Source organism: Gracilinanus agilis, chromosome 4 (assembly GCF_016433145.1).
Source record: "Gracilinanus agilis isolate LMUSP501 chromosome 4, AgileGrace, whole genome shotgun sequence".
NCBI classification, from domain to species: Eukaryota; Metazoa; Chordata; class Mammalia; order Didelphimorphia; family Didelphidae; genus Gracilinanus; species Gracilinanus agilis.
Genome location: NC_058133.1, coordinates 161,931,671 through 162,003,759, shown reverse-complemented (window position 1 = coordinate 162,003,759; position 72,089 = coordinate 161,931,671). Strand labels below are relative to the sequence as shown.

The window sequence follows — 72,089 nt, the reverse complement described above, 5'->3', positions numbered from 1 at the left end:
TGTAACCCCAGGCAAGTCACGTAACCCCTATTGGCTGGCCCTCAGTTCTCTTCTGCCTTGGAAGCAATACACAATACTGATTCTAAAATAGAAGATAAGTGTTTTAAAATTAATAGAAGAAGAAAACGGACAATCCAATTGTTGGGTTCACTGTTAGGTTAGGGGAATTTTCATTTTGGTATAGTTTGAAACTGATGATCTCTGAAGTCTTATCCAGTTCTAAGTTTTGAGTTAGAAGCCAGTTTAGAGATCAAGAAGAAGGCAGTGTCTTGGAAGACAAGGAAGAAAAATGTTTTAGGAAGTAGAAAATGATCAACTATGGCAAATGATGCAGAGATGCTAGAAAGAAGAGTTATTGGATTTGGTCTTTGGGATTTTTGAGAGATCATTTTCAACAGAGTGCTACAGGCAGAAGCCAGATTGCAAGAGATTGAGGATTAACTGAATGACTGATAATGCAATAGAATCAATGAAAGTAGACTATTCTTTTAAAAACTTTCATAAAAATATTGTTTGGTCATTTCAGTCATACCCAACTCTTTGTGACTCCTATTTGGGGGTTTTCTTGGCAAAAGATACTAGAGGAGCTATCATTTCCTTCTTCATCTCATTTTAAAGCTGAGGAAACTGAGGCAAACAAGATTAAATGACTTCCTCAGGGTCATATCATAATTTTCTGAGGCTTGATTTATATAATAAAACCTAGTATTTCTGTAGTACTTCAAGTTTTCAAAGCACTTTCCATGATTTTTATCACTAGATCTTCCCAATGAACCTGAAGTGAGCACTCTTTTCCTCATTTTACAAATGAAGCAGAGTGAGGTTAAGCATCCTGTCCAGGATAATAATAAGTGTCTGCAGAAGGTTTGGAACTCAGGTCTTCCTGACTCCAGGCTCAGTGGTCTATCCACTATGCCACCTAGAAGCTCTTAATAAAAATAAGGAAGTCAAAAAGAGAAGAATCTATAGAAGAAGAGGTAGAATAGGAGCTTGAAAGGTTAGCAAGGTGGGGAGAAAAGGTTTATTTATATTATTTGAGGGTTATTTTGTCATTAGAAGAGAGAAAGCATGAGTATCTATAGGAAGAGAGAATAGAGAAAATGAAAAAAAATTAGGAGAGAGCCAGAATAATTGAGGGATTAAGGTCCCAAGGAAGAAACAGGTGGAGGGATTGATGTGAAGGAAAGGAAGAGAGAATGGGTAAAGACATAAACATGATTTGGCAACTGATTGGATTGGGGAGGCAGTCAAGGAGAGGGAAGAGTTGAGAATATGGTTCAGAACCTGGGTACCTGGAAGGACTGTGGTATTGTCAATCCCCTCAAATCAGAAAGATTGAGAAAGAAGCAGATTTTGAAGGGAAGTTAATGAGCTCAGTTTAGGACCTGCTAATCTGGGCCCAGAATCAAACTTGAAGAAAAGAGCTGGGCTGTATTTAGAAAACTACGTAGCATTTTCAATAACCCCAGGCTATTGATTTACATACAAATACACAAATTTTCAAATATAAATATTCTCTCAGTGATGCTGAAAGGATTCAGATCATAGAATCATCAAATCATGATCCAATTATCTACAAAGAATCAAAATGACAGGTGTCTCAAAGTTATCGGGGAGACCTATGATGGACCTAAGCAGGCTACAGCATATTACCAAAACTACTTTACATGCAAAAAGTGGTACCAAAGAGAGCAATCAGGAAAAGGAAGTGGCTTGGCCTCGCAGCAATAGGAAAAGATACTAGGTGGAGAGCCTGAGGGCTCCATTGAAGCCCAAAGAATGTTTAAAAAAAAAAAAAAACCTAGATGAAAGCCTCCAACACTTTAGGCTTATAGCCTATAGTTGACTGTTCTCTAAACTTTACTTTCCCTCTCCCACCTCTGTGCCACTGTATAGGATGTTGTCCATGTCTGGACTGCATTATCTCCTTATCAAATCCTAAAAACCCTTGGCTTCCTTCAAAGCTCAACTCAAATATCATTTCCTTTCTTCTTCATCCCTTTACTGTTAATACTGGTCCCTCTTCAGAATATCTTGTATGTTTACATTGTCTCTTGTAGTAATACATAAGTACCTTACTAATTGTCTGGAAGTAAAATTTTAACATCTGGATCTCTGGGAGGGAATGCACATAGGACACATTTTTAAGTTTAATTTGCATGGTTAAATTTTTCTCTATCACTTCCTTAAGCCTGAACAACAAAACAATAACTCTAGCCCTGATTTGTAGGGTTTGCTGATTTTCTAAAGTGTAAATGCTCACCCTAAAAATTTATCAATCAACTCTGCCCAGCCTTTGGAACCTGGCTCCAGTGCACCCTGGTCAGGTCTGGTATCTCTGGTACTTTGCATCACGCCTGGCACATGGTAGGTACTTAAAGAAATGTTAGTTGAACTGTTTTGAATTATGTAGGTGGAGGAATATCCCAATTTATGAAATCACAGTTTTACTGACATATTGAATTAAGAATTCATGCTGCTGGCAGTAGAACCAGTCAGAGATGGAGAAGCAAGCTGAAGTAGAAATTGAGAGGGATGGGGAGACCGAGGGTGGAAATATAGATCTAAGAATCATAGGAATGGAGATGAAAATTGAATCCATAGGAGTAGTTCAGATCAACCTTCATTTTCTCTTATTTTAAGTTCCAAATCCTTTCCTTCCTTCATTCCGCACTCTAATCTAACCTCCATTCAGTCATCAAAGTGATTTTTCTAAAGCATAGATCCAACTGGGACTCTCCCCTACTCAATAAACTGGCTCCTTAAAATTCCTTTTACTCTGTCCCCCTAAAAACTCTCCAGCCTTTTTAGACCTTGTATCCTCCCAGGTATTCTTCAGACAAGTGACACTGACATCCCTGCTGTTCCCTAACAAGACATTCCATTTCTCTGCTCTGAACATTTACTCTGGCTGTCCCGACCAATGCTTGCAATTCTCTGCCTCCAGACTTCCCAGGTTTATTTCAAGTCTTAGCTAAAATTCTACCTTCTACAGTAAGCCTTCTCTGAATTTTAGTGCTTTCCCTCTCTAATTATTTTCTGTTTATCCTGTATACAGCTTTTTTGTACATTCTTGTTCACATGCTGTCTCTCCCATTAGACTGAGAGGTCCTTAAGGGCAAGGACTGTATTGATTTTCTCTGTCTTCCCTCTGCTTAACATAGTGTCTGGCACACAGTAGGCATTCAATTAATGCTTACTTACTGACTGACATACCAATATCTAGAGAAAGCCAGTTTTCTTTTAATGGTAAAGACGGTCTATGCTATGATCTCAACTCCGACAACACCTCATTGTGCTTCCTTCAGCAAAGCTCATTCCCCTCTCTGGGCCTTAAGTTCTCCAACTACAAAAAGAGAAAATTAGCCTAAAACAAGGGTTCTTAGTCATTATGTCATTTTTTTCATAAATCTAGTGAAGCCTATGGATCCCTTTTCAGAATAATATTTTTATTCTTAATTTATTTTTATATAATCTATTTTTTATTCCTTTAAAACCTTACCCTTTCATCTTAGAATTAATACTGTGTATTGGTTCTGAAGAAGAGTGGTAAAGGCTAGGCAATGAGGGTTAAGTGACTTGCCCATGGTCATCCAGCTAGGAAGTGTCAGAGTTGAACCCAGAACTTCCTGTCTCTAGGCCTGAGCCACCTAGATGCCTCAGAATAATGTTTTTAAATACATAGAATAAAATATACTTAGAAAACCTCAGAGAATCAACTAAAAAGCTAGCTGAAACAACTAACAACTTCCAGATAACCTTTATTGTTTTTTTTCTAGCTCTACAAAATAATTTTTGGTAATTTTATTGGCATAGCACTGAATAAATATATTAACTTCAAACTCATTTTTATTATATTGGCTCAGTCTACCCATCAATTAGTATTTCTCCAATTGTTTAGATTCATTTTTATTTGTGAGAAAAGTGTTTTGCAATTGTATACATAAAGTCCCTAGGTATGTCTTGGCAGATAGATTCCCAAGTATTTTTATATTGTCTACGGTTATTTTAAATGGAATTGTTCTTTAAATGTTTGGTAGAAATCACTTGTAAATTCCTCTGGTCTTGGGGGTTTTTCTTAGAAACTCATTGATGATTTTCCATTTCTTTTTTCTGGGTTAGGATAATTTAAGTATTCTATTTACTTTTCTGTTAATCTTGGCAGTTTATATTTTTGTAAATATTCATTCACTTCACTTAGATTGTCAGTTATATTGGCATATAATTGGACAAAATAACTCCTAAAATTGTTTTAATTTCATCTTCATTGGTGGTACATGCATCCTTTCATTTTTGATACTAATAATTAAAAAAACTTTTGTATAACTTTGCTTTTTTAAATCAAATTAACCAATGCCTTATCAGTTTTATTTTTTCATAAAATTTTAATTTATTAGTTCACCATTTTGTTTAGTTGTTACAGTTTTTACTTTTGATTAGTGATTTTCCTTTCTAAGCTTACAGTTCGGGAGGTGAGAAGTCAGGTAGGCAAACACTTGGAGACAGAGGATGAGTTAGGAATTGGTAATAGTTAGAATATAAGCTCATTGAAAGCAGAGAATGAGATCTTTTTATTTTTTCATCTTTGTATCTTTTACAAGTTTGGAAGAACACCATAGCTCCCTTCAGAATGTTGCAGATGCCCAGTATAGTGACTTGCACTAAGGAATAATATTGGGAGGAGTTATTTCAAAATCAGAAAACTATTTGGATGGTCTAGAAGTGCAAAATAAGGAGAGAGTCATATACCGCTGAACCAAGAACTGGCAGCCCCACAAAATCAACTAAGGGGTGGTGGATTTCCTTTGACTAAGCTATGGAAAAAAGAGAATTACTGAGAAGGGCTATTTTAGAGCAGAAGACCCATGTGGATGCCTCTCAAGTGCTCAAAAATTCAGTAAGTATGATTTTGAAGGAAGTGCTGAGGAAAGTTTGTCTTTCTCCAACTCTTCCTCCTTGTTTCTATCTATCCACAGACACACACAATATAATCTGATGTTTTGTTTTGTTTCCAGTAACTTAAATTTTTCTTCAAACAAAAAGAGGCCAGGGGTTAACTAGAGAAAGATATAAATGTAAATCTAGGCAGAAAGTCCAACTTGTGCCTAAATCAATTCTTAATCCTGTGTGTATGTGTGTGTGTGTGTGTGTGTGTGTGTGTGTGTGTGTGTGTGTGTGTGTGTGATAGAACCCTTTGGAAGTCTGATAAAGTCTATGAACTCAGATTTTTTAAAAAGTCATACCTTAAGAAAATGCTAACTTTCATTTAAAGGTTAGTGAAAATAAAGATGCCATTATTCTTCCATCCAAGACTTCCATTATAGATTCTCACCCCACTCTGAAGTCTATCCTAAGCTAAGAACTCTGCCTAAATATTGGGAATTTTTGCTGGCTAGGATCTCAGAATGATTGCGAATGAACTCATAATTTTTTGCCTAAAAAACTGCTTAAAGCAACAGATGAGGGAACGATATCTATATTAGACACCATTATATTGAGCCTAAACTTAAAACGAGCTAGTTTTTATAACCAGATATGACATTAACAGCAAGTAGGTTGCTCAATGGATAGCACTAGTCAAGAAGACCTGAGTTCAAATCCATCTCAGATGCTGGGTAAATCATGTAAACTCTACTTGCTTTAATCCACTGGAGAAGGAAATAGCAAATCGCTCCATTATCTTTGCCAAGAAAACTTAATAATATGGTCATGAAGAGTCCAATATGACTGAACAACAGCATATTATACTAGCATATTTTAAAATAATTGAATTTTTAAAAATTGTTTTTGGTCATCTCAGAATCTTAGTAGAGTGCTTTACCATAGGAATTTGGACTTGAAAAATAGTTGTTGAATTGAAAACTGGATTGAATTGAGGCTGAATGAGATAATGGAAAGAACAATGGACTCAAAGCCAGCAGACTTGAATGCTTGTCCTGAATCTGCATTAACTAGTTGTGTCATGTGAAGGAATTGGACTTGATAATCCCTACGGTTCCTTCTATCTCTAAAAACTGTATAATAGACAAACATACACATGTGTACTGCTTTAGGGAAAATAAATGTTAAAGATCTAAATTTTCAAATCAGATAAATTAGATCAAGATTCCTCAGTTTTCAAAAGGATTTGACAAAGAGTTTCTTTAAATGATATGATTCTCTAGTGCAATCTAAAAAATATAATGTGGTGTAGTATGGTGGTATCAAACTCAAATAGGAACAGAGGTCCCTACACTATCCATATTAACATTATCTATGGTATCCCAAAGAGCTCAAAGACAGAGAGAAAGGACCTATTTGTAAAAAATATTTGTAGCAGCTCTTTTTGAGGTGACAAAGAACTAGAAACTGAGGGGGTGACCATTAGCTGGGGAATGACTGAACAAGCTGTGGTATATTATTTTAATGGAACATTATTGTTCCATAAGAAATGACAAGCAAGATGATCACAAAAAAACCTGGAAAGACTTATATGAAGTGATGCAAAGTGAAGTAGGCAGCACCACGAGAACATTGTACATAGTAACAGCAATAATGTATCACAATCAACTGTGAATGACTTACCTATTAACTGCAGTGCCAAAATTCAGGACAACTCCAAGAGGCTCATGACCAAAAAAAAGCTATCCACTACCATAGAAAGAACTGAGGAAATCTGAATGCAGATTGAAACATACCATTTTCCACTTCATTTCCTCCATGAATTTTCTCTAGAGTAGGCAATATGTATCTTCTTTCACAACATGATGAACATGGAAATATGTATTGTATGATAACACATGTATAACATATATTACCTTCCATCTTGGGGAAGGGGGAGAGGTGGGAGAGAACATGGAATGCAAAATGCCAGAAAATAATCACTAAAAATATTATTGGGGCAGCTGGGTGGCCTTCAGAAGGGTTCAAATCTGGCCTCAGATACTTCCTAACGATGTGAACCCGGGCCTCATTTAATCCCCATTGCCCAACCCTTACTGCTCTTCTACCTTAGAACCAATACATAGTATTGATTCTAAGATCCAAGGTAAGGGTTTAAAATAACAAATATTTATCAACGTGCAATCTAAAAAATTAAAATAAAAAAGTATCTATGTTTTATTATATTTTTATTTATTTTGTTAAATATTTTCCAATTACATTTTATTTTGGTTCTAGCTACACTCAGAGAGTGTAGGCTGCACATCTGACATCTCTGGTGTAGTTGGAAAGAAGGCTTGTGTGGGACACAGGAGGTCTGGGCACAAATCCAGGCTCTGCAATTTACTACCCCCTTTCCCTCTCTGGGCCTTAGTCTTCTCCTATTAAGGGAGTGGTCCTTGAAAACCCAGGATGTAATCACAGAGAAGGGGCCAACAAAGAGCTGTTAAACTAACTGTAAAAGATGCAGGTGGTTTCTTTATGAGGTGCAAATTATTCTCTTGAATGAATCAGAAAGAAAATAACGCAATGAGAACAACAATAAGAGGTCTCCGGACTGTCTTTGAAAGACAGTTCTCTAAGTGAACTGCAAGCCAACTCAAAGAGGAGCCCAAATCCTGACTGGGGGAGCAGAAGCATTAAACTGGAAAAAGGGAAATTAGAAGCCATGTGAGACAGCCGAAGTACAGGTAAGGGCACCATACAGAAATGGACCTGGAGAGAGACTGCTTGGGCCACAGGGGTTAAAGTATGTTGGGAAAGAAATTATATTGCTGAAATCCCTACTCCAGACCCCTAAGACTATAAAATTGTATCTCCTGTTACTCATTGAGTATCTGAAGCCTGAATCCTTTCTCTCTAGGCTTGGGTTTGGGAAGAATTTTTTTTTCTTGCTTCCTCTTAAATGTCTATTTTGTCTTTAAAAATAGCAGCAACCATCAGAAATTGCTCATTGGAAATTGCTAGTACTTACTGTGATTTGGGGTTGGGAAGGGAGAAAGAGTTAGAGAAGAGATAGAGTTAGATTTAACACTGAGACATTTTGTCAGAAGCATTTTCTCTGTTGGGGGCTCAAAGCTAACAAAAAAGTCATAAACTTGTAAATTCTTTAATATAAAAATGAGAGGGAGTGTCTCTATTCAAAATAAGGAGCAAAAAGAGTGGCTTTTCACCCTTGATCACCATACCATTTCTTGAGCACTGCTATATGTAAAAAGGCTTATATAAACTCTTTAAACTCCAAATCTATGATCCTACTTTTCTGTCTCTTATTTAATCTTTGCTCCATCATTTGACCTTTAAAAGTCAGGCTTCTCCATCTATAAAATGTCCTTGAACTAGATGACTTATAAGTCAATTATTGTTCAAGTTTCTAAAGGTTGATACTATTTACAAAAGTCTTGTTTTTATTCAAGCCACATAGGTAGAGAAAGTGTTCTCAGTTGTCTTTACTCAGAATAAAGGCAGAGCAATGAGGTCTACAACCCTTGGGGTCTGTCAGCACTTATCAGTCCAAGACTTCATTTCATGCTTCTGTCTTTTTCCTCACTTCCCATCTTTCCCCACAAAGACTTCTGATTCTCCCCATTTCACAGCACTCAAAAGCATAGTATTATTCCATACCTGCTACTTCAACCATGTCCTACCTCCCAGAACCCCAACATGTCTGGTTTTCATTTAGATTCTTACTGTCATTGTCAATTTCTCTACTTTGTTCCAATTTATTCTTATCTTCCTCAGCCCTCTTTCTATCCATTTTGCTCCTCAGGCATTCTACTTCTTTTAAGTTTTTGTCCAAACTGTCCCACATTCTACGTAGTAAAACAGATTTGGAGTTACAGAATACAACTTCACATCCTATCTTTGCCACTTATGGGCTGTGCACCATTGGCCAAATCACTACACTCACTATTCCCTTATTTATCCACAAACTAGGAATAATAGCAGTCTCCACACCTATGCTTCTCTTAAACCATTTATTTACACCATATGGTCACACCTTTGATCTCACCATCCCTCTCAAAACATTTTACTTCCAAGATCAAAGAAAGTGATTCCATAACTAGCCATCATTCTACATGCCTCATTTCTGTTAAGCCTCTTTTCATTTTCACCACGACCCATAATTTCATTATCCCTCACTGTTTTCCCAGATCACCACCCCTGCTGCACCTGGCACAGAGTAGATACTCTATAAATGCTTATTTTCTTCCCTTTTCCCCATTCTAAGAGTTTGTCTGAGAAAGGTAAGAGATGTAGAACGATAACTTCAGGGGATTGTATGGTCCAGCTACTGTAGAAGCTATATGCTAGAAGAGATAGGAGGGATTGGGGGTTAAAGGATACAGGTGGAGGAGGTCCCCTCTTCATCAGAGCCTGGAGTAAAAAAAGAAGAAAATGAAAGATAACATCAGAGCTATGAAAAACAGAGTAGGGGAAAATGGATACAATTTTCCTTTTTCAGTCAGCTCGAATGTTAACAATTCAACTAATTTACATTATCTTTTATTCTTGAATATCTTCTTCCTTATTTCTATCCTATCCATCCTCTTGCTTTGCCAAACATTGTAGATACTCACTTGTCTTTCTCTGCATATTCTTACATTATGAATAGTGCTAAAAGAAGTCACATATCTGTGCTGACTAGATCTACAAGAAATTCATACCATAAGACGGCAATTGGGTAAGGCAGAGTTGGATACTAATCAGAGAGCTGGTCTTGGAATTAAAGAAGACCCGGGTTGCCCAATATATACACGTCTTAGTGATCCCAAGAAACTATTTAAGGTTATGAGTTGCATAGAAGGTGCTGATCTAAGTTGGTAGAAGGAATTTCCTCACCTGGAGTCTACTATTAATGAAATCAGACATCCAGTACAAAATCTCAATTGGATTTTTTCACAAGGAAATCCTTTTACTCTTTCCTAATTGTCTTCCTATTGCATTCTCCAAAGCAGTTATCCTGAACCTTCTTTACTCTCTTCAAGCTTCCCTAACTATCCTCTATTCACCTTCCTCTCAGTCTCCAATAGTCTTATATTTTGTAATATTTCCCCTCTTCGGTACTCTATATCTCAGAAACCCTTGATTATCATTTGCCGTTCACTTCTCCTTTACTCCAGTCTCCGGTAAAGAAATGGCTTTTCACCAACTTTGTCTAATATGCCAAGGTCAAGTCCCCTCTCTGTATCCTTTAATCCATTCCCTCCAATCTTCTCTAGCATATAGCTCCTACAATCACAATTCCCTGTAGCAATCATTCTATCTCTCTCGTCTGTCTTTCTAAGTCACGCTCCTAAAAGGGGAGAAGGGGAAGTGAATAAGCCTACTGTGTGCCAAGAACTATGTGAATCACTTTTTACAAATATCTCATTTAATCCTCACAACAAAACCCTGTAAAGTAGGTACAGATATTATCCCCATTTTACAGTTGAAAAAATTGAGGTAGACAGAGATTAAGTGATTTATCCAAGGTCACACAGTAATAATATTAGTTAGCATTTATATAGACTTACTACATGCCAGGCATTTATAAATATTTTCTCTTTTGTTCCACACAACTACCCTAAAAAGTAAATGCTACTATTATCCTCTTTTTACAGATGAGGAAACTGAAGCAGAAGTTAAATGATTTGCCCAGGGTCATACAGATATTAAGTATCTGAGGCTAAATTTTAACTCGAGTCTTCCTGGCTCCAAGACCAGCACTCTTCTGCTTCTAGAAAAAGCTGTCTATACTACTGCCTCTACTTCCTCTCTTCTCTTATTCCTTTGCAATTTGGTCTCTGACCTCAGCACTCAAACAAAATTGCTTTCTGCAAAGTTCCTAGATCTAATGATCTTTTCTCAGTCTTCAAACTTACCTCTCTGCTACATTTAATATAGTTGATCTCACACTCTATTCCTATACATGTCTTCTTTCCGAGTTTTCAAGACATAATACTCTCCTATTTCTCCTGTCTGACCACTCTTTATCATTCTCCCTTGCTAGTGAATCATTCATATATGTACTCTAACCATGAGTGTTCCTCAAGGCTCTATCTTGGGTTCTTTTCTATTCTGATTTTATATTCTCTCACTTGGTTATTACATTACCTCCCCATTGGTTTAATTATCCTCTCTATAAAGATGACTCAGATATGTATATATGTATGCATTATATATTTTAAATCTTTATATATGCATATATCATTGGATCATCTATTTGGAGTTGGAAGGGACCTAAGAAATTATCCATTGCTTTTGTTGTTCAATCATTTTTCAGTCATATGTGACTTTTGGTGACTTCATTTGGAATTTTCTTGGCAAAGACACTGAAGTGATTGGCCATCTCCTTCTTCAGCTCATTTGGCAGATGGTGAACTGAGGCAAACAGAGTTAAGTGTCCTGCCCAGGGTCATGTAACTAGGTGTTGAGGCCAGATTTTAACTCCAAAAGATGACTTTCCCTGCCTCTAACGCTGGTGATCTATCCACTACACCAACTAGCTGCCTCATCCATCCTATTGATTCTAGCTCCACCACATTTCTTGCATTGGCTTCCTTCTCTCTATTCACATTGCCAACACTCTTATTGATGCCTTTATCATCCATCTTCTGGATTACTTTAATAACCCCCAATTATTTTCTTTGCTTCCTGTCTTATCCCCAATCCATACACCTGTCTATCCTCCACACAATTAGCAGTGATAGTCCCTTTTTTTAATGCAAATGAGATTAAGTGACTTGTCCAAGGTCATACAACTAGTCTGAGTTGTGTCTGAGGCTAGATTTGAACTCAGGAAAATAAGTCAAGCCCAGCACTCTATCCACTGCTCCACCTACTTATCCCATGCCAATAATATTCCTGTAGCATAGATCTGACTATGTCACTCTTATGCTCAGAAAGTTCTGATGGTTTCTATTGCCTCTATGTTCAAATATAAATTCCTCCCTCTGTTGGACATTTAAAGTCTCTCACAATCTCACTCGAGCCTCCCTTTCCAAGATTGTTGAAAATAATTCTCTTTCATACACTCAAAGTTCTAGCCAAACCAGCTAAATGAAATTGCATCTCTGTCCTCCAAATTCTTCTACATCCTGTCCCTGTAATGAGCTCCCTTCTTATTTCTATCTCTTAGAATATTTTGCCTTTTTCAAAGCTCACTTCAAGGTCTACTTCTTCCTTAGGGCCTCTCCTGACCTATAGACTGGTCCCTTTCTGCCTAAATTATTGTATATAATTTCTATTTACTTATATGTAGGCAAGGCACATGCTCAGATTTGCCTTTATTTGCATTTTATATAGTAGGTGCAGAAATGTCTTACCTTTAAAGAAAGATTTCCTGTAAGAAGTGGTATTTGTTTGAAGATACAAGAGGGTAGCTAGTTGGCTCAATGGATGGAGAGCCAGTTTAGAGATGGTTGGGTGGGTGGGTGGCCCTGGGTTCAAATCTGGCCTCAGTTATTTCCTAGCTGGGCAAGTCACTCAACCCCCCATTGCCTACGCCTTATCACTCATCTACCTTGGAATCAACACACAGTTGATAAGAATTTTTTAGGAATGGTTGAACAAATTGTGGTATATGCTGGTGATGGAATACTACTGTGCTCAAAGGAATAATAAACTGGAGGAATTCCATGAGAACTGGAAAGACCTCCAGGAATTGATGCAGAGTGAAAGGAGCAGAGCCAGAAGAACATTGTACACAGAGAATGATACACTGTGGTAAAATAGAATATAATGGACTTCTGTACTAGCAGCAATACAATGACCCAGGACAATTCTGAGGGACTTAAGGAAAAGAATGCTACCCACATTCAGAGGAAGAACTGCAGGAGTGCAAACAGAGAAGAAAAACAATTGCTTGAACACATGGGTTGATGCAGACATGATTGGGGATGTAGACTCGAAAGGACCACCAATGCAACTATCAATAATAAGGAAATAGGTCTTGATAGATGACACATGTTAAAACCAGTGGAAATGCATGTCAGCTATGGGGGGGAGGGTGAAGGGGAAAGTAAGAACATGAATCATGGAACCATGGAAAATTTTTCTAAAAAATAAAAAAAGAATTTTAAAAAAAGATAGCAACACAGGGATCTTGGGGGCCTGCCCTCTAGTTGAATGTATCTGACAGGCTTATACCATGTGATGAGGAAAAGGGCTCTAATTGACTGCTAAGCCTGACCAACAGATGACTCAGGACTAGAATAACTTTGTAGATGTGCAAAAGGGTGACCTGACCCTCATTTCCTTTTTGTCAAACTCTGAGTATAGCTATATGACTTTGGGCTGCCTCCCAAGCCAAATGGAGAGAAGGTTAACTGTCTTGGGGCTCTTTCTCATCTAGCCATGGTGGCTGTTAATATACGAACACCTCTGTGTCTTTGTATTTGCTTTTTACAAATCAAAGGTGAATGAATATCCAGAAGGAGAATTGTTTAAGTAAAAACATTGTGAAGATCCTCTTCCTAAAAAAGCTTTTCGATTCAGATTTGTGTTTTATTTAATTTTTATTCTGAATTTGGACACAATTAAATGGAGTTTTTTTTCCATTTCTATTGGATAATAGTAATAGCAATAACTAATATTTATAAATCATTTACTATGTGCCAAGCATTTTACAATTATTATCTCATTTGATCCTCACAACAGCCTTGGGAAGGAAGTGCTATTATCATCCCTACTTTATAGAAAGAAGCCATAACTAATAAGTTAAATGTCTGAGACCAGATCTGAACTCGGGTCTTTCTGATTCTAGGGCTGCAACCCCATCCATATAAAGATGTCTATTAGAAAAGCCAAGTATTGCAGAATATATGCTTTTGAACTGTGGTGCTGGAGAAGACAAATTTTTTAAATTATAAAGATATTTTATTTTACCAATTACATGTAATAACAAATTTCCACACAAGTTTTCCGAAGTTATATGGTTCAGATCGCCTCCTTCCTTCCCTTCCTTCCCCCTCTCCCAGAGTTGGCAAGCAATTAAATCTGGATTATTATAAATGTATTATCACTCAAAACATGTTTCCATATTGTTTCATTTTTGTAAGAGAATAATCATATAAACCTCAAACCCCAAAATAAAAACAAATGAAATAAAGTGAAAAACTGTATGCTTTGATTGGCATCTGATTCCAACAGTTTTTTCTCTTTGTCATAAGTCCCTCAGAATTGTCCTGGATCCTTGTATTGCTGATAGTAGCTAAGTCTATCACAATTGATCATCCCACAATATTGCTGTTACTGTGTACAATGTTCTCCTGGTTCTACTTATTTCACTCTGTATAGCTTCCCTAAGATTTGTCCAGCTTTTTCTGAAATCATCTCACTTGTCATTTCTTACAGCGCAATAGTATTCCATCACAATCATACCACAATTTTTTCAGCTATTCACCAATTATTGACATCCTCTCAAGTTCCAATTCTTTGCCACCACACAAAGAGTAGCTATAAATATTTTTGTACAAGTAGGTCCTTTCCTCCTTTAAAAAAATCTTTTTGGAACACAGACCTAATAGTGGTATTATTGGATCAAAGGGTATAATAGCCCTTTGGGTATAGTTCCAAATTGCCCTCTCTGTTCACAGAACCACCAGCAATGCATCAGTGTCCCAATTTTGCCACATCCCCTCCAACATTTATCACTTTCCTTTTCTGTCATATTGGCCAATCTGATAGGTGTGAGGTGGTACCTCTTGTTTTAATTTGCATGTGATTTAGAATATTTTTTTCATATGATTATTGAGAGCTTTGGTTTCTTCATCTGAAAACTGTTTGACCATTTTTCAATTGGGGAATGACTTGTATTCTTATAAATTTGACTTATTTTTCTATATATTTGAGAAATGAGACCTTTATCAGAGTAACTTGTTATAAAACTTTTCCCCAGTTTGTTGTTTTCCTTCTAATCTTGGTTACATTGATTTTTGTTTGTACAAAAACCTTTTAATTTAATATAGTCAAAATTATTCATTTTACATCTTGTAATGTTCTCTGTCTCTTGTTTGGTCATAAATTCTTTCCTTTTCCGTAGATCTGACAGGTAAATTGTTTTATGTCTGAAGAAGACTTCGGCAAGTCCCTTAGACAATAAAGAGATCAAATAAGTCAGGACTTAAAGAAATTAATTCTGACTATACTGGAAGGTCAAACATTGGAGCTGAAGCTTAAGTATTTTGGCCACATAATGAGAAGACAGGGACTCACTGGAAAAGACTCTGATGTTGGGAAAGATGGATATCAGAAGGAGAAGAGGACAGCAGAGGATGAAATAGATAGATAATGCCATGGAAACAAAAAACATGAACTTGGACAGACTTCAAAAGATAGTGGAGGATAGAAGGGCTTGTTGTGCTATGGTCCATAAGATTGTGAAGAGTTGAACATGTCTAAAAGATTGGACACATTTTCTCCACTGTGTCACCTAGATGCAAAGTATAACAGAAAAAGAGAATCATATAGAAAATTGAAGCTCCCTATAATGTACAGTTTGTTTTTCTTTTATATATAATGTATACGTCTGTGTACATCTATAACATGTTATAAATATGTATAATATATAATTCAATATAATCAATTCAACATTGAAGTTTAAAAATTGTCCTATGTGAATTTGTTTATGATGTCATTCTTTATGTCTAAATCATGCAACTGTGATTTATTCCTGGCCTTCTTTCTGTTCTCTTCTGTGCATTTTTTGTTGTTGTTAAAAAATACTTCAATCACTTTCTTTTCTTTCTTTTCATTTTTTTGTTATGGTCTCCCCTTCTCTGCTCTCCCTGTCCTCCTCACCTTCACTAGGAAATAAATAAATAAAAATAAAACCCTTGTAACAAATATGGATAGTCAAACAAAACAAATCGCCACATTGGCTGAGTCCAAAAATGCATGTCTTAATCTACCTCTTGGTTCATCATCTCTTTCTACAAATGGATAGCAAGTCTCATCATCAGTCTTTTGGGATAGTATATTGTTGAACTTAGAAGTTCTTAGCTCCTTCAGAGTTGTTTTTCTTTATAATGTTATTGGGTGTATTATTTTCCTGGTTCTTCTCTTTTTGCTCTGCATTAATTAGTACAGTTCCTCAAATGTGTCCCTAAAACTTTCCCATTTGTCATTTCTTACAGTACAATAATACTCCATTATATTCCTAGATGATTTTTTTTAGTTATTGCTAATTGATGGGCATCCTCTTTATTTTCATTTCTTAGCTACAACAAAAGAGTTAATTTTTTTGTATGTATGTATCCTATTTCTTTTTTTTTTAAATCTCTTTGGTGGTTTGGGGTTAACAATGGTATTTCTGGGTCAAATGATACATATAGTTTAGTGATATTTTGGGTGTGCTTCCAAATTGTTTTCTAGGTCAACTGAGCTGGACTCACAGTTATAACAAACAGTGCATTAATGTGTCTATTTTCCTACAATCCCTCCAACTTTTTTTATTTTCCAATTTTGTCATCTTTACCAATATGATGGGTGTGGAGTAAAAACTTAAGAGTTGCTTTAATTTGCATATCTTTTTTTATCAATGATTTGGAGCATTCTTTTTCATATGATTATTGATGGCTTGGATTTTTTCCTTTGAAAACAGAGCTTGCATCTCCTTTTACCTTTTTCATATTGACTTTTGTTTTTATAAATTTGAATCTGTGCCTTATATAACTAGAATATGAGAACTTTATCAGAGAAATTTGCTGCAAAGATTTTTCCCCCATTTAATTGCTTGTCCTGATTTTAGCTGCATTGGTTTTGTTTGTGCAAAACTTTTTTCATTTTTTCAATCAAAACTGTCTGTTTTATCTTCTGTGATCCTCTCTGTCCCTTGCTTGGTGATAAACTCTTCGCCTCTCCATAGATCTGAAAGATAATTTCGTCCCTGCTCCTTGGATTTGTTTGTTGCATAACCTTTTATGTCTAAGTCATATTAATTTGGAGCTTAATACTTAATTTCTGCCAGACTACTTTTCAATTTTCCCAGTAGTTTTTGTTGAATGGGTTCCTTAACCCAGTAGTTGTGTCTTTGAGTTTAAAGAACACTGTGCTGCTCTGTTCAATACCTAATCTGTTCTACTGAATGATCTATTTTTTTTAAACAGTACCAAATAGTCTTAATGATTATTTTTTTGCCGTATAGTTTGGTATCTGCTACTGCTACTTTTTCTTTCATGCACTTTTCCCCATTGTTTCTCTTGAGATTCTTGATTTTTTGTTCTTCCAGGTCAATTTTTTATTGCTTTTTTCTAGTTCTAAAAAATAATCCTTTGAAAGGAAGGGAACAAACATTTGTTAAATGCTCATTATGTGCCAGATGCTTTACAACTATTACCCCATTTTAACTTCACAAAAACCCTGGAAAGGTAGGCACTATTATTATGTCCACTTTACAAATGAAGAAATTGAGGCAGCCAGGGGTTAAGTGACTTTCCAAGGTCATATAACTAGTAAGTGTCTAAGGGAAGATTGGAACTTAGGTCTTCCTGATTCCAAATCAAACTGTACTTCCTAGCTACATCTATGTAGTTTGCTTAGTATGGTACTAAATAAGTTAATTAATTTAAATAGTATTGCCATGGCTTGTTCCAAAGTAATTAATATTTTTCCAATTATTTAAGTCTTTCTTTTTTGTCTGTTATGAGTTTTTTGTTCTTATATTTAGGCAAAGTCCCAAATATTTTATACATCCTGCCATTATTCTGTATAGAATTTCTTTTCCCATATCTTCTGACTGGGTTTTATTGGTAACATAGAAATCTAGATGATATGTACAGATTTATTCTACAACCTGTAACTTTACTAAATTTTTATTTGCTATAAAAAGTATTTCTAGCATTATGCTAAATAGTGGTGAGGATACTGGACATCTTCATCTTTAGTCTAATTAGAAAAACCTCTAGCCTGTCTCTACTATACATAATGTTTGCTTTTGGTATTAAGTAAATACCATATTCCAGAAAGGTCCATTTATTCCTATGCTTTCTAGTGTTTTGGTTTTCTTTTTAACAGAAATGAGTGTTGAATTTTGTAAAAAAAATAACTTTTTTCATCATTTATTGATATAACCACTTGAGGTTTTTTTTTTTTACTATTAATATATCTGTTGTGTTTGTAATTTTCATTATATTAAACAAAACTTGGATTCCTGGTATAAATCTGAATAGTCTTTAATCTTTTTCATATGTTGTTATAGTCTTTTTTTTTTGCTAGTATTGTAATGAATATTTTGTTCATCAGGGTTATTGGCCTATAGATTTGTTTTCTACTTTATCTCTCCCTGGTTTAGATATCAACACTATATTTATGTCATAGAATTTGGAAGGATATAAGTCTTTTCTTTTTAACTTACATAATATTAGAATTAATTGTTCTTTAAATGTTTAATAAAATTCATTTTAAAATACTTTTAAATTTTAAAATCTGGTTCATTTTCTTCCCTTTGGGGAGATTTTTTATGGTTTGTTCAAATCCTTTTTCTGATGGGGCAAATAAAATAATCTAGCTCTTCTGTAAGCCTGGGTATTTCAAATTTTTATAAATATGAATCAATTTCATTTCATGAGTTTTTTTAGGAATCAACTGGGCAAAATAATTTCTGATTATTTCCTTTATTTTATCATCAGTTGTGAATTCTTTTTTTTCATTTTTAGTACAATTTAGTATACCTCTTTTTAAAAAAAACATATTAGAAACTGTATTTTATTTGTATTTTTAAAAATCTCTAGTTTTATTCATCAGTCATAGTTTTATTTTTATTTTGTTTTGTTTTCCTTTCAAGTTTGTTAATCTCTTGTTTTCAAATTTTCTATTTTGGTGTTTAGTTCTGTTTTTTAAAATGTCTTGCATTTCTAATTTTTTTAATTGCATGCTTAATTGTGTTATTTTTCTTGTTAATAAAAGCATTTGTTTTCCCATTAAGAAAGTCTCCTGGGGGAAGCTAGGTGACTCAGTGGATTGAGAATCAGACCCAGAGATAGGAGGTCTTGGGTTCAAATCTGACCTCAAGACACTTCCTAGCTGTGTGACCCTGGGCAAGTCACTTGACCTCCCCTCCCCCATAGCTTAGCCCTTACCACTCTTCTGCTTCTTTCTGGTCTTTTCATTGGAACTTCTTGGAAGTCCTCTTTTTCATTTAGCATCTATTTTTCTTCCCTCATAGAATTATACTGTTTTGCCAGGAATTTTATTCTTGATTGTTAGCCTTTATCTTTTGTCTTTTGAAATATTGTATTTCCCTTCTTATGAGTGACAACTGCCATATCTTGCATGATGCTAACTGTGGTTCCTTGGCACTTGAATTGTCTTTTTAACTACCTAAAGTATTTTTTCTTTGACATGGAACTCTGGAATTTCCTTTTATCTTTCTTATTATCTCATGGAGGCTTTGCTTTCTGTACTGTCTATTCTAGATTTCAAAAAAGTAAATTCTTGTGTAATGTTCTAAACAATTAACTTTCATTAACATTCTCTCTTTCCTTCAAATGTAATTGACTTTACTACTAAAAGCAATGCAATGATCCAGGACAACTCTGAGGGACTTATGAGAGAGAATGCTATCCACATCTAGAGAAAGAACTGTGGGAGTAGAAATCCAGAAGAAAACATATGATTTTTCACTTATTTATATGTGTATGATTTGGGTTTTGGTTTTAAAAGATTACTCTGTTTCAAAAATGAATAATATGGGAATAGGATTTGAGTGATAATATATGTATAACCAGTAAAATTGCTTGTCAACTCTAGGAGTGGGAAAGGAAGAGGGGAAAGAGACAATAAGAACCATATAACCATGGTGAAAAAAATATTTAATTACTTTAATTTAAAAAATTCTCTTTTCCCTAGAGGTTGTTTTCTTTAAGATTTCATTTCTTATCTCTTCTTTCCTCTCATCCAGAAACACTTATAGTTCTTATGGCCATGTCATTCTTTTCTCTGGATTTATTGTAATCTTATCCTCTGGAATTATCTCTTGGACTTTTTCTCAGTTCAAGGTATTTCTTCATTGTGTTAACTGCTTTCTTCTCTTTATGCATATCTCTAGCCTCAGTTTCTGAACTGGGGTTTTGTGTTTGTGTCAGACTGTCTGCTTCATGCTCTTAGATGGTGTGGGTAAGTCCTATTCCCCTAAATGTGGTGGATAAAACTAGGAACCATGTTCTGCAGGAATTACTGAGTTTGGTTTCAGTCTCCTGGTGATGAAACTGAGATGTTGGCATTGGTTCTCCTTTTCTTCTTATAGAGTTTGAAACTGATTTGAGTTCTATAACTGCTGTAAGCCTAATGGGTCCCCAAAATATGTTCTTTGTGTTGGTAACAGGTCTTCGAGGAGACCCTAGGTACTGTGCCTCCCAGGTTTTGCCTTGGCCCTTTCTCCTGTTGTGGTTCAAGAATGGGCTAGCTGGGTACTACAATTCCTATGTGCTGACTTGTCCTTATTCCTACTGTGCCTTAGGCAGGGCTGCCCAGGCACTGACTTGCTTGAGCCTTGAACTTCCATGATGTTGCAAACTCTGCTGTCTGGGCATTTGCCTAGTCTAGTCTTTTGTGCATCCTCTGGAGTTGTCTGGTTACTGAGAGCTGAGCTGCCTGGGTTCTGTACATTGTACTGCCTTCATGGTTCCAATCTGGCACTGTCCTCTGCTATGCCTTCCTTAAGGCTGACTGGTCACTGGGTGCAGTGCTGCCTGGGCACAGTGCCTGGGCACTGATCTGGCCTCATCTCCTGCTATTCCTCTGGCAGACAGTCTATGTGCGACCTGGCCTCATCTTATTTCTGGTCTGGGTCCTTGCTTTGTTTTATGATTGCCCAGGCCTGTTTCTGCTCCAAGACTCTAAAGGAGTGACGAGATTTATTGTTGCTGTTTTGCAATGTTTTGTTTTTTCTTTGTTTTGTTTTTGCTGTAGTCCTGGACTAGGCAGAGGATCTTATAAGATTTTCTCTTTGGTTTTCTTTACCATTGTTCCTTCTGGCGCATTTCTAGAACTCACCTAACTCTTAATACACAATTCTCTTCCTACTGTCTGGAGGCCTGGGCCTGGCAGTGTTTACTAGAATAGTAGTGGCCTACAGCTGTGGAAGGGCACCTAGGTGACACAGTGGATAGAGCACTGGGCCTGGAGTCAAGAAGACCTGAGTTCAAATCTGGCCTTAGATACTTAATAGCTGAGTGGCCCTGGGCAAGCCACTTTACCCTCTTTGCCTCAGTTTCTGCAACTGTAAAACGAGCTAGAGATTATAATGACATACCACTCTGGTCTCTCTGTCATGGGACCCCAGGGTCTCAGAAAAGTTAGAGAAACACTGAAACAACTGAAAAACATCCGTAGAACTTCCTGTATCAGGAGAGGATTAATATTCTGAGGCCAGACAAATATGGTGTTACTAAGGGATAATAGTAGCTTCAGGGAACAAGAGCCCTGATGGAGGAGAGAATTCCAGCTATGGACTCAAGAAAAACTTGGATCTTGGTAACCCAGCTGAGTAGGCCATCCAGCAGAGAACTATATGTAAGGGGAACTTCATAAAGATTTAATGAAGGTGCTATGCTGCACGATAGTTTATTTATTGTTTTATTTTGGGGTTTTGGTTTTAAATGAGTATTCTCTTGCAACAATGACCAATATGGAAGTACATTTTGAATGATAACCCACATCAAATTGCTTACCATCTCTGAGAGAGCAGAGGGAAGGGAGGGAAGGAAACAATTTGGATCTTATAATTTTGGAAAACAATGAAGGGAGACAAGAACTTCCAGGATCAGGATCTGGGAGGTGTTCTGTCATAGAGTATCTTCTTTTTGGCATGTAGCTCACTAATGTTGTACTTGAAATCTAAGACCAATCTCTCCCTGTTGTATATGTGGGAGAATGTGCCCCTGGTTTGGGGGGAAGTATCCTTCCTGTACCGTCTCAGTAAATGCTCTTTCTAAAAGTTAATGGAGGCTATTGGCTGATTATTAATAGAGAACATTCTAGTTAAGGTTTGGAAGAGATAGGGCAAGAAGCACAATCAACAGGATTTCCCTTAGAGCCCTCATCCAAAGAGAAATGGTCTCTCATTTCCCCTTGGGGCCCAACTTCCCAACTCCCCTTGGGAGTTCAGGTAGTAAGCCTAGAGAGAGAGTGACATGTAAGTGTACTTGTCTTCCCTACTCTGCTCTCAGATGTTAAGCTCCTGGATTCAGGAAGTTTTTTTTGTTTTTGTTTTTGTTTATTGTAACACAAGTGCTTAGCATAGTTCTTGGCACTTAGTAGGTGATTAATAAAAGTTTGTTGGCTGATTGATTGGTGGATTGAATTCGTCATCTGTAAAATAACCTGGCGAAGGAAATGGCAAGCCATTCCAGTATTTTTTTTTTAACCCTTGTACTTTGATGCATTGTCTCATAGGTGGAAGATTGGTAAGGGTGGGCAATGGGGGTCAAGTGACTTGCCCAGGGTCACACAGCTGGGAAGTGGCTGAGGCCGGGTTTGAACCTAGGACCTCCTGTCTCTAGGCCTGACTCTCACTCCACTGAGCTACCCAGCTGCCCCCTATTCCAGTATTTTTACCAAGAAAACTTCAAATGCATCACGAAGAGTCAGACACGACTGAAAGATGACTGAAAAACTGCAATGATACCAATCTCACAGGGTTGTGACAAAAGCATTTTTAACTCTTAGAGCACTATATAAATGAGACATATTCTGCCCTTATAATTGTATCTCAAGCCTTTCTTCCTCAGAAAATATTCCCAGATTCATACCCCCCCAATCTCTAAATAACCAGTACTATCTCTGATCTTGTCCCACTTCCCAAACCATTCTTGCAACTATTTTTATGTATTTCTAATAATGTTCTAAATGTCTGCTTTTTCCGCCTCAATAAACCATGAACTCCCTATAGGCTAAAAACCATGTTCTATCTCTATTCTATGCACTAGGGCAGTGATGGTGAACCTTTTAGAGATGGAGTGCCAGACCCTACTCCCACCCCACCTACCAGACCTAGTGCTGTGTCCCTCCCCTACACTGAGTGCCAGGTGTGCCCTGCCCCCCCTTACCTCACACAGGGGAGGAAGGAAGTGTTCCCATTGGGTTGCTGGGCAGAGGGGTGAGTGAAATGAAGAATGTCCTCAGCGACTGTACAGAGTGGGGGAGGGGAGTAGCCCGAGTGCTCTGCTCCTCTCCAGCTCTGCTGCCTGTGAGCTGCCCTCTTTACTGTGCACTCCCATTTGGCTGCTGGGCAGAAAAGGGTGGGGGGTGTGAAAAAATGTTGTTGGGCATGGTGGAGAGGGGGAGGGGAGCAGCTCCACCCGAGTCCCTCTGCCTTTCTAGTAACAAGCGGAAGGGGGTAGGGTGGCAGTATGTGGTCTCATGCCCAAAGAGAGCACTCTGCGTGCCATCTTTGGCACCTGTGCCACAGGTTTGCCATTGCTGCACTAGGACATAGGATGCTATTCTGTTCCCTGTGACCATTCAATAAAAATTTGATGATTATTGGGCAAGTGAGGTTAGACTACAAGAAGGACTTCCTAACTACCACCAGGAACACTAGAATGGAAGTTTTATGCAAGTAGTAGTCTCTGTTTTCCTCGAGAGCTCTAAGAGCAAGAGAAATCTTCCCTAATAAATGTGTCTTGAATTGAATTGAATATGACTTCCCAAGAGCACAGCCAACCTTAGGAGTCTGTTTTTCTCTCCTCTAGGAAATGGGGCCAGGTCCATGCAAATGTGGCCTTGTGAGGAGTTTGATTTCCTCTGCCCAAGCCCCTGGCACAGTGGTGCCAACTTGAGCTGCCCCTTGGCAAGACAGATAGGGGCAGGCCAGCAGCTTCAGGCTCAGATGACAGGGCTGAGGCCAGAAGGCGTGGATGATGAGGAGGGCTTTAATAGCCTCCTTGATGCCAATCTTGGGCTGAAAACCCGATATTTCCACTTAGAACAACAAGAAACAAGAAGAAGGTGGGGCATTGGTTTGGGGAATGGGGTGGGGAGGAGATGTATCTGGAGTGCCCCCTGCAGATCACATCCATAGGTGTCAGGAAGGGGGCAAAAGACCATTTATTCAAATGTTTATTAGATGTCTTCCATGTGCAGGGCCTTGGCCAGGTACTGGGGAAAGATATACCCTGCCCTCAAGAATCTTATAATCCCCTTGGCAAGAATGCTTATGCTACAGAATAGAACATGCTAGGTACATAACTCAGAACAAATCATGGATTATGGATGCAGCAGGACCCAGGGTTGGGCAGCCTGGTCTAAACTCTCATTGGACGGATGAAGATACAAAGGACTAATGACTCACTCAGCTAAGGGCAAACAGTTAGTGAGTAGCTGAGTTGGGATTTAAATCTAAACCCTCTGATTCTCAATCTAATACTTATCCACCACAAATCCTCCCCAAGAAAGGAAATTCTAACCATATCCAGGACTCTTCCTCAGTGGCAAGTCTGCAAGGTAGATGCTATTATTATCCCCATTTTGCAGTTGAGGAAACTGAGGTGAGCAGAGGCTAGGTGACTTGCCTTGTGTCATAAAGCTAAATAAGCATCCAACGTCAAATTTGAACTCATGTGTTCCTGCCTCCAGATTCAGTCTTCTATCCATTATACCACCTAACAATTGGATAGAATGAAAGACTTGTAATCAGGAAGACATGAGTTAAATCAGGCCTCTCCCACTTACTATGTGACTCTGGGCAAGTCACTTTACCTCTCTGTGCCTTCATTTCCCTATCTGAAAAAGGGGATAATAAAATCCCCTGCTATTTAGGTTTGTTATGAGAATCAAATGAGTTAATGTATGTAAAGTATTTCTCTTTTTTCCTTTCCTTTTTAACCCTTACCTTCTGTCTTAGAATTGATAAATATTGCTTCCAAGGCAGAAGAGAGGTAAGGGCAAGGCAATTGCCCAGGGTTACATAGCTAGGTAGTGTCTGAGGCCACATTTGAACCCAGGACTTCTAAACCAGGCTTGGCTCTCTATTCAGTGAATGCTGTAAAATATTTTTCAAATCTTAAAGCACTATATAAATGTTAGTGAGGAGGAAGAGGGGAAGGAAGAGGACAATGATGATGAACCTCCCCAAATTTAGTTAAGTGGGTAACAAAAATTCAGTCCATTATTGGACCTTTGTGATAAGACCTGCTGATTCTTACATCCTGCTAACAAAGACTTCAAGAAGCCAGGGCTAGACCATCCATGCTACCACGAGGAAACAAAGTGGGGCACCAGAGGAGAACATAATGGTGAAGAACGATAATAATCTGAATGACATCTTGTACTGGGATAGCATCACACACTTAGGGGCTCTTCTGACGCCTCAGAGAGCAGCTGGGGAGCTTTTCAGGGAGCACACAAACTCTGCTGGACCTCACTGAAGTGGAATGACACTTTGAGTTCAGGTCTTGTGAGAGTGTCCATTTGTCATTGGAGAAGGCAAAGGGGGGAAGAAAACAAATGCTTACTAAGCAAGCATCTTCTGTGTACCGGGCACCACGCTTAGAGCTTGATAAAAAATATCTCATTTGATCCTCACAAGAACCCTGATAGCTAGGTAGTCATCTTATCCCAATTTTACAAATATGGAAACTGAGGAGGATCAGTTTAACTAAATTCAATAGGTTGGCCCCCAGGTGGTTAAATTTGGGGAAGAGACCACACACAGAAACGCATTAATAGAAAGACTCAGTGGACAGAGAGCTAGGTCTGGAGATGGGAGGTCCTGGGTTCAAATTTGACCTCAAACACTTTCTAGCTATGTGACCCTGTACAAGTCATTAACTCCAGCTACCTAGCCCCTATCGCTTTTCTGCCTTGGAACCAATATTTAGTATTGATTCTAAGGCAGAAGGTAAGCGTTTAAAAATGTCATTAAATATATAGAAGAGTAACAATAACAACAATAATAGCTACGTTTATCTAGTGTCTATTATGTATCAGACACTATGCTAAGTGCTTTACAAATAGTTTCTTTTTTTTGAACCCTTACCTTCTGTCTTAGAATCAACACTAAGTATCAGTTCCAAGGCAGAAGATCAGTAAGGGCTTCGCAATGGGGGGGTAAGTGACTTGTACAGAGTCATACACCTAGAAAGTGTCTGGGGTCAAATTTGAACTCACATCTTTCTCACATTTTTCAGTCCCTAGCATTATATCTGCTACACCACTTTTGCCTCTGTGGATGGTTGAAGGAACTACCCACATAGATGGAATCATGCTTGTATTATGTATCCTTTAAATGTTTTCACATTATTTTAAGGTAATACAATAGGTCAGTGAATAAGGTAAAGGGTAAAGGATACTGACAATACTGATGAAGGATACTGGAAATATATGTATATTTCTAGTATCTGCCTGCCAAAACTTCCTCAATGCCGGAACCACTCCTTTTGGTCATCCCTAGGCTCCTCTCAATCTCCCCTGCACTCACTTCAGGGTAAAATTGGACTAATACAATCTGAAGATCTCATGGTTGGTTGGACTCAGTCAGGGAGGAGCTCATTTTGCCTATATATTCCTGAAAGATGAGATCTCACCTTTTCCTCTTGGGGAATATCTCTGGTATCCCCAGGAAGCCCAACTCTGCTCCTATCTTCAAACCTATTAGATCCCCAAAAGGAAAAGGAGTTTCTGTAGACTTCCTTGGTGGTAGAGGGGGAGGTCTGGTGCTAGGAGTGGAGAGGCGGGTGGTAAATATTAGCTAAAAATAACCCTAGTGTGTTGATCAGCATCTAGTGGTACCCAGGATTGGGGGAGAGTAGAGAGAGGGCGGGAGCCGTCGCCTAGGAGGCCACCAGACTGGTTACCGTGGAAACAAGCAGGAGCAGGGGAGCCTGGGAAGTTAGGATGACACAGATAGCGAGTCCTGGTCGGAGCTGCCGCTAAATTTAGGAAAAACATTGGTGTCCTCGACTTCCAATCTCCTGGGGGGGCTACCCTGGGGGGGAGGTGTCAGGGGCATGGACGCCACCCCCTGGGGGGCCCTGCTGCTGTCTCCTCTGCTCCCTATGCACTGTGAGTTAAGTTCTGGAGGGGGGATTCAGGGTCTGGGGGTCCCGATTTCTGTGGCTGTAGGGAGGATGGGATGAGGAATGGGGGGAATTGGATCCTTTGAATTCTTTTCAGACTACCTTGTACAAGGTTACTCCCTCAATACTCTTATTTTCCACTGCCTGTGGTGTATGTTTTGGGAGGGGGCAGTGATACAAAGGGAGACTGAAGGACTGAGGACCTTTGGGAATGGGGAAAAGGAGAGCTCACAGAGGATAAGGTAGGAAGGTGGGGAGGAATGCAAAGAGAGGCTGGGCAAATCCTGGGATGGAAAGTGATTTGGGTCTTTCCACACCCTAAAAGGGAGAGGGGAGCCCCTCTCTATCCTAACAGGAACAAAGGAGTTAGGATGGGGTAAGAATGGGAGGAGGGTCAGTCCTAATTCTGGAATAATGAATGAGGGGAGAAGGTTACTAAAAACTGTTCTGAGGGAGTTGAATGCCTGGATTCCATTCATAGCCCTGAGCAGGAGGGTCATCTAGCAGGCAGGATGGGAGAAAGAACACCTGGGACCCTAGTGGAACTGGACCACTTTGAGAGGGGCTAGAGGGTTGGGGACCAGCTGAGTAATTTTTTGAGTGGCCTAGGGCTTCTGAGTTGGCAAATGCTTAGAAATCACTCCAGGAGGACAACTCCAGCCGCAGTGGAAGAAAAAAGAGGTCAGTGATGGAAGGAGGGGGGAGAGGGAAGGAATTGTCTGTTACCATCCTGTTCAAAGTTAGGGTAATACTACACTGTGTGGTTAGAATGGTATTCCCTGAGCTTTCCTGGAGAATATCCAGGAATGGTCTGTCCCCCGGGGCCCTGAAGCCTTTTTTTTTCAAGTTCCTCTCCCACAGAGGATATGGCTACAATAGCTCTAGGGCCTGTAGTTACAAATCTAGGCAATTTTTCTGCAGAAATATCGTGGATAGATTGTGAAGCCAACAGTGACCCTTCTTTCAGTTCCTCTCCCTCTCTCCCACACCATAATATCCCTCTTCCCTGCTATGATCACCCTTTTTCATTCAGCTCTCTATATTCTCTAATTATCAACTTAAGTTGGACTCCATATCATTTGAGGATGCAGTCCAGGCATCTTTCAGATGCTGATTGTTGGAAGCGGTCTTTTATGATGGAGAAAAAGAAAGGATCGGGTCACTGGACTAATCAGAGTAAGATTCATGGAAAAGGCCAAAATTAGGGAAGGGGAAAGAGTGTATCAATCAGTGTGAGATAAGAGGCTATGCCAGATGCTAAGAGAGATGAGGAAGAGGGATCTGAAGGGGATATGATGTGGATTAGAGCTTTATTTAATAATTAAATTTTAATTAATGTAATATTTTGCTTCAAATGGAGAAATTCAGGCACCTTGGGACACAGAACCCACCACTAGCTGTTCTGAAGGTACAAGTCCAGCCTCCCTTAAAATCCGTTCTGTTGTCTTTGCCCCCTTTATTCCTGGGGCCCTCATGTACTAAAGGAGGGCACTTCTCTCTTTCTCATCTTTCTTTCACGGCAAAGAACAGGACCAAGAAAACTGGGCTAACCTTGCAGCAGAGAGGATGGTGATTAGACCTCCAGGTAGAATTTCTAGAGGGAATTTCCCTAGCCCAGAAGGCCTCTACTTATTTCCAAACCCAGAGTTCTTTTTTGGCCTTCCTAGACAGGCAAAATAGTATTAGTGGAAAGATTACTGGATTTAAAGTCAGAAGATGAGATTGAGCCTAAATTAAGGTGGAGAAGGCACATCACCTCTCTGACCTTCAGTTTCTTCATCTGTATAAGAGAGATAAAAACATTTGCACCACTTTCCCTGCAGGCTTATTGTAAAGAAAGAATTTTGCAAATCATAAAGTGCTAAATAAATAAGAGCTATTATTATCTCCTTATGGGGGTAGAAAAGAATGGGGGAACTGATGTGAGAAGGGTGGAAGGGGTGAAAGACTCATTTTTCACATTTCCAGAGTAAAGGAAAGGAGAACTGGGAAGGCAGCAATGAAGCGGAGAAGGGGTGGCCAGAAATGATCCATTAAAGATTGTGTTATAGTTCCTGAACAGGATAAAGTGGCAGTAATTCATGGTACAGAGAGAATAGAGGTTATTTAGTAAAATGGAATGTATAGAGCTCTCTCTGGATTAGGATGCAGGTACCTTGAGTTTCCATGAGACTAAAGAATGTTCACGTAAACAATTCAAACCCACGAACATTCATTTAAAAATACTAATAACTGATATGTACACTTAGTGCTTTCGGGTTTGCTCAGTAGGCTACTTTCTGTGTCTCATTTGATCCTCACAACTCTGTGAGGTAGACACCCCAATCAGTGATAACACTGCAAACACCATCTTCATTGTATATCTCATTGTGTGCTGGGCATATTTGAGGTGTTGGGAATAAAAGGCAAAAAACGAACAGTCTTTGTCCTCAAGGAGCTACTACTAAGAGTAGGATTTCTACTTTTCTGAGATAGAGGGGCTTTGGAGATCACTTAGTCAAATGCATCATTTGACAAATGAGAAGCCTGAGGTCCAGGGAGGTGAAGTCAGTGTCACCCTGCCCAAGGTGACAGAGGTAAAAGTGGGCAGGAAGGAGATTAGAATTCATGTCTCCTGATGCTAAATCGCAAACTCATTGGGTCTCTCTGCGCGCCTGCCAGCCAGGTCCACTGCGGAGTAGAAGGTGAAGTGGAGGTGGAAATGGAGAGGGGCTAGCTCGGTTTCAGAACCTTCAGACCTTGTTCTAACTCCGCACTGTCCCCTCCATCCCCGCAGCCTACGAGGGCCGTCGCTGCTGACATGGCTCAGGAAAACTCGGCCTTCTCTCCTGGGCCGGAGGAGCCCCCCGGGGGTCTCCCCCGCGCCCTGGCGGCGCGCGCCGAGCCCCGTGAGCCTCCTGAGCGTCCGCCCCGACGGGGCCGCCAGCGCTACGTAGAGAAGGACGGCAAGTGCAATGTACAGCAGGGCAACGTGCGGGAGACGTATCGCTACCTGACAGACATCTTCACCACGCTGGTGGACCTGCAGTGGCGGCTCAGTTTGCTCTTTTTCGTGCTCGCTTATGCGCTCACTTGGCTCTTTTTCGGCGCCATCTGGTGGCTAATCGCCTACGGCCGAGGGGACCTGGAGCACCTGGAGGACACGACGTGGACGCCTTGCGTGAACAACCTCAATGGCTTCGTGGCCGCCTTCCTCTTCTCCATAGAAACCGAGACCACCATCGGCTATGGGCACCGCGTCATCACAGACCAGTGCCCCGAGGGCATCGCGCTGCTGCTGCTGCAGGCCATCCTGGGCTCCATGGTCAATGCCTTCATGGTGGGCTGCATGTTCGTCAAGATCTCACAGCCCAACAAGCGCGCCGCTACGCTCGTCTTTTCCTCGCATGCTGTGGTATCTCTGCGCGACGGGCGCCTGTGCCTCATGTTCCGCGTGGGTGACCTGCGCTCGTCTCACATCGTGGAAGCTTCCATCCGCGCTAAACTCATCCGCTCTCGCCAGACGCTGGAGGGCGAGTTCATCCCCCTGCACCAGACAGACCTCAGCGTGGGCTTCGACACTGGCGATGACCGTCTCTTCCTCGTCTCCCCACTTGTCATCAGTCACGAGATAGATGCCTCCAGTCCCTTCTGGGAGGCGTCACGCCGTGCCCTCGAGAGGGACGACTTCGAGATCGTGGTGATCCTTGAGGGCATGGTGGAGGCCACTGGTGCGGGGACTGGGGCATGGAAGAAGGGGGCAAGGGAGGGATGAGGAGTATAAGAGAAGTAGGAGACAGGAGAGTGGGAAATGGGGCAAGCACCTGTAGTGGGAGAAGAGAAGATGAAGGGCAAGAAGATAAGAGTTACAGACCTAAGGGATTAAAGGAGAATTGTTCAAAGGTAGACCGAGGAATGGGAAGAGCTGCCTTAGAGGCTGAAGAATAGAGTGGAAGATAGAGATTAATATAGAACAACTTGTGCTGGAGGCTTGGGGATGAGGAGGGAGACACAAAAACTGAAAATTTTAAGAGTTGGAAGGAACATGTGAGGTTATGTTATACCAGAACAGGAATCTTCTCTACAGCAAACCTAGAGGGAAAAACAAGCAGACAAATCTCATCACCTTCTGAAGCAGCCCATTTCACTTTTGGTCAGCTCAAATTGTTAGGAAATTTTTCTTCATTTGAACCTGAAATCTATCTCTTTGCCCCTTCTACCTTTTGTTCCTAGGCTTGACCCTCTGGAATCAAGCAAAAAAGTCTAATCCTTCTCCCGAATAACCCTCAAATATTTGAAGACAGCTATCACATCTTTCTAAGTCTTCTCTTCTCCAAGCTAAACATTCCCAGATCTTAGGAAGACTTGATCTCCTGGCCCCTTACACCCTTTAAACACTCAAAAGCTTATCAATGTCTGCCTTAAATTATGGCACCCAAAATTAAACACAATATCCCAGGTGAGGTCTGATTAGGTCAGGATACAGCAGAATTATCACCTTTGTTCTAGATTCCATGCTTCTCAACACAACCCAAGAATGCATTCACTTTGTTAGCTGCAGACAACAGACAGGTGTCTGGGAAATAGGGGAAGTATAAAGCGAGGGGCAAAGTTATAGAACAGAAGAGGGACTGGGGATACCAGAAGGTGGGGAATTTTTTTAAGTTGAATCACCCTGCGATTGGGAAATCTGGGGGGAATTACAGCCAAGTGGCTGGAGGGAGGAAAGAAACAGGCCCAGAGATCCAGAGAAGAGCAGGGGCTGAGAGTGCAAATAAAAATGGAAGTGGGAGAAGAGTAATTAAGTAACCTAGCATGGGGTAAAAGATAGAGATAAGGAAATAGGAACATGGGGCAGGGGACAAGTGCGCGGGGGGGGGGGGGGGTGTCAGAATATGAAGGACTTATAGAGATGGAGGTGTTTGTTTGAAGCAAAGAAATGTATTGTTTCTGTGTCAGTGCCTTTAAAAGCTCTCCCTCCACCCCACCATTCTAACGATCTTTCTCAGTCTCTCAAAGATTGAGGGATATTGGGAAGGAGCTTAAGGTCCTCAGAGAATGGTACCCAGTCACTGCAGAACTGTAGGTGGAGACATCCCCTACTCCCAAGGCTAAGAGCTCTCAAATTGCCATCTGGTAGTCTCAGAGCTCCTGCTGCCCCCTGCTGGTCTCTCCCTGTCAAACAAATGTGTCAGAATCTACCTCTTCAGCATTGACTGGTATTTAAACCTTCTTCTCCCAATATTTCCACTAGCTTCAACCTTGTTCGTTTATTGCCTCCCCATCGTTCCTCACGTTCCTCTGAGGCACCACTCCAGTCTTCTCCCTTCTCTTCCTAGTACTTCTAAAATCACTGATCCGCCTGCCTCTTTCCTCATCATTATCCCCCTATCCTTGTCCCTCACCTCACATTGCTCCAACCTAATTCCAATAATACTTCATATGCCATCGGAAAAATAAAATCTTATTATACCCAAAGATGTCTCAGGTACAGGTTCATAGTTTTGAGAGGGAAATTGGTCTCCTATGGCAGATCTATAGGGACAGATCTATGGGTCTAGCTTTCCTGAAGTTATTTACTAATACCAAAGTATTGTTGTCAGTTCTGGGCACCATACTTTTTTAATGATGTTGGCAAAGTAAGGCATACCCAAAGGAGCATAATCAAGTTGATGAAACCTTAAAATCTTGTCACAGGAAGGACAATTGAGATAATATGGAGTGTTTGATTTGGAAATGACTAACGACATGTGAGAGCCGACTTCAAACCTATGTACAAGTGTAGAGGAGAATAGACTTATCCTCTGCTTCCCAAGAAAGCAGAACTAGAGAGAGGAAGGACTCAACATAACTACAGAATGACTAACAATGAAACAGGTTGTTTCTCAAAGGTTAGTCATCTTCATCATTAGAAATGTTTAAGCAGAGATTAAATATCCAGTCTCTTAGTGCTGAGGAGGAGCTTGAAAATCTTATCACTGAAACATAGGAACTAAAAGTTTTAAAGGATCTTAAAGAACTCCCCTAACAGTTTTAAAGAGTGTCCCACCGAAGCACCAGTTGAGAGGGAGGGTCTCCTCAAAGAAGAACCAAGGAAGCAAAGACAATATCATTTATAAGTAGTTATTCAGCTTTTATGAGACTTCCAGGAAGGGAGAACCCAATTAGCCACTCAAAAAGCATTTATAAAGCACCTACCATAAGAGACGATATGATAGACAATGTTGTGTAGTGGGTAGATAGTAAACCTCACAGTCAGGAAGATTTGGTTTCAAGTCTCATCAGCTGTGTGATTATGGGTAGGATATTCAATCTCTCAGTCTTCTCAGCAACTCAAATACATGATCATTTCCAGATCAGGATTCCTGTGTCCTCTTCATCTTCCTTACCCTCTTCTCATTAGTGCTTGGACTCTGCTGCAGGGACTCTGAGCTCTAAGAGAGTTTTTACATTATCTTGCCTAGAACCAGGCCTCTACTTCACTTTTCAGCCATTTTTAAACCATGTGACTACTCACATTCCCTGCCTCTTTTGTCTTCCCCTTTATGCATTCATTGTGTTTCCTCTTTAAAATATAAGTTCCTTAAACTTATTCTCTTTGGCCCTAGAGAGCAAAATGGGAATTATTGGGTAAAAGTTACAAAGAGACAAGTCTAGGCATGATGCAAGCAAAAAAATTCCTAACAATTAGCTCTATTTTTAAAAATAGAATGGGCTACCTCATTAGTTAGTGGGTTCCCCTTTATTTGAAATTTTCAAGCACAAGTTGGATGATCATTTCTGGTTTATGTTGTGCAGGGAATTTCTATTCAAAGATGAGTTGAACTAAATGGACTCTGAAGTCCCTTCCAACCCAGAAATTCCATGATTATATTGTGAAATTCATAATAAAGACAAAGAACAGATTTAGAACCTGGAGCTACTGATGAAAGGACAGAAGAATATGAACAGAATAGGGCATTTGATAGTTCAAGATCATGAAGGTTTTGAGTCAAAGTGAAATCTGCCATGGGTAGCTGAGGTTGAGGAAAGATAGGATTGAGGAAACTGATCAACAAGAAGCCACACTGTGCAAGGAAGTCAATTGCCTTAAATCCTGAAGTTCCCAAATGTAAAACTGGGCATGGACAAGGAGTGTTAAGGTAAAAAGGAATATCTACAGAACATCCTTTTAGTAAAGTGTATTAGAATTTCTCCAGTAGTAGAAGTCAAACTTACTCATTTTAACTTTTTTTTTTAAACCAAGACATTTGCTCTAACCCTGCAGCACTTATCATCTTCTCCAAAATCTTTCAAATATTTTGGCGACACAGCAGGCCCATCTGTCAGTTGTGTCAGTATCCTAGGACGTAAAGTCCAAGAGCCAAGTCATCAAGGTCTATTGATTTGAATTATTGAGGTCAAGCAAATATTGTACTGTCAACTCCTCAACTAGCTAGGCTTTCCACTTGTGGCTAATCATTTTATTTTGTCTTTCCTCATCTGAGGATCCTTCCCCTTGGAAGATTAAACAGAAAAAATATGAGTGGATAAGTCCTGCCTTCTTACCATCATTAGTTATAATACTTTCATTGCCTAAAGCAACGATTTCATTCTTTCAATCTTTCCCATGTGGCCCCTCCCCACAATTTATAGAAAATTTTAAAAAATCAAAAAATACTTTAGAGGCAGCATAATGTAGTAAGTAGGGCATTGGGTTTGGAGTAAAGAGTCTTCTGGTTCTTCTCCCTTAATTCTGTATGGGTTCATTTAAGTAATCTCAGGTTTCCCTGAAACCACCCCTCTTATCATTTCTTAAGGCACAAAAGTATTCCAATTTGTTTATCCATTCCCCAATTAATGGGCATCCTCTTACCTTCCAATTCTTTGTTTCTACCAAATAGAACTGTTATAAATATTTATATATATATAAAGACCCCTCTTTCCTGATCTCTTTGTGAGTAGAGGTGTGGTAGTAATATTGCTAGGTCAAAGAGTGTGTACAGTTTAATTACTCTGGGGACATAGTTCCAAATTGCTTTTCAGAATAGCTGGACCAATTCACAGCTTCATCAATAGGTCATTAATGTGCTTGTTTTCCCACAGGCCCGCCAACATTTGTCAATCAGATTGGGGTGAGGTTCAGCATTGCTTTAATTTGCATTTCTCTGACTTGAATTATGTTTTCATATGGCTATTGATAGCTTGAATTTCTACCTTTGAAAACTGCTTATTCATACCCTTTGACTATTTATCAATGACAATACATCTTCTTTAATGTAATTTCCACTGATGAAAACATGTTTCTGATCTTGAACTATTTGACAGTGCCAAGAGCTTTGTGGTGAGAACTTTCTTTTTCTCATCTTCAATAACTGTGTCTGCTAAGGAGGCAGGGCTCCATTATCTTCAGAAGCAGTTGCCAGGATGCATCTTCGCAAGGGTTGCTTCCCAGCATGACGGCTTTAGGGGGTAGGCTGGTGCTTTGGAAAGTGCTCTCACTCCCTGGATTCTTGGACTTACTTATGCCTGGGTGAAGGTGGGCCTCTTCTTCACGGTGATTACTCCCCTCAATGATGGCTATAGAGCCCTGGCTTCCAGCCAGGGCTAGCTAGGGTCTGGGGGCCTGGGATACCTCCATCAGGGTTTGAGAGAAGGTGATTGTTGAGGTGGTAACCGTGTTTTGACTTGCCTGGCACATTCTGCCTCCTGTCTTTCCCTCAGGGTGCCTTGCTGCTTCAGTAGTCTGGCTTGCCTGCCTCATAGATGGCAGTTGGTAGGGATGGCTGGTCCCTTTTCCACGAGAGCTATTTCCCCTAATAATAGCTTCAAGAACTGGGCTAGAAACAAAGCTACTGATCTGGGGGAGGTTGCTATTCCCAACTCTTGGACCTATCTGCCCATTGGTGGCAGATGGCATTGGTAGTGGTAAGGAAGGGATTACTTCTCTCAGTAAAAAAAGCTTATAGGTTTATAAAGCACTTTCTTCATAACAATTCTGAGATGTAGGTTTTTTTATGTTGCTGTTCAATCATTTTCAGTTGGTTTGCCTCTTTGTGACCCTATTTGGGTTTTTTGAGGGTTTTTTGGCAAAGATACCGGCATGATTTGCCCTTTCTTTCTCTAGCTCATTTTAGAAATGAGGAAACTGAGCTCAACAGGGTTAAGTGACTTGCCTAGGATCACGCAGCCAGTAAATCTCTGAGGCCAAATTTGAACTCAGGAAGTTAAGCTTTCCTATCTCCAGGCATGGCACTCTAGCCACTGTACCACCCAGTTGCCTTAAGAGGTAGGTAGTACAGATTATTATATACATTTTTAACCTCACCCATCATTTCATCCATCCTAGGCATTCCTAGTGAGGAACTTCCTATAATGCAGATTGCAACCTTATAGTCTTGGAAAGTTACCTTGGGATAAGCGGAAAAGTGGCTCGCCCAAGGTTACACAGTTAGTAAGTTTGAGGGATGAGACTTGAGGAACAAGTCTGAAGCCTGACTCTGATGGCTATTTCCTCTCCTCTATACTCTATTGCTTCCCTAGTCCCATTTTACAAATCAGCAAACTGAAACTGAGAGCTGAAGCGACTTGCAAGTATCAGAGGTCTCCTGACCTTGCTGCCATTCCTTCTGCAAATAGGCAGGGTGGTAAAGCAGAGGGAGTACTGGGCTTAGAGTCATGAAAACCCAGTTCTGACTCATCTTCCTGAGTTCAAATCTGACCTCAAATTCTTACTAGCTATGGCAAGTCACTGAACTATGATGACCTCAGTTTCCTCAACTAAGATGAGATGGTGAATGAAATAGCAAACCACTCCAGTATCTTTGCCAAGAAAACTCCCCAATGTGTTCACAAAGAGTCAGAGATGACTAAAACAGCTGAATAACAACAATTACTAGCATAATTGCCTCTGAGGTCTAATTTACTCTCTCCCATGAGTGGCTACTCCTATAGCATGCTGGTCCATCAACAGGGATTTATGAAGTCACTATTATGTTCCAAGTATTCTGCTAAGCACTGACGATACAAAGATAATCATGGAAATAATTCCTGTCTTCAAGGAGCTTACATTCGAATGGGGGAGACAATGTGTGTATCTATGTTTACACAAAATAAATACAAAGTTTTTGAGGACACAAGGAGGAGCTATTATGGGGAAGAAAGGCTTCATGTAAAAGGTTGTAAGCCTTGAAAGAAAGCAAAAATTCTAAGAGGTAGAAGAGAGTGAGGAATACATTCAAGGTAAGGGTACAGGTACAAAGACACAGAAATAAAAGATGGAGGGTTGAGAGTAAAGAATAACAGGAACTCCAGTTTGGCTGGACTGCAGGATGGAATGGATAATAAGGCTAAAAAGATAGTCTGGAGCCATGTTGTAAAGACCTTTAAATGCCCAACAGAAGGAAGGGGGAAAGCATTTATTATGTGCCTACTGTGTGCCAGGCACAGGCCTAAGCGCTTACAATTATTTTCTCATTGGATCTTCACAATAAGCCTGGGAGATAGATACTCTTATCATGCCCATTTTACATTTGAGGAAACTGAGGCAGAAAGCGGTTAAGTGGCTTGCCCGGGTCACACACCTACTTTGTGTCTGAGGTTAGATTTAAACTCAGGTCTGACTGCAAGCCCAGCGTTCCATTGTGCCACCTAGCTGTTTCAAGGTGATTCGGGAGGAGAGATCACACTTGATTCTAGAAGTAATAATCCCTGAAGTTTCTTGAATAGGGGAGTGACATTGTCAGACTTAAACTTTAGGAAAATAATTTTGTTAATTATGGAGAAGAGAGAGACTTGGGTCAGAGAGACAGATTAGGAGGCAAGCCAATAAGCCAAGTGAGAAGCTATGCGATGCTGAGCTAAAATAGTGTCTATGTGAATGAAAAGAAAGGGATACAAGGAATATTGTAGTCATAAGGGGATTTTTCCCCTTCTTTGTATCTATTATAGATAAAGATACAACATAAATATTCATGATACCAAGTTCTTAACTTTTTTCCTTTCTCTTTTCATTTTAAAGCCCACTAGATCATGTTTCCAGGACTCCAGGAAAATGTTTTACTCGCTGTTGTTGAGTATATTTTATTCCTGCCCAAGGACCAAATATTCTTCTCTTTTAAGTAATAGTCTCTCCTTTGACAGTTAAGAAAACTGAGGCAATGAGAGGCTTAGAGATTTGAATGCTAAGTAGGAACAGAGCTGAAAATAAAACTAGTACCTGGTCCACCTGAAAAGAGACGCAGAGTATCGGATAAGATCTTTGTAGAAAAGATTCCAGCGTTAGGAGGAGTGGTGGACTAGGTGATTTTCAAGGCCCTTTTCATCATAAAATTGTAATAGCAAATGGGCATATTCCTAGCCCATTCTAGGAGATAGGAAGGTATTGAGAGATATAAATAAGGTGGTTAGGAAGGTCAGTAGGGGACAGCTTTCTGAAAGATGGGAATGTGGATCAAAGTTTTGACAAATCTGAAAGGTAGGAAAAAGATAGGGAAGAAGAATAATTTAGTAATAAAATAGAATAGTTTCCATAATAAGGTGGGAAAGAAACAAGTTTGCAAGGTTGGAGTGAAGATGCTGAGGACATGTGAGAGGGTCTCTAAGATGCCAAGAAGAGTAGAGCCGAAGAAGCCTTGGGATGAAATAAAGGTTTTAGGGATGACAGAGGGAAGGATGGAGTCAGGGAGCCCTTTCTTGACCCCTTCTGCTCTTCCAATTCCTAGGGATGACATGCCAAGCCAGGAGTTCCTATCTGGTGGATGAGGTGCTGTGGGGTCACCGCTTCATGTCCGTACTGAGCCTGGAGGATGGCTTCTATGAGGTGGACTATGCCAGCTTCCATGAGACCTTCGAGGTGCCCACACCCTCCTGCAGTGCCCGAGAGCTGGCTGAGGCTGCTGCCCGGCTTGATGCTCACCTCTACTGGTCCATCCCCAGCAGGCTGGATGAGAAGGTGGAGGAGGAAGGGGCGGGAGAAGGGCAGGACTGGGGAAATGGAGGAGACAAGGAGAAGAATGGTCGCCTGCCACCCCCAGAGAGTGAGTCCAAGGTGTAGCTATAGCCAGAAGAGGTAGGATATGCCCCTTCCCCACAACCTCCCAACCCCCAGTGTCAGACAGATGGCTAGGATCAGGATAGACAGGAAGAATGGGAGCAGAGAGGCCCAAGCATAAAAGAGAAAAAGACTTAAATACCTAGAAAAAGGCTGACATTCAGTGGGCCTTTTAGAATCTCAAGTCTAGGATCAACTATGGAGGGAGAGAGCTAGTGCAGATGTTAGGGGTAGGATTGAGAAACCATCCATTTGCCATGGAGATAGGGTGGGTAGGAGAGGGGTTATGGACCATTGCATTTGTGTTTGTTATTAAATCTATTTAAGCATAGACACACATATGAGTGGGAGAGGGTCAGATCAGTATTTGGGTGAGAGATTTTGGGGGAGAGAAATAGGATCTAATGAATATTTGGGGAATTCGGAGTTTTATGGGAAGATGGGTAGAGAAAGGGATGGAGTGATAGGTTTAGGATTAGACTGGATTAAATTGTTGAATGGATATAGGAAGTTGTGTGGGAAGCTGAGAAGTTGGATGGATGAATGGAAAGACAGACAGAGAAAGAGAGAGATATATGGATAGTAGCTGAGTGGGTGGGGATGAATGGCAGAATGGATAAGAATTGGCAGAAGAGGAAAAATAGGAGGGAGTAAGAGGAATATAGGAATTCCTCCAGCCCCAGGCTTGTAGGGCAGAGAACTCTGTGTGAGAGGTGAGAGGAGAGAGAATCTGTGTCTATTGGGAGGAAAGAGGGAGCCATGGATAGCTGGCTCTTCAGATGGGTTTTTAAAAAAAACTTCTATATTAAAAGAATTATATGTATATATAGATCTATTTTTTAACTGTGGGGTGGGATGGGGGTGGTAAGGGTTTAAAGATGATTCCAGTACTTTGCAGGTAGCTCCAGTGCAGTTGAGGGTCAGAGGAAACTAAGAAAGGGCATTGCAAGTGGTAGAGGGCATTGTGAAGGGTGGTTGGCATTCAGATAGGGGTTATATGAGCCAGAGCTGAAGAAGGAAGGTCTTCTACCATTGCTATCACTTTTGAGCAAGATGGGAGATGGAGGAAAGAGAGACTCAATCAGTGCTATTGAATGGGAACCAACTGTGCATTGAGCACAGACCTGGGTGCCATTGGGAAAGGTAATAGGACATGAGAACTAGCCCCTGTTCCTTGCCATCCTTTTGGTAAGAAAGAATACGAATAAGTAAGAATGAACAGACAATATACCAAGTCAGGAAAATCAGTCTAACTCAGACTGAAACTAATAATAATAAACAGATAAGCTAGGAAAGGGTAAAGGGCTTACAGGACACCTTTGACATGACTTCTGAAGCTTTTAAGATATCTACACTGGTGGGCAAAGAAAGGCAAGAATTGTTTTTCTGAGTAGAGGCAATACATAAGTTAGGGAGGTGGGAATAGGAGCTGACCAGCTTGGCAGAAACAGAGAAAGTGGAGTTCCTGAGCATGGTGCAGAGAAATGAGCCTTGAATCTCAAGATTAAGAATTTGGATTTTACAGAGTTGGTTTCAAGGAATTATTGAGGGTTTTTCAACAGTTCAATAAGCATTGGTTAAGTCCTTAAAAAAAAAAAAAAAAGCTCTTACCTTCTATCTTAGAATCAATACTGTGTATTGGTGCCAAGACAGAAGAGAAGTAAGGGGTAGGCAATGGGGGTTAAGTGACTTGCCCGAGGCCATAGAGTTAGAAAGTTTCTGAGGTCACATTTGAACCCAAGGCCTTCCATTTCTAGGCCTGGCTCTCAATCCACTCAGGCACCTAGCTTCCCCCGCTGCTAATGTGCCAGGCACTGAGGTTACAAAGACAAAAATGAAATAGTCCCCGCCCTCAGGGAGCTTATATTCTATTGGAGGAAAACAACATTTGCACAGATAAATAAATAGAAATATATGAATTAGAGCCAGACCAGTGATTTCACTAGAAAAGAAAACTGCTGGTTTTCCCTCCACCAACTCTCTTTATCAGTGTAATAGTCTGGTACTTTCTCTGCAACTTTATAATCTTAGAGAGGTTCCTAGATCTCTGAAAAGATTAAATGATTTGCCTAGGGCTACAAAGCCTGTATAGGTCAGAGGCAGGACTTAACCTGTCTTCCTAGATTCAAAGCCAGCTCTGTCTTCACTACATACGCAGCAAATGTGCCACAATTGGGGAGGAGTAAGGATGCAGAGAGAAGTACAGAAAAGGATGAGGACTCATAGAAGATGCCTTATAGGACAGAGCTGAGCCTTGTAGGGATGAGCCTTGTAACGATGACGAAGGAGAACATGAAGGAAGTGTGTGTGGGGACAGGTGGGCAAAGGCAAAGAGACAGGAGAGATGGGTATAGAGAACAGAAGGAGAGTGACGTAGACTTATGATAAAAGTGTTCTTTAGGAAGATTTGTCTGATGATGACTGTAAGATGGATTGAAAGGAAGGGAGACCTCAGAAGGAAATTGGGAAGCAATTGCAGTAACCAGTCCATGAGAGGACTGGAGGAAATAGCATTTAAATTGGTCTTCAAAGGTTTAAAGGTTGGATTTGAACTTGGGTCTTTACCAGTTAATTCCCTATTCCTCTGAGAAGTAAGGACCTGAATTAGAGTGGTGGCCATGGAAAGGGAGCCAATCTCTTGTACAATAAAGATGACCAGGATGTGATAATGGATTGAATAAGAGGAGCGAAAGAGAGCAAAGATTCAAAGATGACTTTAACTGTGACTGTGCCCTGCTGTCTGTCTGGGCTGCTCGGACTGGGAGCCCCACAGAATAATCTCCCTTTCATAACCTCTTATATCTTGTCTGCCTTTCCCATCCTTCTGACCCAGTAATTAAAAGAGCAGAGCCCTATGGGAGCAGATGATGAGTGATAGGGGTGGGGGCAAAGCTCAGATGGTAAGGTGTGATGAGAGGGAGGCAAGACCTCTGGGGCCAGCCTTCTTTAAAAAAAAAGTGAAAGGAACCATGGCCAAGAGCACCCAGACCCTGATTCTGCCTGCCCCCAAAAGGGAGGGAGGCTGTATCAGACAATACTGGCTTAGTAAGGGTCCTTTGCTTCACAACTCTGACTTCATACTTGCTCCTGCTCTTTAATAAACTTACAGCCCCTCTGCGGGGAAGAACCCTAGTCCCATGTCTGGTCTGTCCCAAGCTTAATGGAGTGAGTGAGTGTGAGTGTGTGTGTGTGTGTGTGTGTGTGTGTGTGTGTGTGTGTGTGTGTGTGGTGGAGGGGAGTGGATAGAGATGGGAATAAATAATAAATTAATGAATAACAATAACAAAATTCTTTTGGAATCGGGTTGATAGAAGACACTTAAGAACCAAGATTTTTTTAAACCCTTACCTTCTGTCTCAGAATAAATACTATGTATTGGTTCCAAAGTAGAAGTAAAGTAAAGTAAAGCAGTAAGGGCTAGGCAATGGGTATTAAGTGACTTGCCCAGGGTCACACAGTTAGGAAGTATCTGAGGCCAGATTTGAACCTAGGACCTCCTGTCTCTAGGTCTGGCTCTCTATCCACTGAGCCACCCAGTGACCCACACAGGACATTTAAGGTCCTTTCCAAAATTATAATGACTATTATTATGACTACCAATAGTAACAGATGATAATTATGTAGTGCCTAAGGTTTTTACCACACCTTACATACATTTTCTCATTTGATCCTTACAACAATCTACATGTTATAAGAGGTACTCTAGGTATTTTTAACCCATATTTACAGATGAGGAAAATGAGATTCCAAGAACTGAAGTGTTTCTGCCATGGTTACACAGGTAATAAGTATGAAAGGCAGCATGAATAATGTGGAAATAGGTCTTGATCAATGACACATGTAAAACCCAGTGGAATTACATGTTGGCTATGGGAGAGGGGTGGGAAGAGGAGAGGGAAAGAACATGAATCATGGAACCACTGAAAAATTTTCTTAATTAATCAATTAAAAAATAAAAAATAAAGGCAGAATGCTTGTCTGCCAAATGTGTAGGAGACATGACACCGAGAGGCAAATTTAAAGCTATCTGTATATCTGGATGATAGAGGCAGGATCCCAAAAGATCCCAGCAGGCTAGTATGACGGAGGCAATCTCCTTACTTTAATACAGCAAAGACCCATGACTTCATCTGCCTGTATAGTCCTTCCACCAATGTAGATCACAGCAGCTTTCCATCTGAATGGATGAATTTGGAGGGTTATTCCATTCTCAGAACTTCAATAACCCAGTGATTATCCAGGTAATGACTTCCCTGTCATTTAGGTAGGCTGGTCTTCAGGCAGAAGACATCATTAGATCTCAAGGTGGTGCAGTAGAGATAGTACCAGTCCTAGAGTCAGGAAGACCTGTGTTCAAATCCAGCTTCAGATATTTACTAGCTGTGTGAACCTAGATAAGTCACTTAACCTCTGTTTACTTCAGTTTCCTCATCTGTAAAATGGGGGTAATAATAACACTTATCTCCCAGGGTTGTTGTGAGGAACAAGTGAGAGATAATAATTGTAAATGCTTAGCATAGTACGTGGAACATGGTAACACTATATGAATGTTAGCCATTATTTTTCTCTATCATGAGAAGTGCGCAGAAAGCCTTTCAATCTGGTCAAGACTTGACAATGCTTTCATTCTATGAATATTGCCTCTAAGAACTAAGATTTACCTCCATACCATAATGAAACATTGGAATAAGACTCTGGTAGGAGGATTAGGGTCTAACCAGATGGAATTCACTAGGAATATGTGTAAATTCCTAAACTTGGCTTCAAAAATTCAACAACCTAAGGATAGGATGAGGGAGATCCAATTGCTGGGAAAAGATGTGCTGGTTTTAATGGATTGAGAATTTAATATATCAACAGCATATTATGGTGGCCAAAAACCCCTGAAAAGTTTATTCCTATACTTCTTTGAATAGTATAATGTTCAGAACACTGTCCTCGGTTCTAGTCAAGTTCCATTTGAAATATTGCATTTCCTTTCTGATAATCCTATTTTAGGAAGGACATTAATAAACTAGAGCCCCTCCAAAGGATAACCAGGATGTCAAGGACACTGGAGTCCATGCTATGTAAGGACCATTCGAAGGGAATAGGATGCTCAATTTGGCCAAACGAAAAATGATGGGAGATGTAATAACTGTTCTGTGTCTGAAGGATTGTCACATAGAAGAAAGATTAGACATTTTGTGCTTAGCCCTAATAGGCATGACTAAGAACAATGGGTAGATAACATAGGGCGGCAGATTTCAACTTAATGTGAGGGAAAACTTCCTGACAATTCAAGTTGTCCCAAAATGAAAATGTTCTGGTAGCTGGAGGTCTTTAAAATGAGGCTGGATGACTGCTTCTTGGGGATGGGGTAGAGGGATTCTTGTTCAGATTAAAATCACAGGAACCTGAGCTGGAAAGGGGCATTTGGGATCATCTGGTCCAAATCCAAATTTGCTGTGCTTGGCACCAGAGGGCAAATGTATAACCAATGAGTGGAAAGTTATATTGTCATGTTTCTTGACAGTAGGGTCTTTGTGTTTATAACCTCAACACCTAGCATGGTGCCTGGCATATTGTTGTTATTCAGTCATTTCAGTTGTTTTATACTCTTTGTGACCCCATTAGGTGTTTTCTTGGCCAAGACACCAGAGTGGTTTGCCATTCTCTTCTCCAGCTCATTTTATAGATGAGGAAACAGAGGAAAATGGGATTAAATGACTTGCCCAAAATCACACAGCTAGATCTAAACACAGGTCTTCCTGACTCCTGGCCCTGTGCTCTATCCACTGTGCTACTTAGCCATGCTGGCCCATAATAAGTGCTTATCACTTGATAGTGAAAAACAAGAGAAGAGGTGAGATTGGCTTCAGGAAATTGCAAGCCTCGTTTAATGACTACAACCTTCTGCCAGAAGCAAAATCCCATCTTTCCAATACCAACATTCTGTTGGTTTCATATGTTAATCAATACATCTAGATCATTCAAGATGCCACAACAGAAATAACCCAATTCAGGGCAGTTAGATGGCTCAGCAGATGGAGCGTCAGATCTGGAGATGGGAGGTCCTGGCTTCAGATCTGATTTCAGATACTTCCTACCTGTGTGATCCTGAGCAAGTCACTTAATTCCAATTGCCTAGCCGTTGCTGCTCTTCTGCCTTGGAACCAATACTTACTATTGATTCAAAGATATAAGGTAAGGGTTAAAAGAAAAAAAATAACCCAATTCAATAACCCTCTGACAATAAATATCACTCAAGGCAGAAACCTGAGAGATGGACTATATACTTGCCAAAGGTGTTTACTACTGTGATGGAGGAGATCCAATGTAAAGTCCAGGCTGAGGAGGGACTTCATATAGATGGTGAAATCCTCCAGGTGCTCCTGTTTGTGGAAGATATTATTGTGATTGAATAAAATCCCAGGATAAAGTAGAACCTAATGATAGAGACCTGCAAGCACTCAAGGTATTTTGGCCTATTCATACACACAGGGAAGGGCAAGTGGATGAAGAATGTTTGGTGCCCCTATGCCAACATACATTTGGATGGATATTCTGAAGAGCAGTGGTTCTTGACTTTTTTCTATCATAGGCCCCTTTGGTAGTCTGGTGAAGCCTCTAAATCTCTTCTCAGAATAATGTTCTAACATCTGAATTAAATGTCGTTTTCATTTTAAATACATGAAATACATAGGATTCCAAAGGAAACCAATTCTATTGAATTGTTTTCAGAAAATTGCAGGGTTCTTTTACTGACTCTAAGCTTTCCCAGAAAATAAAGAACCACTTTTTTTACCAGAAACATTTTATTGATGTTATTATAGGGAACAAGATGTGGAGCACAGATAAATATTACCCAGAGAGCAATGGAGAGGGGCATGGTAGAATAGGCTGTGGTGTATAAACAATGAGGGACTCTGAATGGGAATACAAGATACCATCAAAGAATTGCATGTGATAAGAAGAGAAAGATGAGCTAGTCAAGTGACAAGAAGAAGGGATAGCCAATGGATAGCCATAGTAATTGGTCATTGTTCAGTCATGTCCAACTCTTCATGACTCCATGGACCATATTGTCCATAGGGTTTTTTTGGCAAAGAATCAGGGGTGGTTTGTCATTTCCTTCCCCAGTACGTTAAGGCAAACAGAGGTTAAGTGATTTGCCTAGGATCACAAAGCTAATGTGTCTAAGTCAGGTTTGAACTCAGGTCTTCTGACTCCAGGCATAGTCCTATCCACTGAACTATCTAGCTGCTTCCTAGTTAAAACTCATCTAAGAAATAATAGCTCATATAACAGCTGTGGCCAAGGGGTCTCCTCTTGGCAGTGCAGGGGACTGAGACCAGATGGTGTGTGTGTGTGTGTGTGATGAAAGGGGGACCTGAATCACCCAGAGGAGGATTTAAAAGAATTTAATGACCATCAACCTCAATAGGAAACATGAGGTTTTTCTAAAATATCTCTCATAAATGGTCATCCAGCCTCCACTTTAACACCTCTGCAATGGAGGAACTCGTTACCTCCTTAGAGACAGCTCTTGCTGCTTTGAATAAATGCAGAAGGATTTTCTTTACATTGAATAGATATCTGTCTCCCTGTAACTTCCACCCATTGGTTGCATTTTGCCTTCTGGGTCTGATTCTAATAGTTGCTCATATTTCCATCTTCCCTTTATGACTTGCAAAATACCCATTTGCTCCTTTTGACAGCTCTCTGGGGTAAGAGCTAGAAAAATTATTATCCTCATTTATAAAGACATAGAGGTTCAGAGAAGTCAGTAGACTTTTCTATGGATAATAAGTTTGAGTTGAGTTTTGAATCCTAGTCTCTGCTTATTCCAAATCCAAACAATTTTCTCTCCACACTATATCACTTATTGTGGCAACCTAAACATTCTTTCAAATAACAACCCTTCAAATCCTTGAGCATAGCAATCCTGTCCCTTCCAAGCCTTTTTTCTTCCAGGATAAATAATGCCACTTTCCTCAATCTCTTTTTCTTTTTTTCCTTTTTTTTTTTTAAAGCTCTTACCTTCTGTCTAATACTGTGTGAGGGTGAGGCAATGGAGGTTAAGTGACTTGCCCAGGGTCGCACAGCTAGGAAGTGTCTGAGACCACAATTGAACCAAGACTGCCTGTCTCTAAATCCACTGAGCCACAATGCTGCCCCTCCCCAACCCATTCTTTATGCTGTGATGCTGGGTCTTCATCATCCTTCATCCTCCTCAGGGCATCCTTGATTTTGTTGGTTAATGGCTGGTCTAAAATTTGGCACACTAAATTAGCCATAATCCTCCAGATGGGTCAGACCCAGGCAGAATTCAAGAGGACTCTCATCTCCCCCTTCTGGACACTGTCTCTCAAAGGCTGCCTTTTCTAGCCACATCACAATGCTGACTCTATACTGAACTTATAGTCTCCTGGAATTTCCAGATCTTTCCTGCATAAACTGCTTTTCTAGCCCACTTCCCCCTTCCTGTACAGTTGGTTTTTTGAACCTAATTGTAGGACCTTACATGTATCCTTATTAAAACTCAAGTTGTTACTATAAATCCTTTCCATCTTGTAGAGATTTTGTGGTCATTGATTCTAGCCAATCAAGATATTTGCTTCTTTCCAGCTTCGTGTCATACCAAAATTGACTCCAAGTCACTGCTAAGAATAGGCAACAGAAAAAGGCTAAACAGAGAACTAAATTGAGGCTAAATTGAGAACTCTGCTGGACATTTCCCTCCAGGCTGATATTGATCTGTTAATTTATAGGCTTCTCAGGCCATACTCTTCCCCCGCCTCCCACCCTCCAGGAACCCCCTCCACATATGTATTAACACTAATTCAAGCAAGTTGGGAATAGGACCTGTCTGGTTTTATTTTATTAAAAAAACTTTATTAACATTTTAGAAAAACCAATTTTGGGGTAAGGGGTAAGGGCATGCCCACAGAAAGAAGGAAAGGACAGATAAGAGAGCCAGGATTGTAGGGCACTGATCTCCACTTGAGGTAAGTAGAAGGATTGGGGCCGTGCCTGCGGCTTTGAAGAATCTCCCAGCCTGACAGAGCAGAGGAGGAAATCCTGGTCCCCCCAAATAAAATAAATAAAAAGGGCAGGAGACAGAAAGGCCAGGTTGGGAGTGTAGGGCAGAGAAATCCAGGTAAGCCAATGTTGGGCTGGAAGACAGCTTGTACCTACAGAAACAAGAGAAAGAGTTGAGGAAGGACATAAAAGGCAAATTTGAGCTTCTTCTTCTACCTCACCTCATTATAGTCTGATAGCCCAGAGGAGAACCACCTTGATGGACCTGTGGGATCCTGAGGCAAGGACACTGTAAGGTAGAACTAAGATATCCAGTGTCATAGCCTCTCCTCCGGTGCAAAAATCATCAGGAGCAGTTATTATTTCCACTCTGGTCTAAACAAGGGATGGGAAGAGTTCAGGGGTCCCAAGCCCTCACCATGATGGGGTTAGGATTCACCGCTTCCTCAGTCTCTTCATGAAGCAACAAGTAACAGTGCTAAGGATAGTAATGCCAGTGATCAGGGCAACCCCTGTGCCCACTAGAAGGGGCACAAACAGAGTGTCCAGGGCTGAAAAAGAAGAAAAGAAAGGGGATCAGTGACATCTGCCCCTTCCCCCCACTTTTTGTAGCTTTGATCTTTCTCAAATCCACTCCCCCAATTCCCAGTAAGCCTTCTACCCACAGCAGCCTCTGCCCCCACTGTAATCTCAATATTCAAGTCCACAACAATGAACGGTGGGGAAGGGGGATGTAGATAAAAGCTCTCATTTCTAGAACTTCTCTAAGGTTGAACAAAGTATTTTCCTCACAATAGCCTGGTCGGGTAAAGGGGCAGGAGCTGAAATCCTCGGAGGTTAGAGGAGAAAGGGTGCTGAGGGAGGTCACTCACGGCGTGTGTAGGGGTAGACGGTGATGGCCTCGGAGCGGGCACTGCCTGCTTGGTACCAGCTGTAGTCAGCGTGCTGCACCCAGGCGCTGGGGGCACAGTGGTAGACTCCCTCATCCTGCGGCCCCAGGTCGTGGAGTCTCAGTCGGTGGCTTCGAGGCCCCACCTGCTCCACGCTGACCGCACCCCCCCCTGGCCGGATCCCCAGCTCTGCCACACCGTCCCAGCCCATGCCACCGACCAGCTGGGGAGCGGGTTGGACCAAGCCGGAGTCCCCTGACCACTCCACCCACCAGCTATTGGCCAGCCGTAGTCCTGGGGGTCCCCCTCTCACAGAAATGTTGCAGAACAGCGAGGCTGTCTCTCCCCGGTACACTATGCCCCCTGCCAGCCACGCCACCGCTTCCAGCACCACACCTGTTGGGCACAAGAGCATGAGGTCAGGGTTGCTGGTCAAAGAAATGCAGGAAATTATGGAGCATGAATCTGTCCCTGCTTTATCCTCTTCTGCCTAAGCCAGAGACTTGGACAAGGAGGGAATGGACAGTGGGGCCAGAGGAGGAAGGGAAGGTCTGGGGGCATCCTGCAGAGGTCCCGCTTCCCTCCCCTTCCCTTCCCAGAAAAAGCCTTCTTCTGGCCCTTGTGGATTTTACTCCCGGGCCCTCGCTCTTCTCTCACCTTCTTCCCTCACGTGCACAGGGAGAGGCCGAGAACGAACACTGGCAGCTTCCCGAAGCCGGGCCCCCGGTCCCCGCACGTAGGCTCGGGCCAGGCAACGGTACGTGCCAGCATCCCCGGGCCTCGCTGCCTCCAGCCGCAGGCGGTAGGTAATGGGGGCCACCTTTTCCATGGAAATATGCCGCTCCTCGTATCCGGGACCCAGGCTGCCGATACCCTCCGTGTCCAACTGGGCCACCAAGTGGCCAGGCCCAGGGGCCCCCGCGGGGGCCATCTCCCAGCCCACAGAGTAGGCGGCATGCGGTCCCGGAGGGGGAAGGGCCCCCGAGACGTTACACAGCAGCTCGAAGGGCTCGCCGGGGCCTACCCTCCGCTCGCCAGGGCCCACAACGACGGCCAGCTGGCTGGCTGAAACACACAGCAGGGACAGAGAAGGGAGGGGGCAGAAAAGGGAGAGACCGTGGCCCAGTGTCAGAGCGCAGGATGCGCCGCCCTCCCGATCATGACTTGCGTTTCTTCCCCCAAACTGGGCAGATTTCATCCCCATTCTCCCTCCTCTAAGCGGTGGCGAGGAAAAAGAGGGCAGAACAGACCACATCGCCTTCATCCCCAGCCCCGGGTCACTCTCAATTTCAGCTACCAGCTGCAGGCCCCGGGGGCACCCAAGCCCACTGGCCACGCCCTCCCCCCAGGCCATCAGCGGGTCCCTCTTCCTGCCCAGGTCCTGCTTAGTGCCTACTTGGTGCCTAGAACACTCACCCAAGGTCTGCACATCCACGTGGGCCAGCACTGCCCGCTTTTCCCCAATCTGGGCCCAGCTGCCATCAGGGTCTTGGATCCATTCGGCCGCCGTGCAGTGGTAGGTGCCGGCGTCCTCCGGCTGCGCCCCCCCTAGCACTAGCCGGTACCGTTCGGCGCCTTCCTTGCTCAGCCGCAGCTCCCCGGCCGTCAGTCGCTCGGCATACGGCGCCCCGGCCTCCACCGCCAGGTCAGGCCGAAGGCCCGCCACTTCCTGGAGCGTGGCCCTTCCCACGGGCGCCTCAGGCACTGCACGTCCAAAGGACACCGCCAGGTGCGTGTGCTCCCGCGTGCTCGTACGAGCCACACAGCCCAGGGCCAGTTCTTGGCCCTCTGGCACTAGCAGGCGCGGAGGAGAGGACGGGCCCTGGCGGCCTCGGGGCCCCGGAGGGGCGGCAGACACCTGCAATACGTCCGGGAGGACTGAGAGAGAGAACAGCCAGAATGAGGACGGGGCATGCCGGGGATGCGGAGATCTTATAGATGACACGTGCACACACGTGTATGGCTACAGATGTGGGTGTTTAGGTTTGTTCTGATCTTAAGAGTACCAGCAACGGCGCTCTCCAACCAATGCAGGCAGAGCCCTCCAGGGTGCAGCCTAGGAAACCCCACTCGTCCCACCGGGCCTTTCTGGGGGCTCCCTGGGACTCCCCCACCAGACCAGAAAGGGAAGAGAAGATCAAAGTGACTTCTTTTGGACAGCAGCGTGGTAGGGTGGCCCAGGAGACCAGGCTGAGTTCTAGCCTCAGCTCCGCTTGGCCTGTTTCCTTTTTAATAAATGGTCAGACTCGGTCTTTAAGGTCTGCCTTTAAGGTCCACTGCGGGGTTTTTGATAGACAGAAGGCTCCACCCTCACGTGCCCCAACAGCCCTGCCTGGTACCTCTCAGTTCCACCTTGCCACTGTAGCTGCCCAGGTACCGGGCATCGGTAGAAGGCGTGTAGCATTCGTAGACGCCAGCATCTTGGGTCTGCAGGCGGGATATCCGAAGCACCACGGCATCCCCCTGGAGCCGCTGCACCTGAATATCACCAGATGCCACTCGGGGCCCAAATACGGCATAGGGGAAGCGGGTGTCCCGGGTGCTGATTATGCCCAGCGCTGCCTCAGGAGCCTCGGGGCGGTAAAGGAACCACTCGAAGTCCTGCTGGGAGGGGCCCTCGTAGTGGCTGACGTTGCAGGAGATGGAGATGGCCGTGCCCGCCACGCGGTACAGGGGTCCTTCAGGAACCAGCACCTCTCGGGCACCACACACGCCTGCGGGGAACATGGGGACGTCAGGGACGACAGGGCCGGTCTGAAAGACTAGTGACCTGCGGGGTGAGAGCAGGGGAGCCAGCGAGCCTTCATGGGGAGTGAAAGAAGTAGAGCAGAAGAGACTCGGGCTGGGAGGCTATTGTTCCCTGCTTCCTTCTTCCCAGCTCCCTCTGCTCTGCTTATCCCTCAACCTACCCCTCTGGGGATGGCACAGTAAGGGGGGATCCCCAAAATGGGAGCAGGCATTCCCTCTGCCCCTCTGGGTATGGCATGATGAGGGGGGTATCCCCAGGATGGTCCTCGCCTCTATCCCACTGACCCAAGCTGTCCCTCTGCCCCTCCAAGGAGGGCACGCTGGGAGGGGGGGATCCCCAGGATGGGAGCAGGCATCCCCTTGCCTCTATCCCATTGACCCAGGCTGCCCCTCAAGGATGGGACATGAGAGTGGGGTGGGATCCCCAAGATGGGAGCAGGCATCCCCTCTGCCCCTCTGGGGATGGCACAATGAGGGGGGGATCCCCAGGATGGGAGCCTCTGTCCCACTGACCCGGGCTGCCCCTCAAGGATGGGACATAAGAGAAGGTCTCCTTCAGAAGGGCCCATTGTCTCAGCTGCTCCCGTCAGGAGGGCTGGGCCACCTGGGGCCATGGAACAATGGAGCCAGTGGCCCCGAGCTGGGCAGCGCCTGGACGCAGATGGAGTCATTTCTGCTCTTGAGACAATGCGCCATCCCCAACGACACCCCTCTCCAGCTGCGGACGGTGAGCTCACTGACTTCTCCACCTCCAGACAGATACCCCTGCAGCTGAGGCCGCCCGTGCCAAAGCCTGCCCCCAGGAGAGCCATCACGCCATCTTCCCCTCCCATAGAATCTTGACATCTCTCCCCCCGGCCTCTGCCAGCCTCCCAGACTTGTCTTACAGCTGCTCTGGGCCCCTTCTGTCTCCCAGGGGCCCAAACAATAGAGCCTGGCTTGCAGAGTGATTTGCATCTCATTTACATAATCATTTCATGTCAACATTCATGTCAGCTTTCTCCTTTCCCCCTCCCTAAAATTCTCCTAGGCTGGGCACCCCCCCACAGAGAAGGCCAAGGAGGGATCCCCACAGATTGCTCAACCCCACTCCCCCACCCCCAGGACATTCCTAGTGGAGCTGTGCTTTGGATCAGCTCCCTTTCCTTATTTCTTCCTGGTGCCTTCGCTTCTAAGGCAGTCTCACTTCCCAACAGTTCTCAGCCTTTACAGTTAAATCAGTTTACATGCACTTTCTCATTGTACCCTTAGAACTATCCTGTGGAAAAGGTTTCGTGATCCCCATTTTGCAGGTGAAGAAACTGGGGCTTAGAGAATTTAAGGAATTTTCCCAAGACTAGTAAGTGGATAGATTACAGGGCTTAGAATCAGGAAGACTAGGGGGCAGCTGGGTGGTTCAGTGGATGGAGAGGCAGGCTTAGAAGTCCAAGGTTCAAATCTGGCCTCAGATACTTCCTAACAGTGTGACCCTGGGCAAGTCACTTGACCTCCACTGCCTAGCCCTTACCACCCTTCTGCCTTGGAACCAATCCACAGTATTGATACCAAGACAGAAGGTAAGGGTTTCAAAAAAAAAAAAAAAGTCAGAAAGGCCCAACTTCCTGGGCTCAAATGCAGTCTCAGATCCTTTCTAACTGTGTGACCCTAGGCAAGTCACTTCACCCTGTTTGCCTCCATTTCCTCATCTGCAAAATTAGCTGGAGAAGGAAACAGCAAACCATTCCAGTATCTTTGCCAAAAAAACCCTAATTGGAGACACAAAGAATTAGTCCACGACTGAAAACGACTGAGCAACAAAAAGTAAGTGGTAGAATGGGGCAATTAATTATTTTTCCACTTTATCCTGCTGTTTCTATTACATAACAACTCAATACTTAACTAATTCTATAAGCATAAGCAAATCACCCCTCCTCTTTAAGTCTCAATTTTCTCATTTGTAGAATATAAAATTTAAGTGAGATTATTTCTGAAGTTCCTTCTTGTTCTAGAATTTTATGAGTCTGTGAGTCAGAAGGGCCCAGCCTCCAGCTGGTTTCATAACCAGGGAGGCAATAGAGACCAAACCACTATCATATTCAACTGCTTCAGATTTGGTCCTCTGTTTATACTTGGGGCTCTTCCCATCCCCAAAATTCTGTACTTTCATTCTGCTACTCCAAGAGCCCCAAAGAAAACACCTCCTCATCTCTGGAAATAACCACTCTAAGGCCTACCCCAGCCTAGTTCCTGCCCTTCCTCCCACACTCCTTTTCTCCCCCACCCCCACCCAAAAAAAAAAAAAACCCTTAGGACTCCTGCCTGAACATTGTACTGCCAACTGGGAAAAGCAGGCTATGTACTAAGCAACCAGTTCCTGTGGGTCCCTACTTCCCCCACTGCTCAGCCCCAGGGACAGGTGGAGAAAAAAGACATCCTCCATGATCCACTCAGGAGTCCACTCAGCCCACCTGAGGGTAACCTACAGGAGTTTAGAGTTATCATGAAGCATCAGCAGAATTCTGACCTAAAATAGATGACTAGGACAACTACTGACATCCTACCACTCCTGAAATAAGTCCTAGAAAATGGGATAGGGCATCGGTTTTCCTAAAGTTAGAATATAATTGAATCCTACTATAGTCTTATTTCTCCTGACTCCCACCTCCTCCAGGAAGCCCTCTTGTGCATGCCAAACAAACCTTAACTGGCTATTGACTGGCATCCTATCTTCCTGCACATAATTCCCACAGCATCCCTTCAACAGTGTTTGGCATAGGAAGGCCCAAGGCCCACATATCCCATCGGCACCAGTTAGCTCCCCTAACTCACTGCAAGACCAGGAGTAAGTAGTGCTTAGAGATTCTAGGATTAAAGACTCCACAGAGACCTGGGATGATACTATCAGACAGACTGACCCACATCCCTCCTTGCCAGCACATTCTGAGCCCCAGTAAGACGGGTTGTGCTACTAAGAAAGTCCCCACAACTGCCCATAACCTAGCCCCCAAAATGCCATTATTAATGGAGAGGACAAATGGCTCAGGAAGGGAAATAAGCCATGATAGTGCTGTGGGGAGATGTGGAAGTGGTGAGAGAGAGAGAAGGGGTGAAGAACCTGAAGAAAGTTGGGAGAAAGTAAGAGGCTTGGGATGGAGGAGGAGGGCAGGAAGAAGAGACTGGGGGCTGGAATGGAGGACCAAGCAGAGCCAAGTCTAGAAAGCTGGGACCCAAAAAGGGAGCAGAAACACTGAACCCAGAATGGGGAAAAAAGAGCCAGAGGGGTCACTGTCCCTGAGGAAACAGTCTTTGGGTGAAGTCTAGGGGGCAATTAGGGGAAACTTCAAAGATTCTGGGCAGAGTCAGCCCCTAGGCCTTCTGCCAACGCTCGGGCAATTAGGAGGGCGGGCACTGCCCACGCCTAAGCCAGGCACAGAATGCTTCGGTGCTCCTAGGGTCTGGCTATCTGCACCCTAGAGCATGACATCCTAGAGACTGGCCATGGCGTTATAGAGCGGTGGGGTAGCCCCCTTCAGTAGCTCCTCAACCAAACAGCTGGAGAGGAGGAGCTAGGAGTTAGGAAATCCCTTTCCCTCCCACTACACCCGCTTCCTAATCGGCTCAGCTGGAGGCCACGGAAGCCAGATGAGCACAGTCCTGCGCGCACCCATGCCAGGGTCTGGAGGAGCCCTGGGGGCAGGCAGTGAGGGCGGGAGGCCCAGAGCAGCCGGGGCTGAAACGACCTCCCATCCCCGCGAGGCCGAGGATGCCCAGATCTCTGCCAAGGTTGCCAGCCCTGCCCAAGCGCAGGAAAGGGGACGGGGCAAGGTTCAGGTGGGAGGGAAATAAGTCGGACGGACAGGACGTGGGGCAGGAAGGGCACGGGGAGATCCGCGGCAAATGTTTCTTACCGAGCATTAGCAGCAGCAGCAGCAGCAGTAGCAGCCGTCGCCGGAGCGTGCGGCTGGGGGCTCCCATGCTGCGCGCTGCAGAATCCGGGGAGGATCCAGGGGGTGGCTCGGACTCTGGGGGGCCAAGGGCTCTGGGGGCGCATGCCCGGCTGGAGAAAGTGAGGTGCACCAAGCGGGAGACGCCGCGTTCCCTCCTTCCTCTTCCTCCCCCTCCTCCTCCCCCCGCTTTCCCACTCTCCCTCCCTCCCGGCTTCAGGGCCTGGCCGCCAACAGGACTCCGCCCAGGCCCCTCCCCTGCTCCGCCTCTCCTCTCTCTTTCTCCTGGAGCGAGTGGCTGGCCATTCTCTGGTCCTTCTGATTCCCAGTTTCCTGGCCCCGAAGTCCCACTCGTACTCTCCTTCCCCTCCAGCTTGCCCAAAGGCCCCGCTGGTCCCCTAACTTCCGGAGAGGGGCGAACCCTTTGCGAGGGAAGTAGAGCAAAGTGTCGCAAGCGTGGGGTTGGGGCCAGCTTGGAGTCCAGCTGTTTCCTGCTGGGCCTTGGGGCCTTCCCAGCTGACTGGAAGGACCGCGGTGGGGTGAGGGCTAGGGCCAGGGGAATCTGGGGAAAGTGAATGAGCAGACCCAGGGAGAAATTTGAGGGCTCACTCAAATCCTCTAGGAAGAAGGAAAGCCCCCTGCTTTTGGTCTCTATTGCTGCTAGGAAAAAAGGGGGGGAGGAGACAGAAATTTCTCTGATGGGAATTTAGTGTAGGTCTGAGAACTGCGTCGGGGAGGGACTGGAAGGTGCTGCCTCAAGGCCAGGCTGGGTGAGAGATCTATCTAGGTCCCTTCATGTTTGGCATGCGTGATTCATAGAATCATAGGATTTAGAAGCCAAAGAGACACACCATAGATGTCTGCTAATTCAACCCCTCATGGCACTGAAAAGGACACTGCGGCTCTGAGCTGGGCAGTGACTTGTTCAAGGTCACCTACTTAGCAAGGAATAGAGCTAGCACTCAAACGGCCTCAGACCCTTGCACTCCCAGGCCAGTGGTATGGGAGGTCTGGTATTCTTCAACACTCCACTCTAGTGCCTGCTTCCTCAGGAAGCCTTTCCTAGCCCCCTAGCTTCTAGGCTCCTTCTCCCCAAATGATCTTGGATTCCTTTTGTATCTATTCTGAAAATGCTGTTGTGTACAGTTTGTTTTTTTTTCACCTTCATTAGAATGTAATCTCCTTGAAAACAGGAACTGTTTTGCTTTTTTTTTTTTTTTTTTTTTTTTTTTTTTTTTTGTGAGCACATTAGCTGGCACATACTGAAAGATCAATAAATGTTGATTCACTGGTTCCTTGTTTCTTCTCCCTAATATTTGCCTGGCCCCTTATCATTCTCATCGATGAGAGGTCCAGAGGCAGATGGCTCCTGCTCTAAGCACAAAGGGACTCATAGAGGGTACAGATGAGAAGGAAGGTACAGACAGTTTCTACCCCTACAAAGCTAATGCTCACATGAGAAGATGTATAGCTCTGGAAATATAGGAATCTTGCAGACCAAAGGAGGTAACTGCCTGCAAGAAGAGATGTGTCCTAGGAACTGGGAGGAAGAAAAGCTAAGGGAGAACCTCTTCTCTGCATTTCTATGGGAAAGGATCTTTAGTGATCTCTGAGAAGGCGGTTGAGGCCTCAGGACCTGAATAGAGACTTCTTTATCTATTCCCTCCAGTCCTTTTCTCCTAGCCTCTCCAGAACCCAGCCGAGGCTGAGGGGACAGAAATAGCAGAGTTCTCATTCTTACCAATATTCTGGCATAGAATTTGAGAAATTAATGCATCAACTTTTTTTTAACCCTTATCTTCTGTCTTAGAATTGATACAAATATTGATTGCAAGCAGAAGAGCAATAAGGGCTAGGCAATTGGGGTTAAATGTCTTGCCCAGGGAATGTCTGAGGCCAAATTGGAATCCAGGACCTCCTGACTCCAGGCCTTGTACTCTATCCACTGAGCTACCAAGCTGCCCCTTAATGGATCACTTTTGTGTATGTGTAATACAGTATGTATATTAAAAATACATAATAAACTTAATGAAGCTATAACAAAATTTTTTCATCACTTTTAATGATCCCCAGATGTACCCTGCTGCAAAAGTCCATGTTTTTAAATATCAGTATTCTCCTAGTGAATTTTTATATAAGAAATGTTTAGTTAAATTGAATTATGGGATGGTGACTCTTGAGACACCATCCTAGAAAAGCCAAAATGGTGACCCAAGGGTCAATGGAAAGGGACATGGTCTATTAAAACATATTGGCTATATAGCATGCTACCAACAATGACTCTTTTTTTTTTTTAAACCCTTACCTTCTGTCTTGGAATCAATACTATGTATTGGCTCCGTGGCAGAAGAGTGGTAAGGGCTAGGCAATGGGGGCTAAGTGACTTGCCCAGGGTCACACAGGCAGGAAGTGTCTGAGGTCAGATTTGAACCTAGGACCTCCCATCTCTAGGCCTGGCTCTCAATCCACTGAGCTACCCAGATGCCCCTAACAATGACTCTTAATGAGAGTAGCATAATAGACAGTACTACTCTGTATGTAAGACTCTCTCTAATTGGATATTCCAAACAAACTAGCCTACTTGAAGTTTCCCATATATGACATTCCCTTTCCCTCCTCCATGTGTTTGCATAGAATCTCTATCCTCCATATCTAGAATACTCTTTCATCTCACTTCTTCCTCTTAGAAATTCCTAACTCTTTTCAGTATTCAACTCTTATCCAGGATTTTTCCTGATCTTCCCAGTTGTTAGAGATCACTAATCCCTTAGGGGAAAAAATAGTTTGTATTTGCTTTATGCAATTTATATTTATTTACCTACCTACATGCCATTTGCCCCCAATAGAATGTAGGTTTCTTGAGGGTGGGGACTGTTTCTTTTGTTATCTTTGTACCCCTGGCCCTACCACAATACCTGGTTCATAGTAGACCTCCGGAACACTGTTTAATTGAATTAAATTAGGATAAAAAAAAAAAGGTAGACTGATCATAGCGAGAATGAGGGATTACATAAAAAAGACCAAAAACTGATTTGCCATAATATTAAAAAGAAAACAGAGACAGCATGGCATGGTGGATGGAGAACTAGTTCTATATTAGTAAGACCTGGTTATGTCCTACCTACCTCCAACACATATAAGTTTTGTGACTCTAATCTCTCTGTGGCCCCAGACAACTTTCTAAGACAGGAGTCCTTAACCTTTTTTTATGCTATGGGCTTCTTTGGTAGTCTGGTGAAACCTATGGACCCATTCTCAAGTGAAGCATTCTATTATGTTCCAGGCACAGTGAATAATATTTTTAAATGTGTAAAATAAAATTCATAGCATTACAAAGGAAACCAATTATATTGAAACACAGTCAACAGTAATAATGACCAACTGTGATAAACTTAGCTACTCTGATTAATACAATGATCCAAGGCAATTCCAAAGAACTCACCATGAAAAATCCTATCTGACCTGCAAAGAGAGACTAATGAACTCTGAGTGCAGACCAAAGCATACTGTTTTAATTTTTATTTTTCTTGCTTTTTTCTGCAACATAGCCTATATAGAAATATTTCTATGTTTTGTTGCATGACTTCACAGGTATAATGGGCATGGTATTGTTTGCCTTCTCAATGGAGGGGGAGAGGTTGGAGCAAAGCAGAGAATTTGGAACTCAAAAAACCTTTTTTTAATGTTCAAAAATTTCATCAACTATTTTTTAAAACAAGTTCACAGAACCAAGTTAAGATTCTTGTACTATTTTGCAAAGTGATTAGCAATGGTAATGGAGGTTCTAATGACCAGAAGTTCCCTGTGCCAGTAGAATCACCAGTCTTGTCCCCCTCTGCCCCCTCTCTAAAAATGAAAGGTCTTCATTATATTGAGCGGACTGTCTACATGGTACCTAGGGAAAGACATGAACAAGAATCACAAGGGACAAGAAAGCATGGATGGTTATGATCTGCTCCCCTACCCGCCCCTGCTTTAGTGGATGGAGTACTCAGCCCTCATTTCTCTCCTAACTCCTTCTCTCGTCCACTTCAAAAAGCAAATACTCAATAATGGGACTCACAGCTTGTGGATGGAGACACCAAGTTGGGGTAGGGTTGGAGCTAGGGGCTGTGCATAGTGTCTGTTTTAAGGTTCCCCAAAGAAAGGTGAACTCTCTGCCTCCTCACCCCTAATCTCTGAATTCTCAAGGCCATCGGCAGGGGGAGCCCATAGTTCAGTCCTGGCACAGCCCATCAGACATTTATATAACTTAAGAAAAACAGGCCTGGGAGGGGAAAACAAGGAGAGAACATGTGAGCATACATACAGAGGACCATATGTTTCTTACACACAGAGAGAAACATATCCTCGGTCAGGAGGTAGTGGACACATAAAGAGAGAACGCACTGTCAAAGCACATTCAGCTATTTCCTAGGATTATCAGAAACCAGGATGACCCAGGGACACAGTAAAACAAGGAGAAGGAATAGAAAAAGCACTGTATTTAGAATCAAAAGGCAGAGATTTGAATCCCAACCCTACTATCTGCTAGCTGTGCGCCCTTGGACAAAACACAACCTAGTCATAGACATCTTCTGTTAAAAATAAAGGAGGCTCAAATAGATGATCTCTTCAGTCCCTTCTGGAGATAAACTGACACGATTCTATAAAAGAGGACCTGGGAATAGCATCATCAGGCACCTGGACCAGGGCTAGTTAGGTAAGACCGCACCCTGCAGGGGTGGATGAGCAGAAGGCAGCCCTGGGGGAGTGCCAAGCCAGGCTCTAGATGACTATGGCAATGGTTAACAACTGAGCCTGTCACGGAGATGTAGACACAGATGTGTGTGGTGGGGTGGGTGGGTGTTGGGCACAGCAGTACATGCAGAAGCTACCGAAGCCCTTTCGCTTTCTGTTTGCTGCCCATCACCAACCTGCCACCCACTCCCCATCTGCTGCTCGATATCGGCACACACTTCGCACAGGAGCGGAGGCATCCTGGCATCACGTGTACCCAGAGGCAGCGTCACGTGCCACTCACCCACCCACTGACGAAGACCCTTATCCTACCCAAAGATGGAACAGACACACACCAGGATACACAAAAACAAATGCAAATACCCCTGGCACAAATATGTGCACACAATCACAGGCTCAGACCCACTGAGAGACGCCCACAGCAACTAATATACATAGTTCAATAGATATGATTTCATCAGTGTTTATACTCCTTCCACCCACACAGATAGAAATAATAGGGAGCATTTAGATAGCACTCCACTTACAATGCAGCTTACACTCCTATGAGGTAGGTAGTCTTGGTGTTATTAACTCTGTTTTACAGATTGAGCAATTGTGGTCCAGAGAGGTGGTGACTTGCCCAAGGGTACACAGCTAGGAAATGGGACTGAACCTAAATCTTCCGACTCCAAACCCAGTGTTGTCACCCCCATATAACTGCATAGAACCTCCAAACCTTAGGCACATGGTTTTGGGGTAATGAGGTGACTAAACACCTTACCTGATAGCCATATTTTTGGTGTTGGGCTTCTCCAAACTTTACCTAAGCTACTACTAGGTCTTATCCCAAAGAGAGAGAGACAGAGACAGAGACAGAGAGAGAGAGACAGAGAGAGACAGAGAGAGAGACAGAGAGACAGACAGAGAGACAGAGAGACAGACAGAGAGAGACACAGACAGACAGACAGACAGACAGACAGACAGAGAAAGAGACAGACAGAGAGAGGGAAAGAGAGGGGAGGAGAAAAAGAGGGGGGGGGGTTGGGGGAGAAAGGACCTACTTGTACAAAAATATTTATAACAGCTCTCTTTGTGGTGGCAAAAAATTGGAACCTGAGGGGCTGTCTATCAACTGGGGAACAGCTGAACAAGTTGTGGTATATGTTGGTGATGGAATACTGTGCTGCAAGAAATGATAAGAAGCATGATTTCAGAAAAAGCAGGAAAGACCTACATGAACTGATACAGAGTAAAATAAACAGAACCAGAAGAACAATTTACACAGCAGCAGCAATGTTGCGAGATGATTAACTGTGTAAGACTTAGCTACTTTCAGAAATACAAAGATCCAGGACAATTCTGAGGAACCTGTTACAAAGAATGCTATCCACCTCCAGAGAAAGAACTGTTGGAGTTAGGTGCAGATCAAAGCATATTATCTTTCATGTTAGTTTATTTATTTCATTTTGGGGTTTTGGTTTTATATGAGTATTTTTCTACAACAGTGACCAGTATGGAAGTATGTTTTGCATGGTAATACATATATAACCCAAACCAAATTGCCTATAATCTCTGAGAAGGAAGAGGGAGGGAGACAATCTGGATTTTATAATTTTGGAGAGCATATATTGAAAATTGTTATCGCATGTAATTGAGAAAATAAAATATCTTTGAATAAAAGATAGTTATGTGCCTGTAGATTAGCTATGGCAAGTCCTACCAAGCTGGAAAGACTTAAAAGAAATAAATTAGCATCTATTAAGTGCCTACTGTGTGCTAGGCACCATGCTATGGGTTTTTACAAATATTATTTCATTTGATCCTGGAAGGTAGATGCTATTATTATCCCTATTTTACAGTTAAGAAAACAGGTAAATAAAAGCCAAGTAATTTGTCCAGGTTCATACAGCTAGTAAGTTTCTGAGGTTGGATTTGAACTCAGGTCTTCCTGACTCCGGGCCTAATGCTATATGCACTGAACTACCTAGATGTCCAAAGATGGCAAAAGAAAGGCCCAAAGATGGCTAGTCACGGTAAATTCTTTTTTTAAAGAATTTAAATATTTTATTTTCCCAATTATATGTAATAGTTTTCAACATACATCTTCATTTTCTGAACCTATAAGATCCATAATCCATATGGTATCCCTTCCTCCCTTTCCTCCCCATTCCTAGAGCTGGTAAACAATTTGATCTGGATTATGTGTATATTATCATGCAAAACATACTCCCATATTGGTCACATAAAGAGAGCTGTTATAAAAATTTTTGCACAAATAAGTCCTTTCCCCTTTTTTATTATCTCTTTCAAGTACAGACCCAGCAATGGTATTACAGTATCAAAGGGCATACATAATTTTACAGTCCTTTGGATATAGTTCCAAATCAGCACATAATTTTCAAGAACTCTGGATCTTCTCCATTATAAACTCCTTGAGAATAGAGATTGTTTCATTCTTTATGATTGTATCCCCAACACCTAGAACAATGCCTGGCATACAAGAGATACCAAATGTAATGAGGCCCAAGGTCTACTGGGATGAGACAATGTCACATACTTGTATGAGGGTTGGAGTGGAGTGGGTGAGAGCAGGAGAGAGGAGAACCGTAGGCTCCTCCTTCTCTTTGGGTGCTTCTAGTTTCAAAAGAGAAGACGGATGATGCCAATCCAATTTTAGGTTACTAAAATGAAAATAAGGCTCTGGGAAGAAACCAAGATGAAAGAAGTTAGCAGTCTCCATCACCTCCCTATCCCCAGACTGCTACACTAGCAAGTATAAAGTTCTCCTTTTTGGTGAGATCTGAGACTGGCTCCCAATAAGAGAGCTCCTTTACTCAGTATTATCTGGTATATATTCTGTATGTGTATAATATATGTATATGTGTTCTCTGATTTCTGTTTTACTATTGACTCGGATAAATGGATTTTCTTGCTATTTGCTATGTGTGTTTATTGCAGAACCAGTATTTTGTGGGACCAAGTCAAGACTTGCTTCTAAAGCTAGGATCCTCCTTTCCAAAGTTTAGCTTGAACCTGAAAACCATGTACCCTAGATTAATAAAATTTAAGGAGCAAATGGAAATAATTCTAGCTTAGTACTCCCTCTCTCTGAAGAGAGCAGAGTCATCAAGCTTCTTCTGCTTCCAACTTCTTGCTTCTCCTCTAAAGTCTTTCTTAGAGAAGGATAAAAGAGAAGAGGCTAGAGATGCCCATTTTTGCTTCCATTGAGCCATACAATGACACTCTCATGCTACATGTCGGGGACAATCCTCCCCATACTAATATTAATGCTTGTTGATTGATTGCTGTCATGGTGGTACATGAGAGAAGTGTCTTAGAAGAAGAGGGACAGATTAAAGATATAGGCATACACATATGTATATACATATATATATATATATAATCACATTGTATATAATCCAGGAACCAAGATACACAGAGACATATATAGAAATAGATACATAGAAAGTCTCCATAATACACCAAAATATTTGTAGCAGCTCTTTTTGAAATAGAAAAGAATTAGAAACAAATTAAATCTCCATCATTTGGAGAATTGTTGAACAAATTGTGGCATGGTAATAATGGTATATAACTGTGTTATAAGAAATGTTGAATATGATGACTATAGAGAAACTTGGAAAAACTTACATAAACTGATGCAGAACGAAATAAGCAGACCCAAGAAAACAACTTACATAATTATTACAACATTAATGGAAAGAACAATTACCACAAAATAATCAAAAGTGAATGTTACAAAATAACAAAGAACAAGCATAGCCCCAAACAAGAGATATAAGAGGATACCTCACTTCTCCCCTTCCCCTCCTTTCCCCCACTCCTTTGCAAAAGTATAAGGCCCATGGATAATGGAACATTGCATATATTTTCAGATGTTTTTAATGTATTGATTGGTTTTGCTAATTGGTTTTTTCTCTCCTTCCTCTTTTTTTCCTTTAAAATATTTTTTTTTGTTATGTGGGACAGCTCTCTGAGAGAGCAAGGGGGGAAAATCTTGGGTGAAATGTCATTCAGTCATTTCAGTCATGTCTGGCTCTTCACGACCCCATTTAGGGTTTTCTTGGCAAAAATACTAAAGTTGTTTGCCATTTTCTTCTCCAGCCCATTTTATAGATGAAGAACTGAGGCAAATAGGGTTAAGTGACTTGCCCATGGTTACACAGCAAGTATCTGAGTCCAGATTTGAACTCAGGAACTTGAGTCTTCCTGACATCTGGCCCAACACTGTGTCACCAGGGAAATTTAGGGTGAGGTAAAAACCAATGTTCAATAAAAATTTATTTTAAAAAATAGGTGTACTTGAGGTCATACATCATACTCTTGTACACATTAGACTTTTTCCTTTAAATGTATATAAATTTAGTATCATGGTGATTTGGTGGGAACCAAGATGACAGACATTAGAATATCCAATGATGGGATGAGTTTATAAGACCTTTGCCCACTGCAGTCCTTAAGAGCTATGCTTTCATAACATTCTAATATTATAGGGCAATTCTTTTTCTATGGAGTCACTGAGATAGGCAGACACAATGGGACCACATACCTCACACAGAGACACATCATACACTCATTTAATATGCACAACTTCTCCTTTCTCTATCCTCTCTCTGGTTTGATACAAGCCAGTTTAGTGGAAAGGATCTTTAACTGGATTCCTCCATATTGCCCTGGCTGGGATTCTCCCCACATCATTCCTTCTTCCCACCCCCCACCCCCCATCATTCCTAAATCCGCCATTAGGGGAATTAAAAATACAGTCTCAAGAGAGGGGAGAGAGGAGGTTGGGAAGTGGTATGCAACTGCTGGGCTTAGCATTTTCTAGTTCCTGAGCCTTTGAGGGGGGCATTGCCCTTTCCCTGCCCTAGTTCATTCCTGCTGACTCCTACTTCGGAATGTCACTTATGGATCCTTCTCTCAGCTTGGAATCTCCCCCTTCAACTCTCCCTCCTCTAGGAAAGCTCTTTGCTCTGTTTAGCCTGGCTCTAACCCTTTCCTGCCCCCTACTCCTGTTCTTCAGATCTTTGTCAGATAAGAAGGTTCAAAGATTTTACACCCTGATGAAATTTAGGGATCATCTACTTAAACCAACTCAATTTTACAGATAAGGAAACCATGGTCTAGAGTGGGAAAGTGACTTCACAAGGTCCCACAAGGGAAACTGAGGCCCTTTAAGGATACAAATAGGAGAAAGAAAAGAAACCCTAAGGGGATATAGAACCTGGGACAATGTCTCCCACTCTTTCACTCTACTTATTTTTTTAGAAGGGTTGGGGACTAGATTTGTGATTTCAACAGAAAATTTCCTGAGTAATGTCAGCTCAGCAACTTAGCTAAAATTTATAGAGTTTCCTAGGATACCGGGAGGTTAAATAATTTGCCAGTGGGTCACATAGTTAGTACCAGTCAAAGGTAGGATTTGAAATCAGATTTTTATCTACCATGCACCACTCTTCTTAACCCCACCATTTTAATCAACAGGAAATTAGGTTAAAAAGAACATAAAGGACTTTTAGAACAAAAAAGAGGTTGCTTAGGAGTTGCTTCTATCCGGCAGTGGAGTCTGGATCTGGATCACTCATACTCTATGCTGGCTGACCTCTGGTTCCTCCTCAGGCTGTCACATAGCCCTGTCCTAAAATACAAGCACTTATTGATGTCCAAAGAATGTTTGTGAGCTCAGGAAAACAATGGTGTCCAGAAAAGAACCATATGCAAGATTGAGTTTGATCCTAGAACTTAAACTGTTACTACATGCTCATATTTATATCCCCATCCACCATATTCCCTCCTATTCTGATGGGCATAGCCACAGGTTCCGAATCTAAAAGCCTTGGGAATAGCAATGTCCTCAGACCATCAGATGTGCTTCTAGTCCAGTCCCCACAGCCATCAATAAGGGAAGAAATCCTTGTGAGGAAGGGGTCTACCTCATCACCACCAAGAACAATTGCTAACCAATCGCTACCAACGGGGACAAGAGTCCTACGAATGGCAGCACCATTCCTTAGGTCAGCCCTTAACAAAGCTGCAAAGTTCAGAACCCTTGGTGAAAAACATTGTCTTTTGTGAACTTTGGAAGGAAACTGGATATCCATTCAATCATTCCCTTTTCTGGGGAAGAGAGAATGAAAGAATCAGTGAATGAGGCATTAATTAAGAGGTTACTATGTGCAAACATTGTATGAAGCATAGGAGACACAAACAGAAAGCAAGATGGCCCCTTCTCTCAAGGAGTTCACATTCCAATGGGGGGAAAACACACAGGGAAGGTTTTAGCTGCAAGTCAGATCGAAAAAGCCCCATGGTCCTTAGGGAGCAGTAGCAAAAGTGGTATTTAATGCCTCTTCTCTAGTGCTATTTACACTGATAAAAAGCACATCCATTTCTGATGCTGAACCATTTAAGAGTGCCAAGGATTTTGGTGGCAAGAACTTTTGGGGGTTCTTCATTAGCTGTGACAGTAGCCTCTACAAGATGCCAGGGTGCATCTCTACAAAGATTGCTTCCCCGAACGATGTCTGAAGGCAATGGGTGGGATTTAAATGTGTATAAATTTTGTATCATGGTGATTTGGTGGGAACAAAGATGACAGATATTAGAATGTCCAAATGATGGGATGAGTTTGTAAGACCTTTGCCCACTGCAGTCCTTAAGAGCTATGCTTTCATAACATTCTAGTATTTTAGGACAATTTTTTTTCTCAAGGCTTTTGGGTTCAAAGGTCCTGGGCTGTCCCCATCCAGGTGCAAGGGCAGATAATCATCAAGATAATGGCTTGCCTGGCATATACTGCCACACGTCTTTCCCTGAGGATGCCACATTGCTTCTGGTAGGCTAGTTTTCTTAACCAGTGTGTTATATTTGGCTAGTAGTTAGTAGGGATGGTTGGTCCCCTCTCCAAAGGGGTTATTACTTCAGATTACTTCAGGTATGGGTTGGGCTAGAGGTAGGAATGGTGGTCTAAGTACTCCCACTCCCAGGGTTCCTATGCTTTTTGGTAGCAATTGGTTAACAATTGTTCTTGGTGTTGATGAGGAAGGCAGGTCCTTTCCTCACAAGGATTTCTTCCCTTAATGATGGCTATGGGGACTGGGCCAGAGGCACATCTGATGGTCTGAGGGCACTGCTCTTCCCAAGGCTTTTAGATTCAGAAACCTTGGCTGTCCCCATCAGAGTTAGAGGTGATATGGTGGTCAAGGTGGTGATGGAGTTTTGACTTAGCTGGCACATACTGCCTCCTGTCTCTCCTTCAAGGTGTTTAAGGTGGTAGTATGTTATAGTTCCTTTTCTGCCTTCCTTTCCCTATTTGGGGAGGGGAGCCAATTTCTAGTTAGGTTATTAGTTATATAAGAATATGGGCAATCACCTAAAGCCTACCAGCAACCAGGAGGCTTCCCATTTGGCTGAGAGTAATCTTGGCACTGCAATCTAATGAAAAAGCTTGGTACAATGAATTCATGTAAACCAAGCCAAAGTGACAGGTGGGCCCAGGTCACCCAACCTGTTTTGGGGTGGGGGTGGAGTGTCACCAGGAAGAAATATACTTAGTATGTGTTTCATAGAAATGATGATGGGGAGCCAAACTCTGCCTGCCAAACTCTAAAGATTAAATTAGCTAATTTAGCACCACGTGGTCTAAACGAGAGTCTTGTATGTGCATTTTAGATTGTACATTATACTAGTCTTATAATTTCTATATACACTTCTTTCCCCCTTGTAAATAAACACCAGAACTCATATTCCTGCAGTTTGCTGCATGTGGTGACAGAAAGAGAAAGAGAAAGAAGGAGTGTATGAGTTAATGAAGCATCCAGTTACAGTATCAGTAGTAGACTTTGGGGCTTGGATATGACAAATCTCTGAGACCAGAGAACCAAGGAACTTGTCAAGTTTCAGGAAACAAGGGAACATGTCCACGTTCATGGGGTCCCAAGATCTCTGATACAGGTATACTTGGCTCAGAAAGTATTGTCCAAGAAGTAGCTGTCACTGATCTCAAAGCAGAGTTCCCACTTCCCAGCTGTATGGTCTCTTCTATGTCAATAATTTCTTGTTCTCAGCACAGCCCAATGCACAAAACATTCCAGTGAAAATTATCCAGGTAACCAGACTTCCCCACTCTGTAACTGCTGTGTTCTTTATAACATCAATTTTACATTGATGTTTACATTTTCCAACATCAGCTTTACAGTGTAAGAGCCAGTTAAAAGAAAACCAGTCCAGATCTGGGCCCTTCATGGTTTAATAGGCTGACTACCACTACCTCCAGAATGGGAGAGAGGTTGGTGTCCTTATTAGGGCTATTGGCAGTGTTTCCTGCCTTCTTCTCCAACTGCTCAGCTGCCTTCCTGATTGGGGAAACAAAGAAAGCACAAACAAAGAAGGGAGCTCCGAGCCTCAGGCCAAGTGTAAAAGATCTGTGATGTTTAGAAAGCCACAAGACAACTGCACAGTTAGGTGGATTCCAAATGGGAAGAATGTCTGAATAGTTTCAACTTGGAGAAAGGAGTGTCCCAGGGATCTGTCCTTGGCCCCGTACTGTTTAGCATTTTTATCAGTGACTTGAACTGACAAATTTGACTAGCATACCCATCAGAATTGTAGATGGTTTAAAAAACAACAACAACACCAAAAAGGAAAACAAACACACTGAAATGACAAAGTCAGGATCAAAAAAGATTTCAATAAGACAGAATGTTTGAAAGAATATAATAAGATGAAATTTAACAGGAATAAATGTAAAAATCTATACTTGGTCCTCTCCACATATAAGATAGGAGTGTCTAGACAGCAGTTCATCTGTAAAACATCTGGAGGGCTTAGTAGAAGTCTTTGACCTAGACCCTTTTTATCCTCTATGGCAGGGGTCGGCAACCTTTTTGGCCATGAGAGCCATAAACACCACATTTTTTAAAATGTAATTTCGTGAGAGCCATACAGTGCTCACAGTGTGCGCTCCTGTAACAGTGCCTGAAAAAAATTGGACTTTATGGCTCCTGCAGAAAGAGCCATCTCTGGCCCTCAAAAGAGCCAGATATGGCTTGAGAGCCATATGTTGCCGACCCCTGCTCTATGGTATGCTATCTCCCTTAATGATCTTATCAATTTCCATGCATTCAATTATCAACTTGGTAGAGGTGATTCCCAGATCTATCTATCTATCTATCTATCTATCTATCTATCTATCTATCTATCTATCTATCTATTTTTTAAACCCTTACCTTCTGTCATAGTATCAATTCTAAGATAGAAGAGTGGCAAGGGCTAAGCAATGGAGGTTAAGTGGCTTGCCTAGGTCACACAGCAAGGAAGTGTCTGAGGCCAGATTTGAACCCCTATCCTCCTGACTCAAGACCTGGCACTCTATCCACTGTGCCACCTCACTATTCTGCCAGATCTATATATGGACTGATAGGACTAGTTCTGTTCTCTCACTTAAACTCTAGGCCTCCATCACCTATGTGCCCAATGGACATTTTGAAGTAGATGCTCCATAGACATTTAAAGCTCGGTATATCTAAAACTTAACTTGTTATCTTTCCCTGGAAAACCTCTTACTTCTGAATCTCCTTCTTATTTCCAAAGAATCCACCATTTCCCCTCTAACTTAGGTTGCTGGCCTGAGAGTCATCATTAACTCCTCTCTCTTACCTCACATATCCAGTCTATTATAAAATGTTATTTCTACTCCCTTCACAACATCTCCTGTATAGGTCCTCTTCTCGCCACACACATAGCCACCACCTTCAGGTCTTCAGCATCTCTCATTTAGGCTACTGCAACACTTTTCTAATCATTCTCTCCATCTGAAGTTTCTCCTCATGCCAACCTACTCTCTACTTAATAGCCAAAGTGATTTTCCCAAAGCAAAGGAAAATCTGACCCTGTCACTGCCCAACTTTAATTCCATTTGCTTTCTATTACTTCTGGAATTAAATATAAAGTTCTCTCTTTTGCATTTAAAACTCTCATAAGGTGGTTTCTTCCTTTCCCAGTCCCTTGGAGCTGTTAGAAGCTTACCTTATAAGAATGCCTTTACTATACTCTCTATATATTTTATATGTACCTATTTGTTTACATGTTGACTCCCCCCCATTATGAACAAGGAATTATAAGATGAAGAAATCAAAACTATCTACAGTCATATGAAAAAATGCTCCAAATTACTGAATAGAGAAGTACAAATTAAAAACAATTGTGAGATACCATTCCACACCTCTCAGATTGACTGATATGTCAGAAAAGGAAAATGACAAATGTTGGAAGGGATATGGGTAAATTGGACACTAATGTACTGTTGGTGGAGTTGTGAATTTTTCCCGCCATTCTGGAGAGAGCAATTCAGAACTTTGCTCAAAAGGCTATAAGTATGTACATATCCTTTGACTTGGAAATATTATCGCTAGGTCTGTATCCCAAAGAGATTAGGAAAAGTGTAAGTGAAAAGATCTATATGCACAAAAATATTTATAGCAGCTCTTTTTATGGTGGCAAAGAATTGGAAATTGAGGAAATGCCCATCAATCAGGGAATGACTAAACAAGCTTTGGTATATGATTGTGATAGAATACCACTGTGTTATAAGAAATGACAAGCAGGATGCTTTTCGAAAAACCTGGGAAGATTTACATGAACTGATGCCAAGTGAAGTGAGCAGAACCAGAAGAACATTGTCCACAGTAATAGCAATATCATACAGTGAACAACTGTTGAATGACTTAGTTATTCTTAGCAATCAAAGATCTAAGATAATTCCAAAGGACCATTGATGAAAAATGCTATCCACCTTCAGAGAAAAAACTGGTGGAATATCAATACAGACTGTCTTTTTACTTTGTTTTGGGGGGGGGGAGGTTGTCGATATTTTCCTTCACAGCATGATTAATATGAAAATGTGTTTTGCATGACTGTACACATATAACCTTTATCAAATTGCTTGCCTTCTCAATGGGGGGACAGGGCAGCAAGAGAATTTGGAACTCAAAATGGTCTAAAAATTAACATTAAATATTTTAACATGTAATTGGAAAAAATACTTTAAAAATTTTTTTAAGAATGAAACTCCTTGAGAGTAGGATCTATCTTTGCCTTTTTTTGTACTCTCCTATTTAGCACATTGTCTGGCACATAGGACTTAATACACATTTATTGAATGAATGAATGGATGCAAATTCAATTTGAAACAATAGTGTGATATGATGGCAAAAAAAGCTAAGATCTTGGTCTGAATTATGATATACACATTGTCCAGAACAAATGAGTTTATATTTTGTTTTACAGATAACATCTGGAATATTGTGTCCAGACAAGGCCACATAAGAAAAGATACTAATAAATTGGAGAACGTCTGAAGGAGAGTGGCCAGTATGGTAAAGAGTCTCATTTATGTGGCATACAAAGATTTGAGGAAGGAACTAGGGATGTTTAGCTTTAAGAAGAAAAGATCATGGGAGGAAATGATAGCTATTTTCAAATATTTGAAATATGAAAGAGAGGATAGGATTATTTTATCTGCTTGGCCCTAGAAAGCAGAATTTAGGAATAACAATCCATAGGAACTGTGGAGAGGAAGAATTAGGCCCAATGTGAGGAAAAACTTCCTAACAATTTGAGCTGTCCAAAAGTGAAATGGAATACCATGGAAGGAAGTGGGAACCTCCAGCCTGGAGGATTTCAAGCAAAAGTGAGTGAAACATTTTTACAGTATTGTAGAAGAGATCCTTGTTTTAGCATAGGCTAGATTCATATAATTGTTGGAGTCCTCTTCAGTCAGATTTTGTCTATATTGATAGATGGGGAACAATCTTGGAAATTCTCCCTACCCTCA

The 72,089-nt window shown here is 42.0% G+C and overlaps 2 protein-coding genes across 2 annotated transcripts; one reads left to right on the top strand and one right to left on the bottom strand.

Moving 5' to 3' along the window:
• The first annotated feature begins 29,718 nt into the window (after positions 1 to 29,718).
• KCNJ9 (potassium inwardly rectifying channel subfamily J member 9) lies at positions 29,719 to 38,931 on the top strand. The gene is made up of 2 exons (XM_044674352.1): positions 29,719 to 30,628; positions 38,600 to 38,931. Exons 1-2 carry the CDS (start codon positions 29,719 to 29,721, stop codon positions 38,929 to 38,931), a joined length of 1,242 nt encoding a protein of 413 aa, XP_044530287.1.
• Positions 38,932 to 47,768: 8,837 nt separating this feature from the next.
• IGSF8 (immunoglobulin superfamily member 8) lies at positions 47,769 to 55,669 on the bottom strand. Its single transcript, XM_044675804.1, has 7 exons — positions 55,478 to 55,669; positions 51,182 to 51,556; positions 50,259 to 50,720; positions 49,500 to 49,907; positions 48,825 to 49,238; positions 48,371 to 48,503; positions 47,769 to 48,104 (listed from the first exon to the last, which is right to left on the bottom strand). The coding sequence occupies exons 1-6, from the start codon at positions 55,542 to 55,544 to the stop codon at positions 48,388 to 48,390; spliced, it is 1,842 nt and encodes a 613-aa protein (XP_044531739.1). The 5' UTR covers positions 55,545 to 55,669; the 3' UTR covers positions 47,769 to 48,104; positions 48,371 to 48,387.
• Between the last annotated feature and the right edge of the window lie 16,420 nt (positions 55,670 to 72,089).

Coding starts and splice junctions, on each gene's coding strand:
- KCNJ9 (XM_044674352.1), top strand. CDS start 29,719: ATGGCTCAGGAAAACTCGGCCTTCTCTCCTGGGCCGGAGGAGCCCCCC. Junction 30,629..38,599: donor GGGCATGGTGGAGGCCACTG/GTGCGGGGACTG, acceptor TCCAATTCCTAG/GGATGACATGCCAAGCCAGG.
- IGSF8 (XM_044675804.1), bottom strand. CDS start 55,544: ATGGGAGCCCCCAGCCGCACGCTCCGGCGACGGCTGCTACTGCTGCTG. Junction 49,908..50,258: donor CGTGGATGTGCAGACCTTGG/GTGAGTGTTCTA, acceptor TGTGTGTTTCAG/CCAGCCAGCTGGCCGTCGTT. Junction 49,239..49,499: donor TGTGCACGTGAGGGAAGAAG/GTGAGAGAAGAG, acceptor TGTGCCCAACAG/GTGTGGTGCTGGAAGCGGTG.